The sequence below is a fragment of the Cebus imitator genome, unplaced genomic scaffold (assembly GCF_001604975.1).
Source record: "Cebus imitator isolate Cc_AM_T3 unplaced genomic scaffold, Cebus_imitator-1.0 Scaffold203, whole genome shotgun sequence".
NCBI lineage: Eukaryota > Metazoa > Chordata > Mammalia > Primates > Cebidae > Cebus > Cebus imitator.
In genome coordinates, this window is record NW_016107518.1 from 982,544 (window position 1) to 1,052,912 (window position 70,369).

The 70,369-nt window shown below is 51.5% G+C and overlaps 1 protein-coding gene and 1 long non-coding RNA gene across 2 annotated transcripts; one reads left to right on the forward strand and one right to left on the reverse strand.

The window, feature by feature from the left end:
* Window positions 1–21,189: 21,189 nt before the first annotated feature.
* LOXL1 (lysyl oxidase like 1) lies at window positions 21,190–47,916 on the reverse strand. Its single transcript, XM_017548054.2, has 7 exons — window positions 46,180–47,916; window positions 30,802–30,910; window positions 26,964–27,101; window positions 26,312–26,468; window positions 25,611–25,706; window positions 23,926–24,041; window positions 21,190–21,494 (listed from the first exon to the last, which is right to left on the reverse strand). The coding sequence occupies exons 1-7, from the start codon at window positions 47,303–47,305 to the stop codon at window positions 21,488–21,490; spliced, it is 1,749 nt and encodes a 582-aa protein (XP_017403543.1). The 5' UTR covers window positions 47,306–47,916; the 3' UTR covers window positions 21,190–21,487.
* On the forward strand, window positions 46,216–55,363 carry LOC108317501. Its single transcript, XR_001830770.2, has 2 exons — window positions 46,216–46,288; window positions 53,251–55,363. It is a non-coding gene; the product is annotated as an uncharacterized LOC108317501 (long non-coding RNA).
* Window positions 55,364–70,369: the final 15,006 nt, after the last annotated feature.

Consider the following 70,369-nt stretch of genomic DNA (forward strand, 5'->3'; position numbering starts at 1 on the left):
CAGATGCATTCACACACGCGCGCACGCGCACTCTCACACACGCACACACGCGCGCGCACACACTCACATGCGCACACACCCCTGTCGTACTTGGCCCAGGTGTGCTTGACAGGGTTGTAGGGGTAGAGGGGTGAGTGGGGGGCTTTGGCCAGGAGAAACTGGGGGAGGTGGACTAGTGCGTCGCCAGAAACTGCAGATTCTAGATTAAATCTAACAAAGGGGCCTAGTGCGGTGGCTCGCGCCTGTAATCCCAGCACTTTGGGAGGCCGAGGCGGGTGGATCACGAGGTCAGGAGATCGAGACCATCCTGGCCAACATGGTGAAACCCCGTCTCTACTAAAAATACAAAAAGTTAGCTGGGCATGGTGGCGTGCGCCTGTAGTCACAACTACTCCGGAGGCTAAGGCAAGAGAATTGATTGAACCAGGTGGCAGAGGTTGCAGTGAGCCGAGATGGTGCCACTGCACTCCAGCCTGGGCGAGAGAGCGAGACTCTGTTAAAAAAAAAAAAAAATCTGCAAAATGAGGCATTCTGAAATCAAAGGGTGACCTCCCTAGGACCAGGTACAATTACCTTTGGAAGTTCCTGCCCACGCCTTATTAAATAGTAAAATACACAGAATTCCTACATGAAATATAACATAGCAGTGTCAGATAACATGAAGCGATTTTTGTATGTTTGCCTTGGAAACTACTCGGCTAAGAGTAATTCATTTACGGTGTAATTACCCACGCGTCCTCAGCCCTCCCTGGGCATTCATTTGCATTCTTAAAATACAGTCATGCCCCAGATAACAACGTCTCAGGTCAGTGATGGGCTGTGTACGTGGTGGGGTCCCACAAGATATATTGGAGCTGACAAATTCCTATCGCCTAATGACGTCATAGCCTACCTAACATTCTAGCCGACACAACACATTACTCATGCAAATCTGTAATGAAAAAAAGAAACAAACCTGGCAAACCACCATGGACATATTTGTGAAAAGACCTAACACTTCCTCAAGAAGAGCCTCAGGCTGGTCCTTCAGGAGAGATTCCAGAAGAAGTCATTGTCAGTTGGGTTTGGTGGCTCATGCCTGTAATCCCAGCACTTTGGGAGGCTGAGGTGGGTGGATCACCTGAGGTCAGGAGTTTGAGACCAGCCTGGCCAACCAATGATGAAACCCCATCTCTACTAAAACTACAAAAATTAGCCAGGTGTGGTAGTGCATGCCTGTATTCCCAGCTACTTGGGAGGCTGAAGCTAGAGGAGCATTTGAACCTTGGAGGCGGAGGTTGCAGTGAGCTCAGATCATGCCACTGCAGTCCAGCCTGGGTCACAAAGTGACGAAAGAAAGAAAGAAAGAAAGAAAGAAAGAAAGAGAGAGAGAGAGAGAGAGAGGAAGGAAGGAAGGAAGGAGAGAGAGAGAGAGAGAAAGGGAAAAGAAAAGAAAAGGAAAGGAAAGGAAAGGAAAGAAAAGAAAAGAAAGGAAGGAAGGAAGAAGGAAGGAAGGAAGGAAGAAAAGAAAAGAAAAAAGAAAAGAAAGAAGGAAAGAAGGAAGGAAGGAAGGAAAGAAAGAAAGAAGAAAGAAAGAAAGAAAGAAAGAGAGAAAAAGAAAGAGAGGGAGGGAGAGACAGAAAGAAAGAAAGAAAGAAAGAAAGAGAAAGAAACAAAGAAAGAAGGAAAGAAAGAAAGAAAGAAAAAAGAAAAAGAGAGAGAGAAAGAGAAAGAAAGGAAAGAGAGAAAGAAAAGGAAGGAAGGAAGGAAGGATAGAGAAAGAGAGAGAGAAAGGGAGGAAGAGAGAGGAAAACAGAGGAAGAGAGGAAGGAAGGAAGGAAAGAAAGAAAGAAAAAAGGAAGGAAGAAAGGAGAGAGAAAGAAAGAAAATGAGGAAGAGAGAGGAAGACAGGAAGGAAGGAAGAAAGGAAAGAAAGAAAGAAGGAAAGAAAAGAAAGAAAAAGAAAGAAAGAAAGAAAGAAGAAAGAAGGAAGGAAGGAAAGAAAGAAGTTTTGTAATAGCAGGTGACAGCTCCACGCGTGTTGCTGCCTCTGGAGTGGGACAAGGTGTAGAGGTGGAAGACAGTGATACTGATGGTCGGGACCCTGCGTGGGCTTAGGTTAATGTGTGTATTTGTGTCTTAGTTTATAGCAAAAAAGTTTTAAAAGTAAAAATAAAATAATCGAAAACCAAAAAAATTATAGAATAAGGATACCAAGGAAGAAAATATTTTTGTATAGCTGTATAATGAGTTTGTGTTTTAAACTGTTATTACAAAAACTCAAAAAGATTAAAACATTTAAGAGTGCATACAGTTGTAGTAAGCTGTTAATTTATTACTGAAGGGAAACTTTTCTTTTTTTTGAGATGGAGTTTTGTTGCCCAGACTGGACTGCAATGGCGTGATCTCAGCTCACTGCAACCTCCGCCTCCCAGGTTCAAGTGATTCTCCTGCCTCAGTCTCCTGGGTAGCTGGGATTACAGGCGCCCACCACCACGCCTGCCTAATTTTTCATATTTTTAATAGAGATGGGGTTTTACCATGTTGGCCAGGCGGGTCTCGAGCTCCTGACCTAACGTTATTGGCCTACCTTGGCCTCCCAAAGTGCTGGGATTGCAGGTGTGAGCCACCACACCTGGTCGAAGAAAAATATTTTGAATAAACTTAGTGTAGCCTAAGTGACAGTGACTTTAAAGTCTATAGTAGCGTACCGTAGTGTCCTAGATCTTCACCTTCACTCACCATTCACTCACTGACTCACCAAGAGAAACTTCCAGTCCTGTGAACTCCATTCATGGTAAGTACCTGAGACGGGCGCACGTATTGAATATTTTATATCATATTTTTACTGTGCCTTTTCTATGTTTAGCTACACAAATACTTATGATTGTATTATAATTGCCTACAGTATTCAGTAAAGTCACATGCCGTGCACACGTGTAGCCTTGGAGCAATAGGTTATCTCATGTAGCCTGAGCATGGAGCAGGCTACACATCACAGTGTGGAAGATACTCCCTGATGTTTGCACGACATTGAAATCCCCTAATGACTCATTTCTCAGATGGTATTCCCGTGGTGAACAGATGCATGACTGTGCTTGAAGAGTTAAAAACATCTAGTCTACAAATTCTTTTCAAATGTAATGAAATTCTTATGAACACGACATTTAATAATTCAAGAGCCCAATAGAGAATTAATGACATAAATTAGCCATCGATGACACTTTGTAGACATTTGATTAAACATTTATTAATTTAGATGATTCTGTAGTTTTTACATTTTGGAGCCAAGACTTTCCTCAGGTTTTAAACATTTATTTAAGTCCCTGAGAAGCTCATGGGCTCTGAGTATGTCCTTTGGGACCACTTTACCTGAGAGATAAGTGGCCCGATGACACCTACCTGTAGGAAAGCTATGAAGAATAAAATTGCATACTGAATGAAAGCACTCAGCATAGTGTCTGGTAAATGCTAAACACCTAATAAAAAGTAGTCAACGTTAGTAAATGTATCTGCATTCACAGACTCACAAACTCACAAAAAAAAAATACTCAAATATTTTTTTTTTTTTTGAGACAGAGTTTCACTCATGTTACCCAGGCTGGAGTGCAATGGCGTGATCTCGGCTCACCGCAACCTCCGCCTCCTGGGTTCAGGCAATTCTCCTGCCTCAGCCTCCTGAGTAGCTGGGACTACAGGCACGCACCACCATGCCCAGCTAATTTTTTGTAGTTTTAGTAGAGACAGGGTTTCACTATGTTGACTAGGATGGTCTCGATCTCTTGACCTCGTGATCCACCCGCCTCAGCCTCCCAAAGTGCTGGGATTACAGGCTTGAGCCACCGCGCCCGGCCTCAAATATTTTTTATTGGGGCACTCACTATGTGCTGGGCAAGGCAATGTTCTGGCTGCCAGGGATATAGTAGGGAACAAACCCACCAAGAACCCTGTCCCTGTGGAATTTATATTATAATTGAGAGCTGGGCATACACAATAAGCATTAAAAGTCAGAAAGGAGGCTGGGCGCCATGGCTCACGCTTGGAATTCAGCTCGTTGGGAGGCTGAGGTGGGAGGATCGCTTGAGCCCAGGAGTTTGAGGCTGCAGTGAGCTAGGATCACACCACTGCACTCCAACCTGGGCAACAGAGTGAGTTCCTGACTCAAACAGGTAGGTGGGTAGGTAGATAGATAGATAATAGATAGATCAATAGATGACAGATGATAGATGATAGACAGATGATAGATAGCAGACAGATGATAGATAGATGTTAGATGGATAGATAGATGATAGATAGATGACAAATAGATCGCTAAGAAAGGCACACAGTATGTTAGGAGGCCGTGAGTGCCTCGGGAGGGCCTGGCATCGTCTAGAACAGCAAGGAGGCCAGCGTGGCTGGGATGGACAGAGGGAGGAGAGGAGCAGGAGACCAGGCCAGAGGGGAAATGGGGCCAGCTCGTGTAGGGCCTGGCAGGACGCTGGACAGGCTGAGTGCAGTGGGAGCCCCTCTGCAGGGTTCTGAACAGAGCAACATGAGGGACCGCGCATACACAGGCACCATGGCCAGACCCTATGGAAACTACAGCTCCGACCCTAGCCTGCAGCAAGCTGCCCAGGGAACACACCCCCTCATCTGTAATAACCGTCCAGGATGCCAGTCTGCTGTAAGTCAGACGTGTAGGGAGCCAGATTACTATCTCCGGTAGCCATCCAGGAAGCAAAACAATAACTTCTCTAACAATCACCCCAAGAGGCCAGGACTTGATTAAAAACTGCCAGCTGCCCTAATTTTTGTCCCAGCTTCCAGCCGAGGGCCAGCAAGAGAAAGCCAAATATGTACCCACCCCTCCCCAGCCAACATCAGAAGAGGCCCCCTCCAAATTAACCCACTTGCAGCTGCCCCAGGCTGTTTTAGCCTCCAATCAGGGCACGCCCGAAGCCTTCCCCCACCTCCTTTTTTTCCCCCCCACTATAAGGCTCAGCCTGATGTTGAGTCCCTACAAAAATGCGAGTGATGCTGGCTGACTCCCTTGCATAGCAAGCTCAGAATAAGCAGGCTTTGCGTTTCTCATTTGATTGGTTTCATTTATTTCTACAAGTGGTGGGACCTGTCTTACAAAGCTGCTTTATTGAGAATAGACTGTATGCAAAAGCAGGAAGACCCTCTTCAGAGCCTGCTGCAATAATCCAGGTGAGAGAAGAGAGTAGTGTGGACCAGGCTGGTAGCACAATGGGCATTGGACTCTGGTTATTGGTATGTATTTTTTATAATGTATAAAACGTTATAAAAAATAAATGTTTTATTGGCTGGGCGTGGTGGCTCACGCCTGTAATCCAGGCAGCTTGGAGGCCAAGGCGGGCGGATCACCTGAGGTTGGGAGTTCAAGACCAGCCTGACCAACATGGTGAAACCCCATCTTAAAAATAAATAAATAAATAAATAAAATTTTTTATTTTGAAATAATCGTAGGGTCACAGAAGGTCACAAAGGAATGTAGAGAGAAGTCCCATGTTCCCTGCCCCTCCTATCAACAACTCACATAACCAGAGTACAGTAACAAAATGAAGAAATGGACATCAGTACAATCCATTGAGTTGATTCAGATTTAACCAGTTATGCACGCACCCATTTGTGTGTGTGTTTGCGTGTGCCTCTAGGAAATGGGAAATCGTGTATATAGTGAGAAATATCGAGTTGGTCTTTGACCCTGGTTCTTGGCACAGAGCTTTTATTATTTATTGATTGATTTATTTGGAGACAGAATCTCACTCTGTCTCCCAGGCTGGAGTGCAGTGGCTTGATCTCAGCTCACTGCAACATCCGCCTCCTGGGTTCAAGCGATTCATCTGCCTCAGGCTCTCAAGTAGCTGGGATTACAGATACACACCACCATGCCTAGCTAATTTTTGTAGCTTTAGTAGAGACGGGGTTTCACCATCTTGGTCCAGCGGGTATCGAACTCCTAACCTTGTGATTCACCTGCCTCAGTCTCCCAAAGTGCTGGGATTACAGGTGTGAGCCACCCCACCTGGCGGCACAGAGCTTTGAAAACCCTCCGAAAATTTCCTGAGTTACAGTAATGTCTTGTTATTCATAACAAATCTCTTTCAACCATACCAGAGCTTATGCTAATGAGGGCCCTAAATAGTTTCTGAATGCAGACTGCTCATCAGAAAGACTAAGCCATGATTGGTGATGAGAGGGTTGGAACTTTCAGCCCCACTCTCTGACCACCAGGGAGGGGACAGGGGCTAGAAATGGAGTTCAGCCACCAATGACCAATGATTTTCATCAATCATGCCTCTGTAATGGAACCTTTATAAAATTCCAGAACAATGGAGTTTGGAGAGCTTCCAGGCTGGAACACATGGAGATGGTGGAGGGGTGACGTCCAGAGCAGGCAGGGAAGCTCTGCACGCCAACCCCCCAACACCCAGTTCTATGCATGTCTTCACTTGGCTGTTCCCGAGTTGTATCTTTTATAATAGACCAGTAATAGTTAAGCAATGTGTTTCTCTGAGTGCTGTGAGCCATTCTAGCAAATTACCAAACCTGAGGAACCGGAACTATGATTGGATCATGCGGGCGGAGCTCTCATGAATGGATTCGCACCATGAGATCTGGTTGTTCAAAAGCATGTAGCACCTCCCCCCCACTTCCTCCTGTCCCGGCCGTGTAAGCCAGGCCTGCTTCCTCCTTTGCCTCCCCCATTATTGTAAGTTTCCTGAGGCCTCCCCAGAAGCTGAAGCCACCACGCTTCCTGTACAGCCTGCAGAGCCATGAGCCAATTAAACCTTTTCTCTTTATAAATTACCCAGTCTCAGGTTTTTCTTCATAGCAAGAGGAGAACAGATTAATATACACTCTTTAACTCCTGACAACCACTAATCTGTTCCCTATCTTTCTAATTATATTATTTCACCATTGCTGTGTAAATGGAATCACGCAGTGATGTATCATTTGAACCGGCTTTTTCACTCAGCAAAAGTTCATCCAAGCTGTTGCTTCTATCAATAGCTCATTCCTTCCATTGCTAAACAGTATCCGATGGTATGAATATACCATAGTTTGTATTTTCTGGTTTAAGGCTACTACGAATTAAGCTTCTATGAACATTTGTGTACAAGTTCCACCGTGAAAATAAGTTTTCATTTCTCTGGGAGAAAATGCATGACAGTGCAATGTCTGGGTTTTATGATAAGTCCGTTTTTATTTTTGAAAGGAACTGGTTATATTTTGAACATAGGGCCAACAGGATTACCTGACAAGCTGAATGTGGGTTTGAGAGAGAAGAGGAGTCATTTCAGGGATGGTTCTAAATGAAACCGTGCTGGAACACAGCAAGGGTTTGGTAAATATCAGCTGCATGAGAGGCAGCAAATACAACTGCAGTCAGGAAAGAAATGGGAAAAATCCCGAGGCACTGCAAGCCAGGAGACATTGTCCCAGAGGCATTTGGAGTCACTCATCTGCATACGTTGAAAGTGAAAGAGAAGAGTGTTTTACTTTCTTTTAGGACGGAGAAAACTACAAGGGCACATCTGTCCCATTCCTTTTTAGGGGGGCTCCAGCGATCCTCCCACCTCATCCTCCTGAGTAGCTGGGACTACAGGCTTCTGCCACCACGCCTGGCTAATTTTTTCTTGTTTTCTTTTTTTTTTTTTTTGTAGAGACAAGGTTTCACCGTGTTGCCCAGGCTAACTGGTCCCAAACGCCGGGACTCAAGCAATCCACCGACCTCAGCCCCACAAAGGGCTGGGATTACAGGAGTGAGTCACCCCGCCCCTCGACTCTAACAATAACAAAACGCCAGATAATTGGCAAAACCGTAATTTCTTAAACCAGTCAGAGAGCTGAGGTGGCAGGCAACCAAGAGAACTGAATTCCCAAGAGCGACAAGCCCCTCCAAGGAAAGGCAGGACCAACTGTCTCGTCTTGGGCAGAGCATGTTGGGGGGCAGGAGGGAGTCTGCAGTGCCTTCTGGGCTTTTTTGCAGGGGCCTTCACTGCAGGAGAAAGACTGGAGGCAGAGGGGGAGCCGGGAGAGACCCCTCCCCTCTTGCTGGTGGCACAAGCATGCAACCGGTGATTGGCTGCTGCGCGGGACCTCCACCTGCCTCCCCAGGACGGTTCCCTCTGGGCCAGGCCACGTGGGAGGCTGCACTCTCTGGCCCCAGGGCTGCTGCGGGAGGGACAGAAACAAAGATCCACTGCTCCTGGGGCAGCATCAAAGTAGACACCACTTGCCGCTGTGGGAGGGGAGGACACACTCTCCTGCGCAAACCCACAGGAGATAGAAGGCACGAGAGGACAGACAGGAGCACTTCGAAGACTCCACCTTCTGAGACCCTAACACACGTGCTCCCCGGGGGCTGGGCCAGGAGAAGGGAGCGACACCCCACCGCCCCCAAACCCCATTTAACACGTCCACAAACTGCCTCTACCAAGAGCCCAACCGAGGGGAGCAGCAACGGCACTTACCACCAGGGGGCGGACAAGAGCACACAGAGGGCCCCGTAGGCGGTGCAGGCGAGCAGGGGCTGCTGGCGGCTGAGGGTGGAGCCGCAGCTTGGAGAAAATTTCCGGGACCCCCAAGCTGTCTGTGAGAAACACACTTTAAATATAAAGACCTAGGGCTAGGTGAGGTGGCTCACGCCTGTAATCCCAGCACTTTGGGAGGCTGAGACGGGAGGATCAGCTCAGGTCAGGTGTTTGAGACCAGCCTGGCCAACATGGTGAAACCCCATCTCTACTAAAAATATAAAAATTAGTTGGGTGTGGTGGCAGGCACCTGTAATCCCAGCTAGTTAGGAGGCCGGGGGCACGAGAATTGCTTGAACCCAGGAGGCGGAGGTTGCAGTGAGCCGAGATCGCGTCATTGCACTCTAGCCGGGGCGATAGAGTGAGATTCTGTCTCAGAAAAAATAACGATAATGAAAATAAATAAAGAACCTAGATAGCCTAAAATCAAAGGAATGGAAAAAAGACATGCCATGCAAACACTAATCCAAAGAAAGTTCAAGTGTCTATATTAATATTAGATGAAATAGAAACAGAGTATTTCCAAGAATAAAGAAGGACCGTATATAAAGAGGTTGATTAATCAAGAGGACATCATAACTATCCATGCACGTGCACTAGAGAACAGTCAGGATACATGCAATTGAGACCACTAAAGCTGAAAGGAGAAATAGACAAATCCATTCTTCTCTCAATACTTAGTGGAGCAAGTATACAGAAAATCAGTCTGAGTATGGGTAACTTGAATAACACTAATAACCAGCTTCATCTGATTGACATTTATAGAACATTCCACACAATAACAGCAGAATACACATTCTTTTTCAGTGCCCATGGAACTTTAGCAAAATAGACCATACTCTGGGCCATAAGGAAAATCTTAACAAATTAAAAATAATTGAAATCATACCAAGTATGTTATCTCACCGTAATGAAATTAAACTGTAAATCAGTAACAGAAAGATATCTGGAAAGTTAAATGTTTGGAAATTAAACAACACCCTTTTAAATAATTTATGGTTCAAAGAAGATGAGGGTAATTAGGAATATTTTAATTAAGTGGAAAGAAAAATACAACATATCAAAACTGTCAATGAAAGGAGTCAAGCTCTGTAAAATATTTTAGGAGATTTATTCTGAGCCAAATATGACTGACCACGGCCCGTGACACAGCCCTCAGGAGGTCCTGAGAACACATACCCAATGTGCTTGGGGTACAGCTTGGTTTTATATATTTTAGGGAGTCAGGAGACATCAATCAAATACATTTAAGAAATACATTGGTTTGGTTTAAAAAGGCGGGACAACTCAAAGTGGGGACTACCAAGCTATAGGTAAATTTAAACATTTTCCGGTTGACAATTGGTTGAGTTTATCTGAAGACCTGGGATTAATGGAAAGGAATGTTCAGATTTAGATAAAGAATAGTGAGGACCAAGTTTTATTGTGCAGAGGGGAATCTATCAGCAGACTTCAGAGGGAGAGAGAGAAAGAGAGAGGGCAGGTTGTAAAATGTTTCTTAGACCTAAACGGGTGCTTGGCTCTTAGCTGATTATCTCCTGAATCTGGAAAAGAAAGGAAAGAAAACAAAGTGGGAAGAAAATTCTCCATAGAATGTGGATTTTTCCCCCAAGAGACTTTGCAGGGCAATTTCAAGGTATGGCAGGGAAATATATTTTGAGATTAAATATTTCTTTCCTTGTCTTGTAATGTTATGCCAGAGTCAGATTGAAAAGTAAGTCACGATATATAGGGTCAGATAAAACCCATCTGATGAGAATGTCTGGTTTGTAGGGCATGACTCCCTAGACGCCTTAGGAATTTGGGCAAGATGAAAAGTCAGAGCGTAGTCCTCAAAACTCATGGGATACAATTTATTGCAGTGCTTACAGAAAATCTTTGTGACATTATTTAAGTTAAGAGTTAGATAGGACAAAAAGCACAATCCATAATGGGGAAAAAATGGATAAATTGGCTCTTTCCGAAATTAAAAGCTTCTGCTCTTTAGAAGGTACTGAAGACAAACTACAGATTGGGAGGGAATATTTGCAAAACACATAACTGATAAAGAACTTGTATCTAGAATGGATAAAGAACACTTCCAACATAATAATAAGACAAACAAGCCAATTAAAAATGGGCAAAGGATTGGAACAGAAACTTCATCAAAGAAGAGATACGCTGGCAAACAAGCACAGGAACAGATGCTCAGCGCTATTAGTCACTAGGGAAATGAACATGAAACCAGAATGAAATACAGTCGGCCCTCGCTCTCCATGGATGTGGTTCCACATCCACAGATTCAACCAGCTGCACAGTGAACACACAGATCAAAAATATTTGAAAAAAAAAAAAAAAACAACGATAAAAAACAATACAAATAACAATACAGCGTTACAACGATTTACATCGCATTTAAATTATACTGGGGATCATAAGTAATCTAGAGATAAAGTAGAGTGGGATGAGCGTGCATTATATGCAAATGTTATGCTATTTTATATCAGGGACTTGAGCATCCCCCGATTTTTGTATTTTTAGGAGTCCTGGAACCAGTCCCCAGGAATATGGAAAGAGGACTGCCACTGTGTGCCTACTAGAATGGCTTTTAAAAAGAGGATACGATGCATCTGGTGAGCATACAGAACAACAGCCACTTTGTTTTTGGTTTTTGTATTGAGACAGGGTCTCCCGCTGTTACCCAAGTTGGAGTGTAGTGGCTGGACCACAGTTCACTGCGGCCCTGGACTCCTGGGCTCACGTGGTCCTCCATCCCTGCCTTCTGCGTAGCTGGGACTACAGGCACCCACCACTCCGCCTGGCTAATTTTTGTATTTTTTGTAGAGACAGTGTTTCACCATGTTGCCCAGGCTGGTCTTGAACTCCTGGGCTCAAGTGATCCACCGGCCTTGGCCTCCCAAAGTGCTGGAATTATAGGCATGAGCCACCACCCTCGGCCACACATCTTAAATAATGTGTTGTACATTTCAAAATTGTCAAAAGAGTAAATCCCAAATGTTCTTACTATAAAAAATAACATCAGTATTTGAGGTGATGGATATGTTAATTAGCTCGATTTGATTATTCAACATCATATTAATAAATCATAACATCACTTCATACTCCATAGATACAACTGTTATATGTTAATTTACAATTAAAAATAAAATTAGGCCAGGTGCAGTGGCTCGCACCTGTAATTCCAGTATTTTGGGAGGCCGAGGTGGAAAGACCACTTGAGAGACCAGTCTGGCCAACATGGGGCAACTCTGTCTCTACTGAAAATGCAGAAATTAGCAGGTCACGTTGGTGGGCACCTGTAATCCCAGCTACTCAGGAGGCTGAGGCAGGAGAATCGTTTGAGTCCGGGAGATGGAGGTTGCAGTGAGCTGAGACTGCGCCACTGCACTTCAGCCTGGGCAAGAGTGAGACTCTGTCTCAAAAATGAAAAATAAAAATAAAATTTAAAAAGCATTATGTTAAGTGAAGCAAGCTAGGTACAGAAGGCTACATGCTATATGATTCCATATAGTTGAGATTCTGGAAAAGGTAAAACTATAGGAACAGAAAACAGCTTAGTGGTTGCCAGGGGTTGCAGGCAGGAGGTAGAAAAGGGACCAGAAAGAGACCCGAGGGAAGTCCTGAGTGATGGAGGTATTCCACATCTTCATTGTGGGTGTGTTTATATCATTGCATATATTTGTCAAAATTCATCAAACTGTACACCTAAAAAGGGTAAATTTTGCTGCTTATTTCTTGGCTGAGCACTGTGGCTCATGCCTGTAATCCCAGCACTTTGGGAGGCCGAGGCAGGAGGATCGCTTGAGCACAGGAGTTTGAGACCAGCCTGGGCAACATGGTGAAACCCTGTCTCTACAAAAAAAAAAAAAAAAAATACAAACAAACAAATAAATAAAATTAGCCAGGCATGGCGACACATGCCTGTAGTTGCAGCCACTTGGGAGGCTGAGGTGGGAGGATCACCTGAGCCCAAGTAGCTCAAGGCTACAATGAGCCATGATCTGTACTCCAGCCTGGCCAACACAGTGAGACCCCCATCTCAAAAAAATACATATTTCTTAATATACCTGAATTTTAGTGAAGAAGTGGAAGGGGCAATGGCTCTGAATCAGACATGAGACGGCCTCTGATGTCACCTATGTCTGAAATAGGGTGGCCTCCTATTTCAGTGATGAACAGTGAACACAGATGAATAGTGATGATCTGTTCCCTGGCAGAGAAGCTCTCAGGCTGCTGTGACTCCAGCAGAGAGCAAGGTCCCTTTCTGTCACCTGGCACAGGCACACTACCAGCTGGATCCTGTCCCTTGGGCCCAGGATTCGGTTTCCCAGGGCACCACAGGCACCGTCTGCCAAGCTTTTGGGGGTATGCATGTTGATACGGCAAAGAGGGAATTTATTAGGACTTGCTTATTCAATCACGTTATTAAACGCTGCAGGGAAAAGGCAGAGAATGTAGCCACCTACCTAAAAACAAAACAAAATAAAACAAAACAGCACAAAAAATACTAAGAACTTCTCAACAAGGAAAAGAAATGACAGGTGGGCGTGGTGGCTCACACCTGTAATCCCACCACTTTGGGAGGCCGAGGCGGGCGGATCACTTGAGGTCAAGAGTTTGAGACCAGCCTGACCAACGTGGTGAAACCCCATCTCTACTAAAAATACAAAAATTAGCTGAGCGTGGTAGCAGGCACCTGTAGTCCCAGCTACTCAGGAGGCTGAGGCAGGAGAGTCACTTGAACCCAGGAGGCGGAGGTTGCAGTGAGTCCAGATTGCGCCACTGCACTCCAGCCTGGATGATACAGAGAGACTCTGTCTCAAAAAAAAAAAAAAAAGAAAGAAATGATGAACAAACCCTCTAGTGGGATATTGTGGTTAACCATGTTGTCAGCCAACAGCAGTAATGTAACCTTTCTGTATGTTTGCAAGCTTTGCACACCTGCTTCATTTTACTCTCTCTGCTTCCTGAGAGGGGCACTTAGGACCACAGAAGTGAATTTGTGTCCAAATTGCCTGGACCCAGATATCAAGTTCCAGTTTTTCCCCAGCACACATCTGGCATAGAGGAAAGCATGCCGGATGTGGGCTCCATCTGACGGTACAATGGTACAGGATTCCACTGGCAGCATTTTATCCGGGACTTCCGTATTTGTAGCCAGGAGTAAAATTGGTCTGTGGTTATCAGCATGAGGGTGGGTGGTGCAGGATAGCAATTTTTATCAAAGTTTGCTGTTAGGATTAGCTTCAAAAAATCAATTCAGAAGCATAAAATCAATTCAGCATTTTCCCCATATGCTCTGGAAGAGTTTAAATAACACAGAAATTCACTGTTCTTCCAGTTTGAAATAACTCATGCTAAAAGTCTCTAGGTCTGGTGTCTTTTTTAGACATGCTAATTTTTAAATTTTCTTCTATGGTAATTGGTCTTTTTGTGCTTTTCACTCTTGCGTCAATTTTGGCAATTTAGAAATACATTCCTAGAAAATTATTATTTAATGTTGGAACACTCCAATTTATAAACCTTCACTAGTTTCTTCAATTTGAAAAGTCATCTCCATGGCTGCTGTGTTCATATCCCTTCTAATCCCATAATTTCTTTCTTTCTTCCTTTCTTTTTTTTTTTTTTTTTGAGACAGAGTCTCGCTTTGTTGCCAGGTTGGAGTGCAGTGGGGTAATCTTGGCTCACTGCAACCTCCGCCTCCCGGGTTCAAGAGATTCTCATGCCTCAGCCTCCTGAGTAGCTGGGATTACAGGCATCTGCCACTACACCCAGCTAATTTTTGTAATTTTAGTAAAGACAGGGTTTCACCATGTTGGCCAGGATGGTCTTGATCTCTTGACCTCATGATCCACCCGTCTTGGCCTCCCAAAGTGCTGGGATTACAGGCGTGAGTCACTGCGGCAGGCCCTAATCCCATATTTTTTATTAATATTTTGTTGACTAGCTGATGGTTTATTTTATTTTCTTCAGACAGGTCTTTACGCTGTTGCCCAGGCTGGAATACAGTGGCACGATCTCAACTCACTCCAACTTTCACCTCCTGGCTGAAGCAATCCTCCCACCTTAGCCTCCCAAATAGCTGGGATTCTAGGCATGCACCACCATACCCAGCAAATTTTTGTATATTTTGTAGAGACAGGGGTTCCCCATGTTTCCCAGGCTGATCCTGAACTCCTGGGCTCAAACAATCCAGCCACCTCGGCCTCCCAAAGTGCTGAGATTACAGGCATTACCCACTGCATCTGGCCGGCTGATCTATTTTAATTTGCCCTCTCTCTCACCCATGAAGAACAATCTAAGACTGAGTTACACTAATGACACGACTTCTAAGAGGAATTCTGCTTCTCGCAAATCTTTTCCAGCTGTGGTCTCCACGCATCATGCGTGATTCTAGAGGGCTCCCGGAGGCAGGAGATGACAGTTTGAACAGTGCTCTGGCTGTGTTTCACAGCACCAACCTATGGCTTCTCTCCAGGTCCCAGATGCCATTGAGGACCTGGAGGAACCCATGCTCTGCCTCCAGAAATGTACCTGCGTTGGAATTCTGGCTCTCCCATTCACTAGCTGGCAGAACTGGGGCAGGTCACACGGCTTCTCTGTGCCTCAGCTTGTCCATCTGCAAAATGAGAATGACAGTGTCTGCCGCATAGAGTCCTTGTGAGGATTAAACGGCCTTAACCTTTATAGAGCATTTGGGGCAGGGCCTGGCCCAAGGCTAAGTGTTGAGGAAGCTAGTGAGTGTCAATGATATTGTTGACATTCCCCTGCTGGGTCTTCTCCTCTTTCTCATTCCTAGGAGGTACCTGTGATTCCTCATCTCAAGGCCAGAATCCAAAGCTGATTCCGTGAACCCAGTCACATGGCAGGGATGATGGGAGGTTGCCCCAGAGAGGAAGAGGAAAGGAGTGAGTAGCTAGGGGGCAGTGAAGACAGGCCGAGGAAAGAGGCTGGGGGAGTTACCTGGGCTGGGGAGGTGGCAGCTCCGGTGGTGGCGGTGGTTCTGGCTCACTAGTAGAGAGGACAGTGCCTCCTGGCAGTGCCCTGGGGAGGTGGCTGCCCATGTGCCTGAGCTTTACAGGAAGTGGAGAAACCACCCTTGGGGGAGAGTGAATGGGCCCTTGAGCGGTGATCGGGTGGACTAAAGACCACATGACTCCTCTCTGAAGTTCAAGGTGTCCAGGGTGGGAGTAAAGGATTCAGGGCTTTGAATTTCCCACCTGGTATCCGGGGGCTCAACGCATATTAAATGTGATTTCGAAAAAGTTTTTTTTTTTTTTTTTTTAACTATTTCACATAATTGGGGTAAAAAAAAAAACCCACCAGAATCCATACCTGCTTCCTCTGTCTTCTGTATGCTGAGTTTTGTTGTTAAAGCTTCTCAGGACTTTGTCATCCTTCTCAGAAAAGCTCAGCTGTGACTTTCAGGGTGATGCGTGTCTCAGGCACCCTTCGGTCCCAGCGTCTGTCTGCTCCCCTGACCCTTAGGCACGGGCTTTGGTGAGGTTCCTGGGTGTGGTCGGTGCCTCTCATTCTCTCTGGCCAGCTGGTGCCGACCCTGGCCAGGCCTGCCCGTGGACACCGCCTGCGTGACTCAGGCTGGGGGATGCGAGGGGAGGTTGTGGGGAGGTGTGCAGCTGCTTTTCAACAATGCTGTGGATGTGGTCTGGACCTGGATGCAGCCGTGGTGAGGAGCGGCTGGGGACGGTGCACCCGTATGAGTGGCCGGCAGGGACTCAGTGCCTGGACATCCAAGGGGGCGTGGTCTCTCTTGCCTTGACCACAAAGGGGTGGAGAGTCCTGGCGGGAGCTGGGAAGTGGGCCCCCTAACCAAGGCTGGAGTAAGTAGGGAAAGCGGGAACGCCCCTCAGGAGGTGCTGAGGGAGCCCTGGCCAATGCCAGAGGCCTCAGGGGGCATCAGAAGGGAGCCACGGCCTGTGGGCCAGCGTGGGGTGTGCGGACCCAGGCTCAGAGGCCTTCAGTGCAGACAGGAGGCTCAGGCAGGGTCGGGAGTTGGGGCCCGGGCTCCCGTTCTCTCCAGGGTTAAATGTTGGAAGCTCTGTTTTCAAGGAATCTGTAAATGTCCTTACGAGCCCTTTACCTCTGGCCAAGAAGTCTATTCAAGGGCTCTCTTCTGAGTGAGTCATTTCTTTGAGGATGAAGAAGCTCTTCATCTAAAAGTGAGACAGGACACGGGGCCAGCGCCACCACTCACACCCTGGTTATCAGGAGCTTCCTTCACACAGGCCCAGCTAACTTTTCAAAACAGGTGGGATTCTAGTGGAGGGAGAGGAGACAGGATGGGTGGCATTTTGGCCTGGGCCCTCCCTGCAGGGGGCTGCTACCCTGGTTGGGAGGGCACAGCGTGGGGCACAGGAGTGCGTGGGCATCTGAGGTGCAGGGGGAGGGAGTAGGTCAAGGCTGTGGCTGGGAGGGTAGGCCGTGGAGGGTCAGGTCTGGGCTGGTCCTGTCGTGCTGGCTTTCAGAGCACACCCCACCTGCCCAGGGTCCGGGGCACCTCTGTCTCTATCAGCAAGCCCTTCCAAGGGTTTCAGGCCAGCCCTGGTTTGAGGTCCAGTGCCCTGACTTCAGGCCTCTATGGCATCCTCCAAGCCAGCAGTGCCCCCGCTGGCTCCCTGCTCCCCTCTCCTGGCAGTCCCCCTGCTGCCTGCCCACCTTCCCCCAGGCTGGACTTTGCGTACCACTCCCCAACCCAACCTCCTTCCACCTCCCTTTCCCTCTGCTCCCTCTCTTCTCTTTCCCTGCCCCCTCTTCTCTGCCAGGCAAGGAATAGGAAGACACTCAGCCCCCTCAGGGCAGATGGGGAAACCGAGGCCCACTGGAGACAGAGGCGGGGCCACAGCTGTGTCCCCTGCCAGGCATTGGCTCTGCTCTCTCTGTCCTTCCTGCTGTCCAGTCACATCCACCCCACCTGAGTCATTTACTTAGCAGATCCTGAGGCCCAGCCCAAGGGAAGGCTTCGGGGCTTCTGTTTCACCTCAAGGTGTTTCTAACAGCAAAGGTCTCGCGAAGCAGCGAGCTCCCCAACACTGCGGCTGAGCAAGAAGCGGACAGGAAGGGCTGCTGGGCCGGTGACTTGAGGCCATAGCGGCCCAGGTGGATTCCTGCACACCGGTGCCCAATGCTGTCCACCTGTGCAGCCCAGAAGGCGGTGCTGGGTCAGGAGTGAAGAAGGCACCTATGTTTTGTTGTTGTTGTTGTTGCTGGTTTTTTTTTTTTTTTTTACAGTTTCTCACTCTGTCACCCAGGCTGGAGTGCAGTGGCACAGTCACGTCTCACCGCAACCTCTGCCTCCTGTGTTCAAGCACTTCTGCCTCAGCCTCCCAAGTAACTGGGATTACAGGCGCCCACCACCACACTCAGCTAATTTTTGTATTTTTAGTAGAGATGGGGTTTTGCCATGTTGGTCAGGCTGGTCTTGAACTCTTGACCTCAAGTGATCTGCCTTGGTCTCCCAAGGTGCTGAGGTTACGGATGTGAGCCACTGGCCTGGCTGAGATGGCACTTATGTAATCTTTTACCAGCATGCAAGCCCTGGGTGCCTCCTCCCATGCCCGTGTGTGTCCATGGCAAGGTAGAGGTGGGAGAGTCCTGGGTGAGGCCACACAGTGCACCCCAGTCGAAGAAGGGGAGAAGGGATGGTTAAGGAAGGCTTTGAGAAATCAGGGTTTCAGCTGGCCTTGAAGGTGCAGATGGAAGGGTGAGGGGACCAGTGAGCCTGAGTCCCTGTGTCGTGTGACCTGGCCTCCTGTGGGCCTCACACACCCCTCCCTGGGCCTGGCTTGGGGAGGGGTCCAGGCGATCCACCTCCCACCAGGTGAGCTCTACCTAAGGAGGAGCCTGAGCCAGGTGACAGCAGGAACAAGGAACAAGCAGGCTGTTCCTCCACAGTGACAGCCAGACAGGCCTCAAGAGGCCGAGCCACATCGGGAGAGCACTCCTCTCCCAGCCGCCCACCTCAGCTCAGCGCCTGCCAGGGCCCTGAGTCTTTACAGGTTTTTCCTCCCCACTCTCAGGGAGACTCTGCCATTCTACATGGCGTCAAAATACCTGAGGAGGCCCTGTCCCCTGAGATGGGATCAGCTGCATCTCCCTTCCCAAGGGGACGTCACTGCTGGGCAGTGCTGTAAAGCTGCACTGATAGGGCCCCGATAGGTCAGCCAGGGACCGGTGAGAGCTGCCCAGGTCCCTGTGCGCCGTGCCTGTCTTCTCTCTGTCTCTGTCTCTCTCCTCCTTTGGGTGAAAGCCTCCTCTGCTTTTTGGGAACCAAAGAGGTATCTAAAGCCCCTCCCCAGAGATCTACTCTCAGAGTCCTCCCAGCATGTGAGGGCTGGCCCAGGTGTCCTCAGTCTGAAGGCAGGCTTAAGGACACCCACCAGCCCCCTAGAACCTGAACTTCAGGCCAAAGGCCCATGTGCACGTGGGAGCATGGTGTCTGGGAGTCTCCTTGTGTGCTCCCCACCTCTCCACAATTTGTCATGTGCTTCTTTTTGGAAAAGCCACCTTTCCTCTGTCCTTCCACCCAATTCTGTGTTCAGGGCCAGAGCCCCCCTTGGGCATCTGAAGGTACAGATCTCCCCAAAAAACTGCACACACGCAGCATTCGGCCCTGGCCTTGGGCTTGGAGACGTGAGCTCTAGCACTGTGTCTACCTGGAACTGGCTTGTGGTCTCAGACAGGCCTGTTTTCTGACCTGAGAATTGGGGACTTTTGCCTCTAACTCATGGGAGCCTCCTGACAGTCTGGAATTGGTTGACCTTGTCTGATCCCTCCCTGGCTCACCCCAGGGAGCACCTAGAATGGAGAGAGGTGGGGCTGCAATAAGGATGGCATCTTGGAGGCACAAGGGCAAGGGCTGGGGGGGAATGACAGGCATGTGCCCACATTCCTGTCAGTCCTCCTGGTCCAGCCTCAGAGGGAGAGCGGCAGAGCTGCGGCACCTACTCTGTCAGCAGAGTTAAATCCCAGCCAGACTTGGTGAGAGAGGGCTGCAGCCACACCGGCTCCGCCCTGCTGCCTGGGCTGGTGAGTGGCCCAAGGGTTCCCCTCCTGGAAGCATAGCATGGCTCCAAGAAGCCTTCCCTCCACTGCATCAGAAAACCTCCTTGTGGGAGGCCGAGGCAGGCGGATCACCTGAGGTCAGGAGTTCGAGACCAGCCTGACCTACATGGAGAAACCCCGTCTCTACTAAAAATACAAAATTAGCCAGGCGTGGTGGCGCATGCCTGTATTCCCACCTACATTGGGAGGCTGAGGCAGGAGACTCGCTTGAACCCGGGAGGCGGAGGTGTGAGCCGAGATCGCGCCATTGCACTCCAGCCTGGGCAACAAGAGCCAAACTCTGTCTCAAAACAACAACAAAAAACAAAAACCGAACAAACAAACCACAACAAAAAAGAAAACCTCCTTGCTACCAGGGGCCCTGAGGCAAGGATCCCATCAGAGCCAAAAGCAGGGGATACCTCCTTGAGGATCTGCAAATGTGCTGGGGCCGCCAAGATCTGGAGGGGTGGGTGCCAACACCCTGTCGCTCTCCCAGTGCCTCCACTGCAGCAGCAGCTCATCAACTCTGTGTCAGTGTGGGAGCCGGGCAGGACGGCATTTCCATCTAACTCATGGGTAAACTGAGGCCCAGAGGTGAGGTCTGACTTGTCCACAGTCACACAGCCAGTGAGCAGGAGGACTGGCCTGGAACTCAGAGCCCTGGCACTTGGGCATTCTCCTTTGCTCTCTCACTGATGTTGCTCCCACAGGGAGGCAGGTGGGTCCGGAGGCATTTTGAGGGCTCGCTGGTTAGGGGAGGAGGCATCCCGAGGGCAGGGCTCGCTGGTCTTAAGGGCTTGCTGGTCGGGGGAGGAGGAGAGGCAGGACCCTCTCACTTCTTCCTGGTCCATCCCAGTGTCCAGGACCTCTGGGATGCCACAGCCAGGGCAGGGGACGGGGGCTTCAGGGCAAGGGGCCTCCCTCCATCTCCCACTCACACCCTGCCAGCCTGCAGGCCCACCCCATGGCCTCTGCTCAAGGCTGTCTCTCTGCCAAGAATCCTCTTCTCCCTGCCTGGAAGGAGGCCCTCTCCCATGTGAAGGCTCCCGGCTGCCCCTAAGTTCAGCCTCACTGGGCACCGCGTGCTCCCTGTTCCCTGTGGTTGTGCGTTACCTAAGAGCAGGAACTGCGATGCTACTGCGTATGCCCAGCACAGCGCCTGGCCTTCGAGAGACTGAATTTGGGAGCCTGCAATTGTAAGGGGGACTTCCAATTGTGGGTGGCTGGTGGACAGCGAACGTTGTGAGAGGGCTGGGAAAGGGGCAGTGGGAGTGTGAGGCTGAAGGCTGAGAAGGGGTGGAAGAGGGCAAAGGAGCCCAGGCAGGAGCAGAGGCCAAGCAGGGAGAGCAGGCTGGCACCGCCCACCCCACTGCTGGGCCCTCCCCTCGCCGGATATGGTCCTCTTCCCATACAACGGGCTTGGCCAAGGGCTCCACCCCAAGGGTTTCCACGACGGGCTCGGGGCCCTCAAAGTCACTGTGGTCCTGACCGGGTGGTGGCTGCCCTTTCCACACCAGGCGAGGCGAAGGATGACGCCCAAGGACATCTCCCAAGCCCAAACTAGCCGTGGCTGGCCAGCCAGCAGGCCACATGCAGAGCCACAGAGTAGAAAAACCTTGTTTTATTCAGCCCGGACCTGGGCAATCTAGCTCTGTGGTATGGCCAACATATAAAAAATAAAAACCACCAACAAAACAACGCAGTAGAGAAAAGTGAAGTACAAAGTGGGGTCTGGCATCCGGAATCCCTGTGGTTTCCATCCACTTTCGCTCCCTGAGGCCGGCAGGGAGGGATGCCCCTGCCTGTGAGTTGGGGGCTGGGCCCCTTGGCGGGTGGGAGGCTGCTGGGGGAGCAGGGCTGCTTTGGAAGGGGAGAGATTGGCCATCTGTCCCTCCCGGAGATCAGGATCTGAGGAAGGAAAGACAGTGGGTCAGTGAAAGGCTGCAAGGTAGCGCCCCCGTGGCCTCCTCGGCCAGGACTTCCCTCCCACAGCCCAGATCCATTTCCCTCGAGAGAAAGGGCCGACCCCCTCAGCCCAGGTCCAAAAAGCGGGGTTTGACGGACTCCCACCCACCCGTGGCACGATCTCAGCATGTTCCCTCCCCATGCCCTAGTCCCAGCTTGTTTTCTAGGCCATTAGCAGAGCTGCTACTGCCTGGAAATACTTTCTTGTTTTTTCTAACTCAGTACTTTTTTTTTTTAAGCCTCCCTTTTCCTCCAGGAACACGATGGAAACCCACAGGCGTCAGTCCCGTGGCCTTTCTGGGAACGCTCTCTCCAGCTTCCTGTGCACGCTGGCCCAGCCGCCTGCCTGTGGTCAGGGTCACAGAGACGGAGACGCTCTAATAAGACCCGGCCTTTCCAAGCACTTATGTAAAGAGCTCTTGGAAGGAAGGACTTTGGCCTCCCCTGCTGCCCACAGGCCCCCGGGGAGTTGGGAGGGTCTTGCAGGCTGCTTCTCCATCTGCCCTGCTGAGAGCCCTCCTGGCAGCTCCGGGCGCCTGGGACAAGGGACGCTGTTTCTGTTCCCATACCCCCTTCCCAGCAGCAGGCGGAACTCCCTGCCTCCTTGAGCCCCCCGCAGCCTCTTTTGTTTCCTGAGTACCCCATTCTTCCTTTCTCCTCCTTCCCTAGAATGGCTTCTACCACTTAGGTGACCCCTGGGTCTTGAATGGCTAAGACAGGCCCTGAGGAGCAGGAATGTGCTGGGAACCCAGGCCTGCTACAGAGCCAAACTGCCAGTGATGGGACAGGGGTCCGTCCTTTCAAACACACTGTGTGCCCTGGGGAATTCTGACCTCTTTCTACTCATGAGGAACCTAATCTCTGCACTGAGCTAGAGGCTGCTGTTCCCATTTTTAATATTCATGATGTGGTGGCAGCATGCTGTGAACAGTCAGGTTAGTGGTAGCAGCCAAGGGTGAGGGGGCTGTCTCTAAATGAGCCTGGCCCTGGTCACAGACAGCCCTGACCCTGGTCACAGACTGAGCCCTGACCCTGGACACATACTGGGCCCTGATCCTGGTCACAGACTGAGCCCTGACCCTGGACACAGACTGAGCCCTGACCCTGGTCACAGACTGAGCCCTGAACCTGGACACACACTGAGCCCCGACCCTGGTCACAGACTGAGCCCCGATCCTGGACACACACTGAGCCCCTATCCTGGACACAGACTGGGCCCCGAGCCTGGACACAGACTGAGCCCTGACCCTGGACACAGACTGAGCCCTGACCCTGGACACACACTGGGCTCTGACCCTGGTCACACGCTGAGCCCTGACCATGGTCACACACTGAGCCCTGAGCCTGGTCACATGGTGGGCCCTGCCCCTGGCCACCGCACACTGAGCCCTGACCCTTGTCATAGACTGAGCCCTGACCCTGGCCATACGCTGCACCCTGACCACAGTCACAGGCTTAATCTCTCATACCTGCTATCCATTATTAAGCATGCACATTTAGGGAAAGATGCCTCTCTGGGCCTTGGGATCTCGACCACTTTCCTCCCAGTTGATGAACTAAAGCTGAAAGCTCTAGGACTACCTTTTTTTTTTTTTTTAAATAGAAAAGAGTTGCTTTGATCTGATTAAACATTTTTAATTCACATGGAGTGTGGTGGGGTTTCCTTGTGAGCTTGTAAGCAGGAGGTCCCTCTGCAAAGTACTTCACGTGGAGCATCAGAAGAAAGACCGAGGACCCTGCCTAGCAGCCATTTGCCAAAATCCCAAGTCCAGGTTTTATGGACTTCTTCTACAATGGGGGAGAGGGGGTGCCTAGGGATTGAAGATGGCTGCTTTTAACCAGAATCACTTCTAATCAGCGATTGTTTAATCCAATCCGCTTGGTAAGGACACTAATGACCACAGCTGCTGCTGACTGTGTACCACTGTGTGCTGGGCTGCTGAACATGCAGATATCAGGCCCGTGGATCCTCAGTCTCAGCCTGTGTGGAAATCCCTATTCTACAGTTGAGAAAAGGAGCTGAGGGAAGTGCAGTGAGTCACCCAACGTCACAGAGCGAGGAAGCTTTGGAACTGGGACTGTGGAGCTCACGCCCTTGTACCGAACGGCTCTGCCTTCTGCTGGTTTTCACCTGGGACATCTCAGGGAGCCAGAGGAGGCAGCCCCAGATCAACACCCTACAGCCGGAGCCCCACCGAGAACACTCAGCTTGCGGCCGGCACGGTCAAGGCTCTTTCTACTGGGCCCCTCTGCAGCTGCATTCGGCCATCAGGGTGACCTAAAGTGCAGGTATCTTAGGTACTTCAGGTGGCCTTGCCTGCTCCCCAGGCAGGAAAGGGCCAGGGCCAGGGAAGGGCAGTGGGCAAGCACTTACTGGACAATTTTGCAGTTTGTTGCAGAAACGTAGCGGCCTGTGTAGTGAATGTTGCATCTCACCACGTTGTTGGTGAAGTCAGACTCCAAAACAATATATTTTGGGTTCACGTGCACCTGAGGAAGAAGGGAAACAGAGAGAAAGGGAGTCTGGTCAGGGGGGCTGTACCTCACCTGCTCACCAGAGAAGGTGGTGAAGAGGCAGACAGACAGACACAGAGGTGACAGAGACAGGGAGACAGGGAGATGGAGAGAGACCCTGTGAGACCAGGAGACATGGAGACAAAGACACACTGCTAGAGAGACACAGAGGGGAATGAAGAGGCAGCTGGTAGTCCAAGAAAACATCATTTGATCCCCCTTATCGGGAGATGGGATGTTTCCCTAGAGCGAGAGCCTGTGCCAGGTGAGACCTGCATGGGGCATCTGGGGCCAGAGAGGTTAGATCCTGCCCCAGGGAATGCAGTAACGAGGAGCTGAGCAGGGATTCAACACCTGGCTTCCCTGACTCCGAGGCTCAAAGTCGTTCACTATGTGTCCCTATCTAGGTGACCCATCAAGGGTCTGTCAGCTCCCCTGCTCCGGAGCCCAGAGTGCCCAACATTCACTGAGATGATAGCCCGAGTATGATCCGTGCCTTTTGTCTGAAAAGGAGCTGTTGGGATACAATACTTTTAAATGTTGGATTAACTGGGGTAGGGCCAGCTTTATTTGCAGAACATTTAAGAACAGATGCAGGGACGCGACTTTCAAATCCTGGTGCACTCCCAAAGGGCAGGGACTGTGAGCTGTGTTTGCTTATGAGGTTTGTGTGTCCAGTGCCTAGAACTGAGAGGGGACTTCCTACGTGTTTGATAAGTGGATGAATGAGGAAAAGAACAAATATACTGGACAACCCCAGGCCCTGGGGGAGCAATCCTGGAGGCTGCTGAGGAGTACTCAGGAAGAAACTGCAGAGAATCACTGCTGAATGCATCTCTCCACCAGCTGACTGTCTGCAGGGAAGGCCTCTGCCTACAAACTGGCTTCACGGATCTTCCTTCACTGAGCTGCCTTTCTGCTTCTGCGTGGGTCCAGAACTGGTGGAGTGATCCCCACTCATTTTATACCTGTGTGCAGGAGGCCGAGACATGGCTTCCCCAGGTGAGCCCAGGACAGCCTGGCTTACACAGATACACCAAGTCTGGCTGTGTGTTGTTAACATGCTTTTCCACTTTCCCCCCAGCCAAGGGAAGAGGTGATGGTGTAGGAGGGGTTCAGGCTAAAAGGGTCTTGGTCACAGGAGCCCTTGGCTTTGCAGGGGTCTTTGGGAGGAGCTGAGGGCCTCTCATCTGTCTCCCAAATGACACAAAGTCTGCCCTGTCTGGAGGCAGGAAGATGGATCACATGGCTCTCCAAGTCTTCCTTGTTCTCTCTGGTCCTCTGTCACGTAGGGAGACACTGCCTCTAGCATTACCACAGCGGTGGCAAAGGTCCCTTGGGTTCTTCATGGAAAGAGAGGCTATGTCAGCCTGAGACCTAAGCCTTTACCTGGGAAGCCTAAGCCTCGAGGGATGCCTCGGATGCTGCCTCTGCTCAGCAGCTGGGGAGAAGGGAACAGGCCCAGGGGCTGACACTTCTTTCAGGAATGGGAGGACATTGGACATGAACACCAGGCTGGAGGGAAAGCCCGACCCAGAGGCCCACCTTGAGGATGTAGTTCCCAGGCTGCACATCGGTGATGTCAATCCACTGGCAGTCGATGTCTGCGTTGTAGGTGTCATAGCAGCCTGGGCTCAGGCCCTGGAAAAGGGACAGGAGGAGAGGCTGTGATGCTGCTGGTTCCCCAGAGCCACCCTATGCCGACTTTTAGGAGTTTCGGGCCCACCTTCCCCTGGGTTTCTCCCCTGACCCTGGCCCAGTGCGTCCACTCCTTCCTAGAGCCACTGTCTAGATGGACCGGAGGAAAAACAGCGATATCTAATCGCCAGGTGGGAGGGATGAGACGGAGGTGCAGGGAGGCTTGGGCGAGATGGATGGCAGAATGATAAAGAGACACGACAGATGGACAGTGTGTGGATGTTTAGACTGGCTGATGGAAAGGGGGACATGGGGGGGGTGAAGAGCCCAATGGGGCGTGTTGCTCTCCGGACTTTGTTGCAATGTGTCCTTCTCTCCATCAGCAGATCGCCTGGGAATAACGTGGGAAGGGGCTTGGGCAGGGAGGGGGCAGTCCCCGCAGGGCACTGTGGGGCCTGAGGACTGGTCAGAAGACCCTCACTGTGAGCAGAGCTGAGTGGCCGGAAGCCTTGGCACGAGCTGGTCCCCAGCCGGCCTCAGCGGGTCTTGCTCTTTGCCTCCCCGCTCCTCATCCTCCTGTGCCCCAAACCCTGTCTCTCCAGCCAAACCTGGGTGTGAGAGGTACACGCATAGCGCTTGAGGTTGCCGAAGTCACAGGTGCTGTCCTCCAGGCAGAAACTGGCCTTGTGACCCTCGGCCACCTTCTTGCCTGTGGCTGCATCCAGTAGGTCATAATGGCTGAACTCGTCCATGCTGTGGTAATGTCTAGGGGCAGAGGAGAGAGACGAGGGCCTAGTCTTCCCCGGGCCTCTCATCCTGTCCCCATCCTGAGACGTGACCCTGCTGTGACACGGCCTCTTGACCTGTCTGGGCTCTTCTGTCCCCTGAGTCCCGCAGGGTGGCCCCTCTGTGCTCCCCACCCAGCTGGGTCGCTCCACGACAGCACCTCCTCTGGACTCCTCACTTCCTTTTTGGGCTCCCACCTGTACTGGCCTCACTGGGCGATGCCGTGTATTCTAGACATGTCCATCCCTTATCGAGGCCAATCCTCCGATATCCATCTTCCAGCCTAGCTTTGGCTAAGGCTTCTCTGAAAAACTCTGGTCCCAGTAGCAAGAGCTGGCAGATAACACCTCCCCGGGCCCTCTAATCCAGGACCTGCGTCTCCCAGAGTCCATGTGGTGGGAGGGCAGCTCGGGCACCAAGGTCCCTGGCCCAGAGGAGAAGGGGAAGAGGACAGCCCAGCCCCTCCGCACTCACTGGTGGCAACTGTGCCACTCCCAGGTGTGCCGTGGCCGGTTGGGGAGGAAGTCCGCCGTGCCCTGGTTCTTCACGCGCTGGGGGAAGCGCAGCAGCACCCGCACGTCGTAGTCGGTGGCCTCAGGGGTATAGGCTGTGCTGCAGGGACAGGGTGGGGGGTGCAGAGGGGGGTGGGGGCACAGTGACACCAGAACCCAGCATGGGCCCCCTCAGCCCCACCCCCAGCCCTTGGCCACTGGTCCTGCATCCCCACCCCCTTGTCCCTGAAGATCTTTTCCTCTGACTCCTCGAACTGTGGCGGAGGCCCAGGCCTCCTCCTCTGTCTTCCGACCCTGTGAAATCATGGCTGTCCCTTCCTTTCCGGCCTCCACCATGTGGCCGGCAGCTGCCAACAGCATCTTTCTGAAGTGGTACCAGGCATGGCAGCGTCCCTGGTAGCTGCAGGTGACTCAGCTGGGGTCAGCCCCTGGGTGCAGGAGCCTGTAGAAACCTCTGAAAAACAGCCCTACCTGGGGGATGGGGGGGCAGGCACTTTGGCTCATGCCTGTAATTACAGAGCTTTGGGAGGTCCAGGCGGGAGGATCACTTGAGGCCAATAGTTTGAGACCAGCCTGGGCAACATAGTGAGAAATCACAATTAAAAATCAATTTAATTGGCCGGGCGCGGTGGCTCAAGCCTGTAATCCCAGCACTTTGGGAGGCCGAGGCGTGTGGATCACGAGGTCAAGAGATCGAGACCATCCTGGCCAACATGATGAAACCCCGTCTCTACTAAAAATACAAAAAATTAGCTGGGCATGGTGGCGCGTGCCTGTAATCCCAGCTACTGAGGAGGTTGAGGCAGGAGAATTGCCTGAACCCAGGAGGCGGAGGTTGCGGTGAGCCGAGATCGCGCCATTGCACTCCAGCCTGGGTAACAAGAGCAAAACTCCGTCTCAAAAAAAAAAAAAATCAATTTAATTAAAGAAATTTTAAAAAACTAAAAAATTAGCTGGGTAAGGTGGCTTATGCCTGCAGTCCCAGCTACTGGGAGGCTGATCCCTTGAGCCCAGGAGTTCGAGGCTGCAGTGAGCTGTGACTGTGCTGCTGCACGAAGAAGAAATAGAAGCTTCTGGTAAGTCTTTCCTCCTCCAGACAGAGCCCTAACTGCTGACCAACGTATGCCATGTCTTGGGTGTGGGCCTGAAAAGCAGGCTTGAGATCCTCTGGTCAAAGCCTCTTTACTCTTCCAGTCCCATCTGCTCCTCCACTCCCCCACATACCCTGGGTGCCTGCTTCAAAGCCTATTTTCCAAACAGGCTCAACTTTTTCCCTGACCCATACTTTTGCCCATGCTGTTTGCCTGACCCAGAATTCCAAAGCTCACCCAGCCTCCTAGGGGCAACTCAAAAGTCCCCGCCTCCAGGAAGTCTCCCCTGATTGCTCCACTTAGAGGATTCAGACTGCCTGTGAGCTCTGACGGCGCTGACTGCGGCACAGCCCGACACCACCTGCATCTTGCACTGGGTTGGGTATGACCGGGCCACCTCTCCCTGATTGCATGGCTTCTGGCTGGCAACCTGCCCTTTTCCATTCAGGGAGCCTGGGTCTGGTATGAATCGCCTGCTCCCAATTCACCTGCTGACTCCAGATTTCCAGCTGAGGCAGGCCTTGCCACCAAAGGAAGAGGGCAGAGAGAGGAGCGGGGGCTGCAGGGAGGGGAGACACGCATGTGTACACATACACACACGCACACGTGTGCATGGTAGGAACAGGAAGGGGTGGCTGAAGACCCCTCCCCTCTTCAGCTGACAGCTGACAGCTCACTCTGCTGGCCTCAGGGGCTCTTCCCTGGCACTCATTAAGGTCCGTTCCTAAGGCCAGAGAGGAGCGGTGGCCAGTGGTAGGGATTAGCGCTCTCTTTGAGGGAACGTCTGGACAACAGGCGGCTCAGACTGTCTGCCAGGATGAAAGGCCCTCAGCCTTGTCTGGGGGAGGCTTGGAATCTGTCTATGTCTGGGCTGAAACAAAACATCCTCCTTCCCTCTGTTCAGTTCAATCCTGCCCTTCTGTTCAGCTCAGCACACCGTGGGAAACCATAATGGTCTAGGTTCTAGGCCCAGCTTGGCCACAAACTGGCGGTGAGACTTGGAACCGGTCCCCTTCCTTCTCTGGGTTCTGCCTGCAGCGTGTGAACTGGCACCAGCCCGCGGCCCATACTTGAAATGATCTCAGAGGGCCCTCCCACCCCAGGGCTCCAGGTCTGCAGGGCTCTCCAGGTCTGTACTCCTGTGCCCACCTCCTCTGAGGCCTCGGCCCTTGCTGACCCCTCCCTCCTCTGACCTCCGGCAGCACTGGCCTGTGAACCACTCCTGGCTCTTGTCCCACTCGTGTCTTGGTTCTGTCACTGGGGTACGGGTGAGGGCAGCTCTCTCCAGGTGTATCAGGAGACCCTCCAGGACAGAGGACAGGCTGCTTCCTCTCCCCAGCTGGGAGCGCAGGTCCGGGTACTTGGGATCCTCCATGAAGAAGCAGTGATATTAATAGTTTAGCTTTGAGTTAATTCTCTTAAGACTGGAAGGGCTGCCATGGAGGCTCTAAGTTCCTCATTGCTGGAGGAACTCCGGTAGGACCACTACATTCTTTTCCCCAGGACAACTGAAACAAGAGAAGACCTACCTGGAGGGCCTGGCTGAGTGGTGGTCTCTGGACCAGGGGCAGGTCCAACACTGATGCCAGTCTGGGATGGGATGGGGAGCGTGGACCAGAATGTACATTGATGACATTACTAATCACTCTGCTTAGTTCAGCGGACACACACTTTTTTTTTTTTTTAAAGTAAGACTTTCTCAATGAAGGAGTGAGTTGAGTTACATTCTGGTGCAAGCTCTTTATCTTGTTACAGACAGATAAGAGTTTATGGTCAGCTACTTATAATGGCAGTGAACTTGTGAACTAGAAGTTCTAGGAGTGAGAAAATGTGGAGATTCCAAAGAGTTTCCTAGATAGTAAAAAGTCAAACTAAGCAGAGAGTTCAAATGTCCAAAAAGCAGGTAACTAAGAAAAAGAGGTGCTTTCAACATAGAGGGACATTAACAAAAGAAGCAGATAACATAATCTTAACTGATTATTTTAGCCCAGGGATGTATCCCCAAAGCACCTATATTTCAGCAGAATATGAACTGCTAATAAATTAGAAGCCAAAACTGCAAGAGGCAGGATCGCCCATGAGTAATGGCAAATCAGCTGTGCTCACCTTCTGGGTTCATGGACACTGGTCTCCTTCTCCTCTTTCCAGTGCAACGTCTAACTGAAGCTTCCTTGTCCCCCGGGCTCACTGCCCCTGCTGTGATGAGGCAGAGGCAGCCTGAGCCAGTCAAAGCCACTGTGGACGTGGCTCCACAGTCCTGGTCTCTACCCTGCAGTTACACCTACCCTACAGAACTTCCCTGGGTCCCTGTATGAGCACTGGAAGCCTGGGCTCCCAAGAGGAACCTTCTCATTCAGCAGCTCAGATCCAAGAGGTCTGGGTTCCTTTCATTGCTCCTCAGTTTCCTGAGGGGGCAACCCATACCTTCAGGGCTCGTGCGAAGAGGAAGAACCACACTAAAAGTGAAGTCCCTTATAGAGTGGGGAACAGCATACAGAAATGCTGGACCGCCACTTGCTCCCCTCCCCTCCTGACTCCCTCGGGGCAGGCAAGGCTCACAGATGAAGAGGTCAGGGTCCTAGGAGGCTCGGGCACTTGGCCAGGGTCATCAGCTTGCAGACAGCCTAGCTGGCAGCCACAGCTAGGCTGGGTTCTGGGTGACTCCCAGGGACTCCCCCGACACTCTCCACTTCTGCCTCAGCTCCTTACCTGGCCAGACACTTCTCCTCCGCAGCACAGCGCAAGGAGTACAGGTGGGCTCTCTGCACATAAGTGGATGCTTGCACATAGTTGGGGTCTGGGACCAAGTCGGGGAGACCTGGAGTGGGCAGTGGGTGAGGGGAGGAAGAGCATGACATTGAGAGCATCAGGTTGGCCACTGCTAATGCCCAGAGACCTCCTCCCACCCCAGACATCCTCCCATAACCCACAGCCCTTTGCCATTCTCCTCGGGTGTTGGGTCTTGGGCTCAGGTGTGGGGTTAGGGAAGTGAGGACGCAAGAGCTTGCATCTCAAGCTCCGTGGTGTGAGAGCTACTGAGATCCCCTGGAAAAGGTGGGACATGAACAAGATCTGGGAGATGGGGTGCGAGTGAGAGAATCAGAGAGCAGGAACGGGTGTCCTCGGCAGGGGAACAGCACGAACAAAGGCCTGGAGGCAGGACTGAGCGAACCATGTGATTTACTGACAGACGCACTCCCTCCAGTCCTTACTCCCCAGGCCTCTGGACACCAGCCCCCAGACACCCTCCGTTCCTCTCATCCCTGCAGTCAGCATTCTTTGTGAACCACCAAGAGAGCCCTGGGCTTCTGGCCTGGAGTGTGTCCCTGAAGGCTCATGGGCAGAGCCAGGTGGATGCTGGCTGGCAGGAGGTCTGGGTGGGCAGAAAGGGAGGCTAGAAGGAAAACACTTGCCCAGAGCAGGCTGCTGACAGGGCAGGATTCTCAGCCTGTGCACCCAGCCCGCCCTTCTCAGGATTCCTTCCTGCCTGGCACAGCCACTGCTGCGCCCTGTACCCCCCCATCACCTGCCACCACTTCCTGCCATCAGCCCCCTAGACCTGACCACACCCTCCCCTGTCTGCAACCTCCTGCCACCAACCTGAGGGAGGTTCTGGCTCCCTCCTCTGCAAGGCCCAGGGTCAAGCGTCCAGAGGAAGTCTGGAGGTTGCCCCAGTCCCTGTGGTCCCCTGTTCCCCAGGATGTCCCAGAGCCTGGGGCCTGTGCATGCTGTTCCTGCCCCTTCGACCTTTCTCCCTGGGCAGGCATTAGGTTGAGCAAGAGTTACTAGGAATAAGCAGAAACCAGACTTAGGTGTCCAGACTCCATCCTGCATTGGAATGAAGGAATGACCCTAATGTTGGGGTGATGGGGTGCAGGCTGGGGCAGGTGTGGGGTGCAGGCTGGGGCAGGTGTGGGGTGCAGGCTGGGGCAGGTGCGGGCTAGGGCTGGTGTGGGCAGGGGGGACTCCAGAGCCCTGAGCTCTATTCCAGCCCAGCCACTGACTTAAAGGGGAGGGGTCTTGGGGCCTCTAATTCTCCATCCTCTCTGGCCTCAGGGATCCTGTCAGGTAAGTGATGAGGCTGTAAGCTCCTCCTACCTTCTTTTAAGACTTCTGCTCTTGAGGGATTCAGGAAGGGTGGGAACAGGCAAGGTGAGAGGATTTGAGTCCCGTGGAGGGGTTTTCTACCCCTTTCCTGCTGCCAAGACCCTCTTATCAGCTTTTAGGTCCGGATGATAAGGCCGAGGAGGGGAAGGCTGGCTTCTAAGCCTTTGGCAGAAGTGTCTGCCTGCATGTCCCCCACCCCACACCATCCTAAGTTCCCATACCCTAGCTTTGCTTTCTCTGGGGCTTAGGCCTCATGGGGGAGCCTGGTCCAGGCAGCCAGGGTGATCTCACCTACTTGGAATGAAGAGGAAGCTTGGAGTGCAAGGGTGGGTAAGGATGAGGTGGCTCCTGGCTGGTGGGGGACTTCTTGGCCAGCCTAGGCCCTGTTACTTGAGCCCCTAGGAATGTTTGCAGTCATTTCTCAAGGGACCCATAGACCCTCAAGCCAGCTGGGAGCTGGTTCTCACTCTCTGGACCCTGGAAGCCTCTGGGGGAGGGGTGAGGACGAGAGGGACGGGCCCCATCCTCATCACCCAGTGCGTTTCCCTCAGCTGTGTACAGGGTGGGGTAGCTGGGCGTTAAGTCTCAGGGGACCCAGCATTTTACATCAGACAACTTGCTGCCCCCACCCCAGGCCCGGTTTCAAGAAACACTGCACAGATGGCTCCACAAAGCTTTTCTGGTCTGAGTATTCCTCTCTAGGCTATTTCATGAGCTGGCTACGCAACCCAGGGAAGTTGGAGGAGCAGGGAAGAAGAGGCCAGGTGGGGCCAGCGAGGGCCAGTGCTGCTCCTGTGCTGCTCCTGGCCTCTCCCAGCCCTGACTGTGTACACACACTGAGCCTTGTGCCTGATCACAGTTGCACCCTGACCTTGGTCACAGACTGAGCTCTGACCCTGGTCACATTAAGCCCTGACCTTGGTCACAGACTGAACCCTGGCCCTGGGCACACCCTGAGCCTTGACCCTGATCATACACCAAGCCCTGTTCCTGATCACAGTCTGAGCTCCGATGCTGGTCACACACTGAGCCTGGACCCTGGTCACACACTGAGCCTGGACCCTGGTCACACACTGAGCCTGGACCCTGGTCACATACTGAGCCCTGATCCTGGTCACAGACTGAGGTCTGAAGCCTATCAGCAATTCTGAATCTCAGTCTCATTTATGTGTATTCTGATGATGGACTAAAGCTCTTCAGCTAAAGGAAAAATAAATTGCTGTGATATCATCATGGCTCTATGATTAAAACTGAGTGGGGTACGGTTATAAGTGCCAGAGTTATGGAGGAGGGGCATTTGTACAGTACTGCACCTGGAGATTTGGAAGACAGACGAAGGACAAACAGCTTGTGGCTGCCGTTCACAATCTGAACCTTGAGCCTTGCCACAGATGACCACCTTCCTCTTACTGAGGAATCTCAGGCTCAGGCAGGTGCCTCTTGTTGTGGGAAGTCTCCCCTGATTGCAACGCCATCTCAGGCTACACACACTTCTATCTCACTACCCCATCTATACGGATGATCTACACTTAGATTTCACCATATGAACCTGCGTGTGCCTCCTCCCCTCCAGACGGCATTCTTTGGGCAGGGCCTGAGTCCTCCTCGCCCTCAGTGGAGCAACTTTTGCTTTGGGGGTGACTGGCTGGCCCAGAGCCCTCAGCCTCTGTCAAAAGATCTTCCTTAATGAGCATTCCAGGCACCCCCAAGTGTGCTCCATGTCCTGCCCCCCAGGACGCCAGGGCACACAATGCCTTTGGAAACATCCGAGGAAACTGAGTCTCAGAGAGGTCCATAAATCTGCGCACAGTCACACAGGGAGCCGGGGTACCCCAGGAGGAGATCCTAGGTCTCCTTGCCCTCCAAGACTCCTCCTGTCACTCTTTATAAAAACGAACTTTTTGAGTTATAATCTATACACGGTGAAACGCACAGACTTTAGGTGTATGGTTTGGTAAGTTCCAACAAATGTATAAAGCTGTGTGGCTTCCTCCACAATCAAGCTGTGGATTGTTTCCATCACCCTCTGGCCCCTTCCCTTTAAGTCCCTTCCCAGCCTCTGCCACCTCAGGCAGTCACTGCCCTACTTCCAATCACTGTAGATTAGTTATGCCTTTTCTAGGACTTAAATGGAGTCACTCTCACCCTTATTTTGTAATTTTCTTACACCGTGTGACTCCCCCAACGGACCCCTCTCTGTGCTCCACCTCTGTCACACCCTCATGGCTGTGGGGGGTGACACGGGAGGCCAGCAGCTCGGGGAAGCTGCTGGAAAGGAGCAGCCTCAGGAGTTCAGGCTGGGCACCCCCCCCGCCTCACCCTCAGGATCCTTGCCGAGGTCCCGGGGAACAGCAGGGCCCCCTCCCACAGCTGGTATGTTTTTCCGGGAAGGAATAATGCCTTCCTCTCTGGGCAGCTCTCCCAGAGGACATTTCGTCAGCAACCAGGCCTGCAGGCTTGGGCTCTCAGCCCCTCTGCAGGGCTTGGGGCAGGGGGATTATGTGATGTTGGAAGGGGATAAAGAAGTGTTGGTTGAGTTGGGGGCTGGTGGACATGATCGGAGTGGGAGTGGGGAGGCCATTCTGCAATTTCTGGCTTGTAGGGTACAACAGGCCCTCCAGGCAGGGTGGCCCATGCTGGGTGAAGTCCAGTTACTATCAGACTGTGTGATCAGCCCTGGCCTCAAAAATATGCATTTTAAAGGAAGATCCTGGACCTGGTGAAGGTACACATCTAGCTCCCCACGTTACTTCCATCTTTTCTTTTTCCCTTTGAGACAGGGTCTTGCTCTGTTGCCCAGGCTGGAGTGCAGTGGTGTGAACATGGCTAACTGCAGCCTGGATCTCCTGGGCTCGTGATCCTCCTGCCTTAGCCTCCCAAAGTCCTGGTATTGCAGGCATGAACCACTGCACCCAGCCAGATGAAGGTCTTTTTGCTTACTCCAAATACAGGGGAACCATCAGCTCAGGGTGAAGTGCAGTGATGCAATCTGGGCTCACTGCAACATCCACCTGCTGGGTTCAAGCGATCCTCCCACCTCAGCCTCCTGAATGGCTAGGACCACGGGTGTGTGGCATCATGCCTGGCTAATTTTGTATTTTTAGTAGAGACAGGGTTTTACCATGTTGGCCAGGCTGGTCTTGAACTCCTGACCTCAGGTGATCTGCCCGCCTCAGCCTCCCAAAGTGCTGGGGTTACAGGCAGGAGCCACTACGCCTGATCTGTGTAAACTTTTAAGGCCTATCTGGTTCACTGCCTGTCACTGCCACACAGGATTCTACAATGTGCATCCTCCAAGTCCCCCCTAGCTGGCCTCCTGTTCTATTTATTTATTTTGAGATAGAGTCTGGCTCTGTTGCCCAGGCTGGAGGGCAGTGGCGCCATCTCAGCTCATTGCAACGTCCACCTCCCAGGTTCAAGCAATTCTTCTGCCTCAGCCTCCCTAGTAGCTGGGATTACAGGTGCTCGCCACCACCCCTGGCTAATTTTTGTATTTTTAGTGGAGACAGCGTTTCACCATGTTGGCCAGGCTGGTCTCAAACTCCTGACCTCAAGTGTTCTGCCCACTTTGGCCTCCCAAAGTGCTGAGATTACGGACATGAGTGACCGCGCCCGGCTGGCCTCCTGGCTCCACCTTCCACAAACTCCTCGCTCCACAAACACTCAACGGTGAGCGGCTGTACACGCCCCTCCTGAACCTGGTGAAGATACACATCCAGCTCCCCTGGCCTCCTTCAGCCCTGCTCAGTCTTCTCCCAAGCCCCCAGCACCACTGGTGGGGGGTGTGCTGGGTTGGGTCTCATCACCAAAGACTGGGTGGATGAGCTTGCTCAGGCTACCCAAAGAAACCCTGGCCACCATCAATTTCTTGCTCCCAGGAGGGAGACAGGAGCCTGAGTTCTTACCCTTCTCGATCGCAGGCCTTCTGGGTGGCTTTGGGCTTTCCCAGCCCCACTTCAGTCTTCTTAGCCTCCCTCCTTCCACTTCTAATTGTCCTCCACCTGACTTGGGACTTGAGGCCCTGAGCTGGCCCCTGTGGGCACTCTTCCTCAGATGCAGGCTTCACAGAGCCTGGGCCAGGACAGCAGGGATGCTGAGTCACGGGGTGGTGAAGACCCTAGAGATGACCAAAGCCAGACTGCTCGGCTGGGGCGGAGCTGGGTGAGAGGGGACAGGATCCCAGGGCCCTTCCACAGGGAGACAGCCAGCTGCTGGTGTGGGGTAAGCCTTTCAGCTATGGCAGCTCCATTCAACCCTCCAAGGCAGTGAAGACACAGAGCTAAGAAGATAGAACCAATGTTCTGTATCCTGGCTCTGTCTTTGGAGCTTCCTCTGTGGCAGCAGGCAGGGACACAGCAGGAGGAACCTGTCACACTGACTCTTGGGGCCCGCGTGCTTGGGACAAGCCCACCCTCTCCACTCTGTCCTCCTGCTCAAGCTGGGTCTGGAGCTGCTGATGGCTCCCGTGCCAGCCCTCAGGAACCAGAGGATGACGACCATCTGCCCCTTCCCTGGTGGGATGCAGCTGGGGCCTTCTCAGCGGTGAGGCTCTAGAGGTGAGGTCACCGTCTTGTCCAGTCTCCCCAGTCCCCTTTCTGAGGCTCATTTTCCCCATCTGGATGATGAGGGAGACTGAACTAGCCGGCCCTTCAACACAGGTTGGATGGATCGATAAACACTTGGAGATTAAAATAGTTTTCAGGAGCCATTCAGTTCATTTCCAGCCTTGGGCAAGAGCCCAAGACCTCTCACAACCCTACAGACGATACTTCAGCAGTCAGGAAATTCTCCCACCGTCTGACCTAAATCCTTCCTGCTTCATTAGAAATCTGTTCCCTCCTGCCCAGCGGTTCCTGGAGGCTGCCCAGCGCAGAGGGCCCTGTGGCTGCATTCCCATCGCTCGCCCACACCTCACCTGTTTCCCTCTTGGCTTCCCTTTTTTTGTGGGTTCAGTAAACCTTGTCTCTGAAATCTTTCCTCTCCAAGTCTCTGCCTATGAGGGGCAGAGGATGGAAAGCGGAACGCAAAAGAGCCCTAATCTCTTGAGCCCAGGGGTGGAGGATAAACAAAGGCCAGCAGGAACCGGTCAGTTGCTTGTGAAATATGCGCTGAGCGGGATGTTTTGGCTAGCGCAGCCAGACCCGAGAGGAGCCCCTAGGTGGGGGAGAAGCAGAAAGCTCTGCAGAGCAGGCCCTTGAATAAAGATGAGCCAGAGAGGCCTCCAGGGCGGGAGGTGGCTGCCCTATTCCCTAGGAAATGATTAGCTCATAATCAGGAAATTAACTTGTCAGCGCTGGCCTGGCGGTGCCACACCTGCTTGGTGAGCAGGCAGGCAAGGTGGCTGCAGATTCCACTGTGCCTCATCATGAAGGTTTAATCCCAGCCCAGGCATGTGAGCTAGGACAGCCATGAAGCCAGGCCTAGAATCTTCAATGGCTCCCCACTGCCCACAGAATCAATCCCAGAAGTCTTAGAGTGACAGCTAAAGCAACCTTCTGTGGTTGGCCTTACCTAGCCTTCCAGAACTCTTAACCCTAAGGGTCAGTAGGTAGGTTTCTAGCAGCAATACCCCAACCTTTTCTACCCCGTGACCCCATGGTGCCCTTGTCCTGGAATTCCCAGCTATGCACATGCGTGCGCGCGTGCACACACACACATACACACACGCACACACACACATACACACACACACACACACACTCCAGCTCTACCCATGCTGGGGTAAGCACTCTTTAGCTCCAAAGCCCACCTTGTCAGTCCTGACTACCCATTCATCACCACCCTGCACCCTCTTACAGCACTCATTTGCCCACCCGTCCGATGGGGGGAGACAGCAGCAGCACAGGGCCCGACTCGCAGAACGTATCTGCGTGTGCTCAATCGCACCAGCTGCCCAGGATGCCCTGGGCTGAGGGGGAGGCAGACGACGCTACCCACTGGGGAAGTCAGCTCCCTGCTCAGAGGCCAAGCCTCTGCTGCCTCTCTGCACACCTAATGCACATTTCTTCCCAGCATGAACCCAGCCCCTGCCCCTGCAGCCCTCCCTGTCCTGGCAGGCCCTGCCTAGTGCCCCTGAACTCACCTCTAGAAGCTTCCTCTGATGCTTCGGTCACTCCAGGGGTTCCCTCCCTTCCCTCTCATGCCCTGAACAGTGACCTGAAATTTTTATATTTCTTTTATGCTTTTGTTTTTGAGATGGAGTCTCATTCTGTCACCAGGCTGGAGTGCAGTGGCACAATCTTGGCTTACCACAACCTCCGCCTCCCAGATTCAAATGATTCTTCTGCCTCAGCCTCCCGAGTAGCTGGGATTACCAGCCTCCGCCACCACGCCTAGCTAATTTTTTGTATTTTAGTCAAGATGGAGTTTCACCGCGTTAGCCAGGATGGTCTCGATCTCCTGACCTTGTGATCCGCCCGCCTCAGCCTCCCAAAGGGCTGGGATTACAAGTGTGAGCCATGATGACCGGCCAATTTTTATATTTCTTATAAAACCCACTCTGCCGACAGCCTTCCCATCTCAGCTTAAGGCAATTGCATCCTTCTAGCCACACCAGCCATAAACCTCTGTGTGATCCCTGACACCTCTCTTTCTTTCATACCCCATATCCAACCCAGCAGGAAATCCCCTCAGCTCTATCTCAGGAACATACCCTCAAGCTGGCTTCCCCCATTGCTGCCACTCTTCCTGGTCTCTGGAACAGCCTCCTCTAGGTTTCCCTGGCTGACTCCCCTGTGCACTCCTGGCACAGCAGTCAGGGGCCCACGTCTCTGCTGCACCCAAACCCTGAGTAAAAGGGATATATAGAAATGAAAAACCAAAGCCCTCCCAGTGGCCCACAAGCCCCGCCATGGCCTGAGCCCCAATGCCCCTCTGACCTGTCTCCGTCTCCTCGTCCAATTCGACTCCACTCTGTTCTAACCACACTGGAGCACGCCTGGAGACCCCAGGGAACTCCTGCCTCGGGGCCTTGCGCTGGCTGTCTTCCTATCTGGAATGCTCTTCTTGAAGACAGCTCCACAGCTCACTCATGTGCCTCCTGAAATCTTTGCTCAAATGTCACCTTCACGAGGCCTGACCATCTCTGCCACCTGCCCGTCTCCTCTACTCCCGATCCTCCTCACCTCTCTCTATTTTTGCACAGCACTTAGCACCTTCTGTTTTTCTTTTTTAACCTATTTATTATGTTTATACATGAAAATAGAAGATCCACGAGGGCAAGGTTTCGTCTCTTTTCACGACTGAATACCCAGCTCTAGAACAGTGCCCAGCACACAGTAAGTCGCTCAATAAATATTTGTCAAATGACTATTTCCTCATAAGATGATATCTGCACTCTGTAGCCAGGCAAGAGCCCGTGAGGGCAGGGGCAGGTGGCAATGCCCTTTGCCTGTGCCCAGCTTCTGGGGCAGGTCTCACAGGTGCACAGCAGGTGCTACGGGAGCTGGAAAAGACAGACGTGGGCGTGGGCCACTCTGCACCCCAAGTACCTGTTTTCTCGCTGCCAGGCTGAGATGTCAGTGAGGCCAGGGAGGGGTCTGGGGTGCCCCTGAATTCTCCATGCCCAGCTCAGGGCCTGGCACCTGTATGCCCTTGATAAGTGCGTGAGCCAATGCCCACACTCCACAAGGGTCTGGTGGAACTGCCTGTGTGAGCACAGACTTCAGTGTCAAGCGGAGTCTGGAATCCATTCCCAAAGTCCTTTCTTTTGCAGAAGGATTTGCTTTGGGCTTGGAAAACCTGTGGCTCCAGCTGGCCCACAGGCAGGGGAAAGGGTGGGTTGTCTGCTGAGGTTTGGATGGCAAAGGCCTCTGGGGCCTCGCTTTCCCATCCTGAGTCCCTTCCTGCTTTGGCATTCTGACATCCCTCTCCCCATTTCCAGGTGGTACTTCAGTGCCCAGTTTCTGAGGTGCCTATCAGCAAGGGGGAGAGGGCCCCAGACCCAATCCTCACCCTGTGATAATGAGTCTAGACGAAAAGGCCCTTGGTCCAGCTGCTTGTGGTGAGGAGGTGGCTAAGAGGGGCCAGGGGAGGGGGCGAGTCCGAACCTCTCCTTCCAGCATCCCAACCCTGACTGCTCCTCCGCAGGAATGCCGGGCACAGCAATTGGAAGCAGGTGTGGGCTGCCTGGGCGGACCCCTGCTCCCTCCCTGCCCTCTTCCTCTCCTGCACATTTCAGCCACTGTCCTGGGAAGTCTTCCATGTGTTCTTGGCTTAGAAAGGAGGTGGAATGGACTCAGGCTGGGAGCTACTGGAGAGGGGTACCCCTTCTGAGACCAGAGGACATTGCAGTGGGGACCCCTGGGGTTAGGAGGAAGGAGAGAAGGCAAAAAGCCAGAACTCCCAGGCCAAGTCTAGCAGTAGCCTAGTGCCGATAAAGGCACTAATGGCCCCCGACCCTGCTCTGCCACCATCCCCAGCAGCTCTGTGGGGCCTGCAAACTTGAGGCAAAAACCCACATTTTGTTTTTTCAGGTGTTTAGACCTCAGAGAAACAGTGAACACTGAGACAGGTGACACAGAAAACACCCTTCCCTAAGAGACAGAACAGAGTGAGGCTGGGGTCTAGGTCTACGTTTGGCCACTCATTAACCCTGAGACGTTGGGTGAGTTATTTCATTTCTCCGAGCCTCAGTTTCCTCATCTATAAAATGGAGATGATAATTCTATCTAACAAGGCTGTTGTGGGAATGAAATGAGAGAAATAAAGTGTTTGGCATAGTGTCTGTTCAATAATTATCAGTTATTCTTATTATTCATTAAAACAGGAGCTGTCTGTTCTTGCAGGGATGGTCCAGTTTGAGACTTCGGGGAGAGAATGTGCCTTGCAAGTGGCTGATAAGAGAGGAGACAGGAAGTCTGCCTGGGATGAGGCTGCTTGGGACTCTGTTTGTTTGTCCAGACACTAATGACTCTCAAAGGAGAAACATGGAGGCGAGAGGAGGGCCCAGAGCCCTCTGTTTCCACAGCTTGTCTGACCTGACACAGCTTTCTAAGCCTGAGGACTCTTTTTCTTTCTGAAGGAACAATCTGAGACATCTTCAGGGAAGGAAGGAGGATGCTGATCTGTGATTCTACCTCCAGGGCAAGTCACTGAACCTCCCAGGGCCTCAGTTTCTTCATCTGCAAAATGGGGATAGCAATCCCAGGGTTGTTATAAGGATTAAGTGACTCCAACTGCAAAGCTCCAGGAACAATGTCCGGCACTTAGTATGCACTATAAGAGTGTTTGTTACACAAACCTTCTGGAATCTGCAATGATAATGACCAGGCGACACCCTAACACCACACTGGGGAGAGACTCTGCTTCCAAAGTCTGTCACACCTACTGTCCCATCTCACCCTGTCACAAACAATACCCAGAATCTAGCAGTCAAATACCTGTTGAATGAATGAATGACCAAATGAATGAGTGAATAAGTGAGGCGTACAGGATCTAAGCAATTAATACAGGGTTTTTTTTTTTGGTTTTTTTTTAAATGCATGGTTGTTAAGAACTCAGGATATGGAGTCACACAGACTCAAATGCTGGTTCCACTACTAAAAGTCAGCAAGGGAGCCTGTCACCTTATCTGTAACATGGGACAAATCACAGTACCTGGCTCGGACCTGGGAATTAAAGAAGATGTTGTATAACGCGCTCAGCAAATGCAAGCATAATTCTTCCCTCTGGATGCGGATGGCGGAGGTAAGGCCCACAGAGGCAAAGCTGGCAGAGGGGTCCGTGCTCACCTCCTGCCCTGCCCTGCCTGCAGGTTGAGCATGGCTTCCTCCTGGGTCATCTCACTGTGATGCAGAGAGCACAGGCTCAGTTTGAATTCGGGCTCAGCTGTACCCTTTTGTGCCACCTCCCTAGGCCTCAGTTTTCTCATCTGTACCAGGAGGACCATACTGCACCTCACTAGGAGGTTGTGCATTGAGGCCGCTAAGCCCAGGAAGTAGTCTTCAGCAAATGGCCAAGTTGGTATTATCATCCCTGCCTCTGGGCTCTAACTCTGGAAGCTTGCTGGGTGAAGCCTGCTTTGGTCCTTCCCTGCATCTACTCCAAACTCTGTGGGGAAAGGTGGCCGACCTGGAGGGCAGAGGTGGGCAGGCAGCCTGTGGTGAGGGAGACAGGCCCAGGTGAGCTAGGGGCTCAGGCAGGAGGGGTGGTAGCAGGAGGCCAGAGCTGCTCTCAGGAACTGAGGGTCCAGACAGGTCTGGCCTCTTGGGTGCAGGAGGCTGGACAGAGAAGGCGGTACCCTGGAAACACCCTTGCATGTGTCTAGGGAGATGTAACATCTAGGCTCATGAGCAGCATGGTCCCGCGGGGGCTGTGGAGGCTTGAGAGAAGGAGGAGGAGGAAAGGACAGGAAAGGGGTACCTCTAGCTCTGGAGTGCTAGGCTGAGACCCTAGACTTTGTCCCAAAGGCCCTGAGGAGCTACAGAATCCTCCTGAGTGGAGGAGTAACCTGGTCAGACTGCTGGGGTTTATCTGCCCCACATGTAGGACAAACGAGAGGGAGAGAATGGGGACAAGGGTACGGGGTGGGGGCAAGTACAATTCCCTCCTGGCCTCTGATTGGCCATGTGAGGTCAGGGATAGAGGACACATGCCAGGCAAGGCTAGCATAGCCATCCGAGATGCCCTGGGAGGATGCCTAGGGCAGCCTGTTCCATGTTCCTTTCAAAGGATTGCCAGAGCCAGTGAGTCAGGCAGCGGGTGGGAGGGTAAGGCCTTGGGAGGGGAGCTTTGGTCTTCTGGGGCTGTGGGGTTTCTTATGTGGCACTAAGACCCCCAGCTCAGAGAAGCTGAAACTGTGGGGAGGCAGGAACTGAGGCAAGGATCCCAGGAGAGGAGGGCCTGGTGGGGGCAGAGGGAGAGGTCACTCGAGGGAGCCGACACAGCGTAGGGGACCCAACTGGGCCTGGGAAGCAGCTGGCCACTATCCAGGGCTCTCTTCAAGGATTTGCTATGAGAGCTGAGCAAAGTATGTGAACCTCTCTGGGCCTGTTTCTTCCAGTTTATTTTCAGTTTCACATTTCAAAGTTGGAGAGAATGGTACTGCAGGTACTGCCTTGGGTATTCCCAGTGCCCAGGGTGGGAAGGAAGAGGGTGCAGGTGCCCAAGGAAGAAGCTGGGCTCAGGACAGGACAGGCGCTTGGAAACCACCCACCCATGGAGGGAGGTGGGTGGTGCTCACATGTGCTTGGTGTTGTGAGGACACATCCACGCCCACACACACATGCAGGCTGCCAGCGCCCAGCCTCAGACCCCTGGGTGTGGGGCCAGGAGGAATGAAGTCAGTCTCAGAGAATCCGCTTTGGGCTCCCACACCAGGCCTGGGGGTCTGATCTCAAGTACAAGGCTTGGCCTTCCCTGGGCTGGGATTTTCCACGGTCCGGCTTAGCAGGGTGGGGAGGGAGGAACCAATGATGGGGGAGACTACTGCTCCCTCTCTGGCCTCTTTGTCAGCCCTAAACTAGCCTGCAACCCCCTCCCCAGCAAAAAACACACTCCCACCCCACACCCCCAATGATTAGGGGAAGGGGCACTTGGAGGGTACTGACGACCATCCCTTGCAGCAATGCTTAGACATTGCCTTCTCTGGAAGTCTCCCTGAGCCCCAGCGCCTGACTGGGAGGGCCTTTGTCTGGGCTCCCAAAGCCCCCGGCCCCGCCAATGCTTGCCTAATCACAGCACTGAGATGCCCCTCCTGCTAGACTTGCCCAGGGAAGGGCCTGGACTCGATGCATGTGAACGCACTCAGCTTGGCTCCTAGGATGCTGCCTTCAGGGGAGAAATGTTTCTGACCCAAAAGGAACTGTGGGGCTCAGGGGCAGTGGCCAGAGGCCTGCTAAGCACCAAGCACCCTGGCTCCAGACATGGCCTCGTCCTGTCCCATTCCCCTCTCAACCAACTGGCTTCCTTAAGAACTAACAGGCCAAAGAGAGGCCCTAGAAAACCCGCTGGCTTGGAGCCCAGATGCCAAGTCCCGGGCCTGCCTCTGCCAGTATTGTGGCAATTGAGGGCTCAGTTTTCTCTGCCCAGAGGTGGGGCCCATCAGGCTGAGCCTCATGCTGAGGTCTTGCATTCTAAGAAAAGCCACTGTAAAAGTTTTGCACCCTCTAGGTAAAACATCCTATACTCCAAGGGGCCCTAGGGCAGCTGATGCATGGCTGTAACATGCCCTTCTGCAGGGATGCTGCAAGTACCTGGTAAGGACCACAGCAGGTGGATGTATCCTTCATCACATCACAGAAGGACCTGCCATCTGATTTTTCCTGAGGTCTCACAGGTTCTTAAAGTGGGATTCAGCACCCAACTCAAGTGCTACACCTTGGACGTGAGGGAGTGGGTGCTCCCAGTGCAGAAACTCCTCTCCCCTAGTCTTGGCCTCCAGCAGTACCCAGGGAGACAGGCACCCCATCAGCAGCAGCCCCTCACTGAGGTCAGCTTGGCTGGAGACAAGGCATCAACCCTCTGCTGACAGAGGCTGAGGGGGAGGCTGGGGTGGTAGCACCTACAGTGCAGGGCACTGCGGGGCTCAGCCCTTAGTTGGTGGGCCAGGCACAGCAACCTCAATGGGGAGCAGAGAATCATGGGTAGAGGAAGCTGACAACAGCTTGAAAGAGGCAAAGTAAGGTTGGACTGCATAAGCATCTGGGATCGAGTGGAAAACCTTGACCAAAAAGCTATCTGTATGGAGAGGGTAGCAGGAAGGGGGATTCTCGGGCAGCAGGGAATGGCTGATGGCTGTCCAGCCTCAGCCAGACCCACCAGTCAACCCTTGTCACAGTAGCCCCATCTGCTAATAGCACGTGTGGAAGCTGCCACTCTGCTGTGTCCTCATGTGCAGAGGGCTTTGGCCTTCCCAAGAGGAGGATGTATCCTTATCCCCTGAAAAGCCAGAGGGAGATCTGTCCACAGCTGGGGCTCTCCCCAGGGGCCAGGACTAGGGTGAGTGGACGAGGCCGGTGAGGTGTTTTTCTTTTCTTTCTTTTCTTTTTTTTTTTTTTTTTTTGGCTTGGGGTGCAAAATTTTAGGGGATGCCAAAAAATTCAGTAACCGAGATAATATTTAACGTAATAGTTTTAAAAATCAAAATTAACGGAAAAGTCTGTGATTAATAAAATATCCAAATTTTAAATAAGGACAGGATCCATGTTGCTGATTTTTTAGCTTGCCTCAGGCTCCAATATGGCTTGGCGTACCACTGTTACGGACTTTATTTAAAAATGTGGATATTTTGTTTATCACAGAGTTTTGTTTTTTAACATTAATTCTGACTAAAAAAATACATCTCAATATTGCTCATCTCAATTATTGCGTTATTTTGATAGACCCTGAAATTCTGCACCCAGGCCAGTGCCTGACGGGTCTCTCTTGTCCCCAGCCTTGCAGACTCCCCAAGGGGGTCCCGACTTCCCCCTGGAGCACAGGCTCTCCAACCTCTTGCGGACTCAGGCCAAGCTCACACCATGCCCAGTGATGGGCAACTTGCCACACCTCCAGGGCACCCCTTAAGGCCACACTGGCCCTGACGACTCAGGTTTCTGATGCTCCTTGCCTCACCCTGTGAGCTGGCATAGGGCATCTCTAAGGGGGGAAGGAGATGCCCTCATTGGAATGAGGGAGAGGCAGAATGAGGGGTTCCTTCCTTTTGTCCTCAGATGACCCCACGCCAGGTACAGAAGACGCCTCCTCCCAAAGCTAGGCTAGTCCCTCCACCAAAGTCAGGATCAGAGCCCCACACCTGCCTGGCCAACCCCTGGCACTGATGATGCCTGGGTGCGGCTTAAGCTGGGAGGTGAGGTGCCAGGTGAGCTGCCAGGCTGTTGGCTGGGTCGGGGGAGTCGGGAGGGGGCGCTGCTCCGCGCTTAGCAGCTCAGAGGAGGCTTCCGGGAGAGTTCTGAGGAGGGGCCCGGCGCCCGGGGCAGTTCCCCGCGGCCAGGGGCGCGCGCCGCCAAAGGGGCGTCGGGGGTCGGGGGCGGTACTCACCGCGGCCGCTCTGGTTGGGCCGGTACACGCTGCCCACGCTGAGGCGGCCCTGCTGCGCGCCGTTCCGCTCCCCACCCGGCTGGGGCGCGTCGGAGCTGCGCACAGGCAGGTAGGGCGGCTCCTGCGCGCGCGGTGGCGCGTACGCCTCGGGGGCCTGGTTGGCGTAGGGCGGGTACCAGCCCAGGCGCGGGTCTCCGCCGTAGGCCTGCGCCGCGTCGGGGCCGGGGCCGGGGCCGGGGCCGGGGCCGGGGTCGGGGTAGGCCTGCTCGAAGCCCGCGGTGCCCTCGCTGTACAGGCTGTGCGAGTAGCGGCGGTCCAGGCCGTCGGGGGGCGGCGGCGGCGGCGGCGCGTAGGGCCTCTCCGGGGCCGGGTAGAAGCCCTGCGGCGGGTACTCGGGCAGCTCCTCGCCGCCGCCGTACTCCTCGTAGCGCGCCCGGGGCTGGTAGGGGTAGATGACCCCCGCCGAGGCCACGGCCGCCGCCCCCGCGCCCACGCCGCCGCCCGCGGGCCGGTAGTACACGAAACCCTGGTCGTAGGTCCGCGACGCGGGGTCGTAGTTCTCGTACTGGCTGACATAGGGCGCCTGCGGGTAGGGGAACTGCTGCGGGTAGGAGGGCGGCTGGCGGTAGGTGCTGGCGAAGGCCGAGGCTGAGACCGAGGAGGCGGAGCCCCCGTGCCGTTGCTGGGAGACGGAGGTGCGGGCCCGGGCCATGCCCGTGCTGTCCCCGACGGCCACCTCGCGCCAGTTGTCGGGCACCTGGCCGAAGCCGAATGGGTGCCGCGCCTGGCCGCGCACGGTGTCCGAGCCCACGCGCCCCGGCAGGGGCAGGGACGGCGCCTGCCGACGACGGGGGCTCCCGTGGCTGCGCCGCGGCTGGGCCTGGGGCGCGCCGGCCAGCAGCACCCGGGAGCTACTCTCAGACCGCGGAGGCCCGGGCGGCACGTACTCTGAGCCCGAGTTGAGCAGACTGTACACCTGCCCGTTGTTCTCCCACTGGATCAGCTGCCGCCAGCGCCCGGGGTCCGAGCCCTGCCCCGGCTGCGCCTGCTGCCCGTGCACCAGCACGCACAGGCAGGCGCCCCACACCAGGGCCCCCAGCTGCCGGCTGCCTCGGGCCAGAGCCATGGTGCCCCCTCAGCAGAGGCCGGGTGGACAGAGAGGCTCTCAGGCGTGGCCCCCTGTGCGCGCTTCTCTTCCCACGGCCTCGAGGACAGGAAGGCTCCTTGCTCGCTCCAGCTCTAGCTTTGTCCATGCTGGCCTTGTCCCGAGCGGGACGGCTCCTCCGATGACAGCATTTCGAGGCCAGAGGGTCAGGGCAGGGCAGAGGCGATGCCCAGGGCTGCACGAGGCTCTCCTCAGGGCACCGGGCGGGCAGGACCGCCTGTGGGCCTTACATGGCCAGCCTCGCACTGGCTGGCCGCTCGGCTGGCGCTTTCCCACTCTGAATGAATAAGCAACAGGCTGGGAGCGTCGGGAGGCTTCGGCCTCCTGGTCCGCCTGCTGGGGCCTCCTCCGCGGGGCCCTATGGCCCGCCGGCTTTTAGCTATGCGCCGGTCCCACAGCTGGAGTGCTCCCTCTGTCCCTAGGAGTTCCCAGCCAAGCCACAGACAGGCCTCTGAGGAAGGGAATCAAGCAGGGAGTAGGAGGGGGCCTCTGGGGACTCGGGCCTGGTAAGTGGGGGCTCTGGCAGGCAGAAAAGGGCTGGGGTGTCAGCAGCACCCTCCCCATTCCTCTCTGCTTTGGACGCAGTATCCCTGGTCTCCACCTTGCTCACTCTCTAATTCCGGGGCCCAGGTGCACGTCAGCTCTTGTACCCACATAGAAAGGCACTGAAGCTGCAGCTTTTCCCTCGTGTCCCACCTCAGGGCCTTACTTTCCCAGTCTGAAGAGTGGGGTGTGTTCCTAGGCTGAATAGCGCTTGTGAGATCATGGGAGAGATCAACGTCCCACACATCACATATGGGCTCTGTTCTGCATCTCTTCCTTCTGCATAGCCTGGGAATAACTTGAGTGTACACATGGATAAAATGAAACCCAGGGGCTGTGTTTGATATGGGACAGGGGTCACTGTGGGGCAGAGAAGCCTGTAAGCATCGAACAACAGAAGGGGGGTTTCCGGAGAACGGGCCTGGCCTTGTGGCTGTGTGGCTCGTCCCTTACTCTGTCTGATCCAGCTGCCACATCTGACCAATGGAAGATTAGGCCAGATGGTTCCTGAGAGTGTTTTGGGAGATTCTGTGTTCCTTCTGGGAATGGCAGGGATAGGAGGGGTCCCAGAAGTTTGAACACTTTGGCATCCAAGAAATTGCACTCCAAATGCTGCTCTTCAGGCCTCCCCGGGGCTGCCTTCTCCAACCATGTTCCTGGGAACCAGAGGGCAGAAATTGGCTTCTTGTGCTTATGAACAAGGTAGGAAGGACCTGTCCTTAATTCGGCCCCTGTATATTCCTTCTTCTTTTAGAAACTTCTGGAGCCCACCTAGGGAGGAGGCAACTAGAGTGGACATTCCTTGGGAACTGGGGGCCTCCCAACCCCATGCTCTCCAGGTAGCATTTGTTCACCCATTGCATTGTTCTTCAGGACTGGGGCTTGGACTCCTGCATGCCTCTGCCCTTTAAAGGCCTAGAATCAGCCAGGAAGGCAGGGGGCTTCCAATACCTCCTGGCCAGCAGCCTGTCAGTGCTGACACCTCAGCTCCCCACCATGGGGTTTCCATCTCAGACTGCAGACAAGATTCCTCCAAAGAGCCACTGGTGTGACTGACACCAAGCAAGATGCTGAGACAGGGCTCACTGAGGGCTGGGACCTGGAGGGTTAAGCCTTCCCTCCCTCCTGCTTGCCCCCTGCAGTGTTGGCCGCTACTGCTTAGAATCCCTGGGGTCCTGTAGGGCCCTCCCGCCAGCCAGATGGGCAGCATCGGCTGCAGAGAAGGAGGAGAAGTGGAAACAGGCCTCTGGGTACCCCTAGGCAGGGAGGGAAGGGAAGAGGAGTGGAGGGAGGACAGGATGGCTGTGAGGATGGGAACTCAGTTGCCCTGAAGCGGAGGCAGGACCCCTCGCCTTGAGTCAGACAGCAGGGCAGGGACTGCTTCAAGGCTTTGGGTGTGTGGGGATCCAGGCACAGGCCACTCCATTCAGCTGGCCTCGGAGCCAGCTCTTGGCTTGAAACCTTACCCGATGCTGGCTCCTGCTCCTCTCTCTTTTTTCTTAAGGTAGAATCAGAGTGAGTCAGAGGAGCCAAGTTTCCTGTTAGGCTCTGTTTGAATAAACTCTGAACATAGCTTGGGCCTCTGCACAGATTCCCCTGGCCAGGACTGCGGTCCTGCGAGCCATCCCTGCTGAGATGGAGAGCTGGGGGTCTACACTATGACTTGAGCTAGGGACCTGGCCTGGCTCAGCCACTCCTTAGGAAACCTTTCTCAGCTCTCAGAGCGTTAGAGTCCCGTCTGTGACCTGGGGGTAATCATACTTTCTTGTGGCATATTTGGGAGGATGGAATGAGAGGATTATGAAAAGTCCCCAGCACAGAGCCAGACATGTGGCCACTATTTTCTTTCTTTCCTCTTGACTTGTAAGAGAAGGGAGGGGTTTCTCTCTTTGGGGCGACCCCCACTCCCACTTCCTCTGTCTTTCCTGTTTTTATCTGTCTTCAGCATCTTTCCTTGCCCAGGACGAACCTTGTGCAGGGGGGCCAGAGGTGGCTCCTCTGCCAGAGCTGTCCTCTCCCTTTGTCTCTACTCCTTCCCAATGACCTCATTCTGCTTGGGTCTAGGTCTCCTGCAGTGGCTGACAGGCCCAGCAGCTCTGTGAGCCCAGGGGAGCCTGCCTACCTTCACCTCTCCTCACACGGGGCGTAGCCTTGCCTCAGTGGCTAGAGGTGTCCTAGCATCCTTAGGTTGAAACCTGCAGGGTGAGGGCCTAAAGAGACCTGGGCAGGCTATGGAGGGTACAGAGCCTGGGTCAGATGAGGGCTTGGACTCCAGGCTGGTCTGGGCCAGAGCTGTCTGGGGGGAGGGCAGCTTCTCTCTCTGCCTGTCCCTACAGGCTGGGATTCACACCCACTTTTTTAAGACTCAGGCATGTGCTTGAGGCTTGTTGCCAGTTCCTGGCACTAGGAACCAGCATCAAAGGCCCCTCGGAGGGCTGGTGATAGAAGGCTGAAAGGGCCTGTTGATCACGCACGACTTGATTAAGCCCCTACCGCGTGCTCAGCTCTGTGTTGATGGGCCTCCCACGGAGGAGCCAGGGTCCTGTGACCCTGTCATGGAGGTCCGGGCTCTGGAAAGTCCATGGGGGAGGCAGGAAGCAGTAGGCCTGACCAGCAGTGGGTCTTGGGAGCAGAGAGGGGTCAGGAGCTGTGGGATTCCTCACTTGCTTTGCAGAGGGAAGGACCAGGAGGCCCATTGTGGGTTGGAATTTTCTGTGGTTGTGGGGAAGCCATGAGAGCAGGCCCTGGGGCACCCAAGCCCTCCATCTTCCGCACTGCACCGTAGATGGGTTTTGGGCTGCACTGGGAATCCAAGACCCAACCCAGGCAGCTGCTGCCTCTGGAAAGCCGGCTGGAGGAAGTGCTGAGTGAGGAGGCTGGGCAAGCTGGCACAGAAAGTGCTGACTCTGCAGGGAGAGGACCACCGAGTGACCACTGCCAGCTGGGCCCCTGTGTTCACCCCTCCCCCGCAGCCACATCTGGCACAATGGTGGGGAGGGGGACCCAGTCCCCAGGGCCGGGGCAACCGAGGAGGGGGCCTGAGGAGGGGGCCAGAGCCGTGGGTTTGGAAGTATTTCTTCAGGGCTGGAACTCCACTCTGGAAGTGGGGGAGGTGAGGTCAGAGCCTTTTCGAGGGACTAATGGGGTGGGGGATGGAAGGAACCCACCCTTCTCTAGGACCCAGGGGAATTCTGTGGCTCTGGCCACTTCCCAGTTGGTTTCCTCCCAGCTCTCCCAGCCCCTTCTCCCGCGGCTCCCAGGGGATTTGGAAATAACAGAGCTGGGCATCCTGGTTGGGCTCTGTGGAGGCGGGAAGCCCCTTCGGGCCCTTAGAGCTTCTCCCCTCCCTGACTTTCACCCCTCCCCAGATTCTGGGGCAGGCGGGCTCTGAGTGGCTGCAGAAAGTTTAACCTTCTTGTCTCTACCTCCACCTGCAGCCCCACCCCGACCATAGGTGGGAGCGGGGAGGATTCTGTGTAGTTTTCTGGGGCCTTCTGGGTGGGAAGGCCCTGAGCTGGCGTTCATGGGGGTAAGGGGTCAACTGCAATTGTGCCCTACCTGAGGGAGAGAACTGGCAAATCCAAGCAGGGCACCAGGCCCTTGGGACACAGCCCAGCAGAGGCCTGCAGAAACTAGGAGGGAAACTAAGGCAGGAACCCCTGATTCTGACTACTAACATCCTGACAAGGATAAGGGAGGGCTTGCGCGCGTGCTCTCGTTCTCTCTCTCCCTCTCTCTCTCTCTCTCTCTCTCTCTCTCTCTCTCTGTCTCTGTCTCTGTCTCTCTCTCCTTTTCGTCTCTGTAACTTTCTCTGGGACATCTCTGGGTTTCTTGAGCTTTTTGGTTTTGCTTTTTTAAAAAGCATAATCTTGGTATGTTCCCCAGGCTGGAGTGCAGTGGATTCACAGCAGCCCTGAACTCCTAGGCTCAAGCCGTCCACCTGCCTCAGCTTCTGGGACTGCAGGTGCACACTACCAGGCCTGGCTCTCTATAGCTTTTAAATTTTCCGCAGTAACCTCCCTCCATCTTACGCATTCATTTTCTGTCTGTGGCCCTCTTTGTGATTTGCAGCCTCCATCTGTCACCATCTGTTTCTGTTCTTCCTCAGCCCTCTTACACACTGCCTCCCTTCGTCTCTATCTGCTGATGTTTCTCCCAATGAACGATTCCTTCATTCATCCACTCACTCACTCGCTCAGCATGTTCCCTGGGCATCTGTGGAATACCAGGCCCTGTGCTGACTACAGTCAGACCTGCCAAATCTCCAGCGGGTACCCAGGCTGCTGGGGGTGTCACAAGTGGTAGTCCTGGGTGGAGGTGAAGACATGGCACTGACTCTCTGTGACCTTTGAGAGGCAGTTCTATTTCAGTCTCCTCGTCTGTCTGTCCGCCCATTTACCCATCCATCAATGTCTGCAGTGACTCCGTCCCTGGTTCACCTTCATGAGGTGGCTTTTTCTGTGCTTTCTGCAGAGCTCACGCAGTTGACTTCTTTCCCCATGGTGGAGGTTGGTAGTAGAGCTGGAGAAGCGGAGGTGGTGTGGGGCGAGAGTGGAGGTGGGTGATGGAAATGTCGGAGGTGTTCCAACCAGAGGGACTCCATCTTGAATGGGGCTGGGTAAAATGAGGCTGAGACCTGCGAGCTGCATTGCCAGGAATCTAAGCCTTGGTAGTGACAGGGGATTTGGAAATGACAGAGCTGATATAGCACTTTATATCTAACAGGATGGGACAGGAGGTCACAAGATACAGGTCATAAGGACTCCACTGATAAAATGGAATGCAATGAAAAAGCCAGCCAAAACCAAGATGGTGGTGAACATGACTTCTGGTTGTCCTCATTGCTCTGTGTACCCTAATTATCACATAATAGCTTGCTAAAAGACCCTCCCACCAGTGCATGACAGTTTACAAATGCCATGGCAACATCTGGAAGTTACCTTATATGGGCTAAAAGGAAGAGGAGCCCTCAGTTCTGGGAACCCCCTACCTTTTGCCCAGAAAACTCATGAATAATCCACCGCTTTTTAAATATGTAATAAAAAGATAGGCATAGATGACTGCTAGCCAGGGGCCACTGGAGACTGGTTTTACCCAGCTGGGGTCTGGGAAAGGAAAGGGCCCCAGGGTGATGAAAGAAGAATAGAGATGAGATATCAGCAATCTCTCCCTTAAGGTTTTTTTTTTTTTATTTTTATTTTTAATACAATGTTTAGTCTCAGATTACAAAAGAAATAGAATACAGAGTAAAAGAAAAAATAATTAATTCTGTAACCTAGGAAAGAACTGTTCTAGGCTCCACCTCCCCCCCACACTCATTTAAAAAAACAGTTAGGATCATAATGCCTGTGTGATTTTGCAAGCTGCTTTGTTTGCATAACAGCAGTTGTCGAACATTTCCTTGTGTCACCGTAACTGCCGTGACCCAGTTCTGCTTTCAGTGTTCGTGTTGATCACAGGAGCTCCTGCATGCCTAGATGAAAAGGAGGTCAAGACTTTATCCCCTACCCCCCAAAATACCCTCTCTGTTCCGGAGTGGTGGGGGGGCTGGCTCCTAACAGCCCCTCCCCTGTTAGGACCTTGTCTCCTTCAGGACTGGACCTTAATCCTGGGCCTGTGGTCAGATTGCCAGTTTCACTTAGAGGTGGAAATGTCAACCCCCTGTTTGGAGTGAAAAGGCAGGTGTGGGGCGGGGGAGTACCTTCATTTCTATCTGCCCAGGAGGCCAGCCTCTTCCTGCCTAGGCATTTCCTTCCTGCGGTATGGGAAGGACCAGGCTTTCTCAGACCGTAGAAGGTTGAGAGCCAATTCCGTGTGGAGCAAGTGGTGGCTACCAGCCTTGGGTCTACATAACTAGGGCTCCACAGCCTTCTTGTGTCCCCCTAGGAGGAAAAACACCTGGCAATTTAAATTTTTAAAAATAACTTTAAAAAACATTGGTATAGCACACACACACACCCACAGAAAAGTCCACAGATCCTAAGTATACCACTAGATGAATGATCCCAACGGGCACACACCTCTGAAGTTAACACTTGGATCAAGAAACAGGACATCGCAGCAGCTGGCAGCTTCCAAGGAGAAGCTCCAGAAAGTTCGGCCTGTCTCAGCACCTGGCTGCATCGGAAACGACTTTTCTTTAACAAGATTTTTAATGACTGACTGATGTGGACAAATCATAACTGAATGAATAACCTCCTTTGTTAATTTTCTTCTAATAGCAAATAAAGTTGCTGTTATAAATGGTGCTGTAATAAGCACCCTTGAAGAAATCTTCATGTCTGCCTCTGCTGTATAGCAGGTCACAGTGCCCGGGTTTGGTTCTAGCTCTCGTTTGTGAACTCTGTGACTCACCGTGCCTTTTTTTCTTTCTGTAAAATGGAATAATAGTAAGAATTTAAATGGGGTAACATGGAGTGGGTTTAGTTCAGAGCCTGGGTTTAGCTGAGAGCAAGCACTCAGTAAGTATCAGCGATTTGTAGACTCTTAGATTAATTTATCAGAAGTTGGATTTGTGGTGAAAGGGTTAGAGTGTTTTTAAGGCTTTGGCACAAAAAATACCCATGTGCTCCCAGAGAGGTGGTTCCCATTTACCTACCTGAGCTGCCCTCACCCTTTCTGATACTGGACACTCTTTTCAAAAAGAATATTAAAAATTGGATAGGTTAAAAACAAGCGTACACATTTTTTGGTTGCATTTTTTTGGTTACCTGTGAGAGTGAACATGTTGCCTTCTGTTTATCGCTCTCCTAAATGGTCTACTTGCTCCTACCTTTGTACCCCAGAAGTCTGTTCACAAGACGGGAGCCAGAATGATCCTTTTGAGACACCAAAATTTCACTCATCTGTTCTGCAGTGGTTCTCAGGTTAAAAGCCAAAGTCCTGTTCAAGGCCTCCCAAGTCCTCACGATTTGGTCCCTTGCTCTTTCTGTTCCAGCCACCTTGGCCTCCTCCTGCTCTCCCGCCACACCATGGCCATTTCCCCTGCTCTTCGTAGTCAACTCCCTGAACTTGTTCAAAGCTTTGCTCAAATGTCTCCTTTCTCATGAGGCGCCACCAGCCCCTGAGTTCCCTATACCTCACTCTTGATGGCCTTACTTCACTCTTCTTTCTTTTTTTTCTGATAGTACTTATCACCTTCTAAAATACTTCATGTTTTACTTATTTGTTTGTTTGTCTCTCTCCAGTAGAATGTAAGCTCCTTGAGGGCAGGGACCTTTGTCTTTTTCACTCCTGTGTCCCATGTGTAAACTTGTCTGGCACAGAAGAGGTGCTCGATAAATATTTGTTGAGTGAATGAATGGTAAATTTTCTGCTCATATTCTTTGACTATTTTCTATTGCAATGTTCGTCTTTTAGTATTGGTTTATAAGATGTAGTATATTTAGCCCCTTTTCATATATCTCTCTTTGTCACATATTGTGCAACTAATTTGTCATTTCCATCAATTTCTAAAATACTTTTCTTGATGCTTCATTTTTAAGCTGTCAGATTATTAATCTTTTCTTTATGGTCTTGGACTCTATTGTGGCATGACTGTTGCCTTCACCGGGAACATATAAATTTTCAATTAAATGGCCGGGTGAGGTGGCTAACGCCTGTAATCCCAACACTTTGGGAGGCCGAGGCGGGTGGATCACGAAGTCAGGAGATCGAGACCATCCTGGCCAACATGGTAAAACCCCGTCTCTATTATTAAAAAATATATATATATAAAAAAGAAAGTAAATGTTCTTCTGTGACTTTATGATTTTATTTTACTTTTTTACATTAAACTCTTTATCTTCATGTGTGGTAAGAGGTAAGAACATAACTTTAAAGCAAATTAAGCAGCTATCCCCAAATGAATTATAAACAAATTGATCATTTCCCAGTGCTCCGAAAGGCCATTTTATCATACACCAAATATTTTCGTGTGTTTGACAGGGTTTACCATTCTGTTCCATTGGCCTATCACATCATTCTTACATTGGTGTTTGTTGCCCTATTTTAATAATTGTAACTTTTTAATAAGAGTTAATGACTGAGAGGACAAGTTCCATTGTTTTATTTTTAATTTTTTTGAGACAGGGTCTCACTCTGTCACCCAGGCTGGAATGCAGTGGTGCTATCTCGGCTCACTGCAGCCTCTGCCTCCCTGGTTTAAATGAGTCTCCCGCCTCAACCTCCCGAATAGCTGGGAGTACAGATGTATGCCACCACGCCTGGCTAATTCTTGTGTTTTTAGTAGAGACATGGTCTCACCATGTTGGCCAGGCTGGTCTTGAACTCCTGGCCTCAAGTGATCCATCCACCTCAGCCTCCCAAAGTGCTGGGATTATAGGCTTGAGTCACCACGTCTGGCCCATTTTTTTTTCTTTTGAAGTGTTCTTTGTGGTCATTTATATATTCTTTAAGATAAATTCTAGACTTTTTTTTCTGCCAAGATAAACCAGCAAACAAAAATCTCACTGGGCACTGCAACTGACTTTGTTTCGTAGATTAACTTAGTGATAATCAACTTTTTTGCACTGTTGAGTATCTCTGTCCAGGAACATGGCATATCTTTCTGTCATTAAGGTCTTTTTTATTATAGTTCTTTAAGAAAGCTTTAGTTTATAGATGAATGTAGTGTGTTTGCTGCTTATTTTCATAAAATATAGCAGTGACGTCTGTGGCAGGCAGCTTCTGAAATGGCTCCCAGTGATCCTTAGCTTCTGGTAGTTACTCCCTTGTAGGATCCCTTTCCTTTGTGTATGGGCTGGATCTAGTGACTTGCTCATGAATAGAATATAGCAAAACAAAGAAAATGATGGGTTGTTACTTCTGAGATTAGGTTGTAAGAGGCTAATTTCTATTTTGCTGTAACTTTGTCTCTCTGACCCTCTTCTTGCATGCACTCATGAAGCAGCTGCTGTGTTGTGAGCCAGCTTATGGGAAATGCATGTGGTGGAGAACCGAGGGTGGCAGCTTGCCAACAGCAAGCCAGGAGCCAAGGCCCACAGCCCAAAAATTGGTGAGGAACCACAGGCTGCTAACAGGCATGTGAGGAAACTTAGAAGCAAATCCTTCCCCAGTTGAACCTTCGGATGACACCAGAGCCTTTGCTGACCCCTTAATTTTGCCCTTGTAAGAGATGTTGAGTCAGAGGACTTGGCTAAACCACACCTGGTGGATTCCTGACTTACAGAAACTTGAGATAATAAATGTTGTTTTAAGCCACTCAGTTTTGGGTTAATTTGTTACATAGCAAAGATAACTAATATAGTCCCCCCCCTTTTTGTATCATATTTTCTAACAGTTTATTAGGAAATGAAGAAGTTATTTTAGGCTGGGCACAATGTCTCACACCTGTAATCCCAGCACTTTGGGAGGCAGAGGTGGGTGGATCACCTGAGGTCAGGAGTTCAAGAACAGCCTGGGCAATGTGGCAAAACCCTGTCCCTACTAAAAATACAAAAATTAGCTGGGCATGGTGGTGTGAGCACCTGTAGTCTCAGCTACTTGGGAGGCTGAGGTGGAAGAATCGCTTGAGCCCAGGAGGCAGAGATTGCAGTGAGCCAAAAGCACCCCACTGCCCTCCAGCCTGGGTGACAGAACAAGACCTTGTCTCAAAAAAAGAAAAGAAAAGAAATTTTATAACTAGCCACATTAATATAAACCCTTATATTTTGATAAGTTTGTATTTTTGTAGTTTTTTTATGGTAGGATAATCATATTTGTAAATAATTATAATTTGTTTCCCTCTTTTTGATGTTTTATATCTAATTGCATTAGCTAAGATCTTTAGAATAATGTTAAATAACAAGCTATTAGAACTCTTCATCTTGTTCTCAGATTTGATGGAATGCTACTTGTATTTTACTCTTGATTTTGGCTGTTGGTTTGAGATTTATTTATTTATCATGTGAAGTAAGTATATTTTGATTTCCCATTTACTTGAGCTTTTAAAAAGAAAATCGGAAATGGATGTCGCAATTGACCAAACATCTATTCAGTATGTAAAATGATCTTTTTCTCCTTTGACCTATTGCTGTAGCAAATCAGCTCACTGCCATTCTAATATAGAGTTATCCATGCATTCCAGGAATGTTTGCTCATGGTGTATTCTTTTAATACATTGTTGACATACATTGGACTTGATCTGATTAAATTTTCATGAGGACTCTACATCTGTATAAATGAGGCTGGTGTATGAGTGTATGACTCATTCATTCTGTCTCTCTTTGTGGCATTCTGGCTTTATGAAAAGAATTGAGAAGAGTTTGAGTTAAGGTCCTGGCAAGAAACACTCACTCAAGATGGTTTAACTAAAGAGACTTTAATGAAGAGACTGCTTATAGAAATCTGGATAAGGGGGCTGGTTGTGATGGCTTATGCCTGTAACTCAGCACTTGAGGTGGGTGGATTACTTGAGGTCAGGAGTTTGAGACCTCCTGGCCAACATGGCAAAACCCATCTCTACTAAAAATACAAAAAATTAGCCGGGCATGGTGGTACATGCCTGTAGTCCCAGCTACTCAGGAGGTTGAGGCAGGAAACTCATTTGAACCCGAGAGGCAGAGGTTGCAGTGAAGCAAGATGGCGCCACTGCACTCCAGCCTGGGTGACAGAGTCAGACTCTGTCTCAAACAAACAAACAAAAAGGAAATGTGGTTAAGGTTAGGGAACAAACAAGGGATGATGAGGTACCCAGAGACTAGACATTATGGTGAATGTTACCATCCTTACGGCTTCAGGGACAATGGAAGGAACCAGTGTGACTGGAGCCCAGGTAGAGCTGGGACCTTGGAGAAGAGGTGCAGGCAAGAGCTGAGCTTTGGAGGAACAAAGGCTCTGCCAGAGACAGGGCATGAAAAGAGGCAAGGCACAGATGAGACACACCAGCCCTTCTCACCTCCCGCCTTCCACACCCTTGCCCATACCCCCTGTGGTCTGACCCAGCAAGGGGCTGGAGGACAAGGGATCCCGGGTGATGAATGCGGTTTGTGGGGCTCCGGGCTGGGCAGGGAAGGAAGTGGCCCTGGTGTGATTTCTGTCTCCTGACTGATACGTGCATAACCATGTGTTTAACATGTTTTTAATATTCACTTCCAGGGCTTTTATACAATTTCTCTGTGTTGATTTGTTTTGTTTGTTTGTTTGTTTGTTTGTTTCTGTTTTGTTTTGTTTTGTGAGAGAGGGTCTTGCTCTGTTGCCCAGTCTGGAGTGCTGCGGCGCTATCACAGCTCACTGCAGCCTGGACCTCTTGGGCTCAGTCCATCCACCCGCCTCCTGAGTAGCTGGGACTACAGGCTTGTGCCACCGTGCCTGGCTAATTTTTTAATTCTTGTAGAGATGGGATTTTGCCATGTTGCCCAGGCTGGATTTTTTTTTTTTTTTTTAAATTTAGAGAATTAATTTGGGCCAACGTTGAGAACTGTAGCCCAGGACTTGTTTTTTCACTCACTATTATTTTGATTATTTTGACTCTTGCTGACTTGGAAAGAGTGCCTCTCTTGAGTATTTTTTTCCCCATGAAAAGTAGAACCATGCATGGCCTGTGTCCTAAGTTTTGACATGTAGGAAAGTCTTTTTCTGTTGCCTTCATGCATGAATGCACCAGGCAAGTTGTTAAAATGTGAGGTCACAGCTGATGTCTCAAAATTCTATAGAAGAGTGATTCCCAAAATGTGTTCTATTAAACACCAGTCTTACCATGTAGTCTATGGCAAAGGATTTCATAGTCAAATAAGTTTGGAAAACTGCGCTTGCTAATATTGCTGGTTTAACAATGTGCATGAACACATTAAAAGTCCTGAGAAAGCCTCAGCATAGGGTTTATCTTGTTTTGTTTAATTCAGCATTTCCCAAGCTTATTTTATGATGGAAACTTCTTTCCCCAGCATAGTTAACCAAATTCCATGGACTCTGTCTTCGAATTACACACTTTAAGCAATGTTGGGCTGGGTGTTGTGGCTCACACCTGCAACCCCAGTACTTTGGGAGACCGACACGTGAGGATCGCTTGAGCCCATGAGTTCAAGCCAGCTTAGGCAACACAGTGAGACTACCATACCTACAAAAAATCAAAAAAATTACCTAGGCATAGTGATGCATGCCTGTGATCCCAAGCTACTTGGGAGGCTGGGGCGAGAGGATCTCTTGAGCCTAGGAGGTTGAGGCTGTAGTGAGCTGTGATCACACCACTGCACTCCAGCCTGGGTGACAGAGTGAGACCCTGTCTCAACAACAGCAACAAAAATTAATGTTGCAGATATTTCTCCATATTTCTCTCTGCATGGGTGCTGACAGAATTCTTTCTTTACCCTTGCAATTCAGAAATTCTGCATGGCATTTCCAAGTGTTCAATTCTTTTTATTATTATATTTATTATTTTTATTATTTTATTATTTTTATAATAATTTATTTCAAGTGTTCAATTCTTTTTGTTAACTTGACTTAAGGAGGAACCTTTTAAATGTATAAGCTCAGGCTTCTCATCAGCTCAGGCATATCTTTCTCCTGTGATTCTTGCTTTTGTTTCATTTGGTTAGTGTTTTTTTTTTTTTTTTTTTTTTGAACGGAGTCTTGCTCTGTTGTCAGGCTGGAGTGCAGTGTCGTGACCTCGGCTCACTGCAACCTCCGCCTCCTGGTTCAAGCGATTCTCCTGCCTCAGCCTCCTGAGTAGCTGGGATTACAGGCGCCCGCCACCATGCCTGGCTAATTTTTGTATTTTTAGTAGAGACGGGGTTTCACCATGTTGGCCAGGATGGTCTCGATCTCCTGACCTCGTGATCTGCCCGCCTCGGAATCCCGAGGTGCTGAGATTACAGGTGTGAGCCACTGCGCCCGGCCTGTTCAGTGTCTTCTTGAAGCCCAGATACCTATCATGTTCTCTCTTTGTTTTTTATCCTGTTGAGCTTTTCCCCTGCAATCTCAGAGAACTTCTCCTATCTGTCCTTCACATTTACAGATTCAATGTTCTGTAGTTCCAATTCTGTTCTTTACCATCTTGATGGAAATTAAAATTCTGCGGCATTTTTAGTTTCTTTGCAGCCTTTCTTTCTCTCCTCTGGTTTTTGATTTCCACCTGCCTCTCAGCCAGCAGCCTTCTCATTTCATTCTTTCCATCTTATCTTTCAGCTCTCATTTCTTAGAGCGCACACTTTAATTAAATGAGTTGAGTGCAGAGCAGATGTGGCCTGCAAGTTATTTATGTTTATGTGATAAATCTTTTCAAAGGAATTATTTTTCTCTGCCCTTTTAGAGCCACATTCTCTTCTTTGCCTCATGCAGAGTCTTTTCAAAGGCTCTGTGTATTTCCAAGTGTATGTGTGTGCATGTGGGTTTGTGTGTGGGGGTGTGTGTTTGCTTTTCTGTGTACTCCTACTTTAAAAATGAGTGCTTTAAACTTTAAAAAATTTTATTTTTAAAAAATATATTCATTTAGAGACTGGGTCCCACTATATTGCCTGGGCTGGTCTCAGTCTTTTGACCCCAAGTGATCCTCTGGCCTCAGCCTTCCAAGTGGCTGGAATTCTAGGCAGGCGCCACCACATCTAGCTAAAAATGAATGTTTTATAAAATCTTATTATTTTCCCCCAAACAAAGAGAAGGAAATGGATTCTCTTTAGGTCACCCTTCGCCTGGATGTTGCTTCAGCTGTCTTGTCATATTTTAGGACTGGCTAATGCAGTTTCTCATCACCGGTTGGCTATGAACACAAGCCACATGTGACATGCCTCCCCACTTGTCACCAGAGTCACCAGCCAGTGGCCGAGCTGGCTTCAGGGTTTGTGTGTGTGTTTGTGTGCAAATGTCCCGTTCTTTCCCCCACTCCAGCTGTTTTCCAAGGCAGCTGGTAGCATGGCAAGGGTTTTCCAAAGATGCCCTGCAAGCCCCATGTCCCGCCCCAATTCGGGGTCAGTGGCATTCTGCCAGGACCTCTTCTACTTCTCATGATACAGTTTTGCTTTCTCAAACACTGGAGTTGTGAATCAGCCCTTCGGGTCTTCTTTTCTTCTGCGTCTTGCACATTTTACAGCGATTCCCAGCTTTCCTGGCACGAGAATGCACCTTCTCTGGCTTTCAGTCCAGGCCAACAGGCCTTCCCTTCTTTCCTAGTCTTTTGATCAATTCAGCTGGGATCTGGGAGGGAGGAGAGTTCTACACCAGCATAACAGGATATTGTGTGGGACTCTTCCTCCTGTTCTGGAATTGCAGCTAACACCCAAAGCTGAGTACAAAAGGCACTGGGGACCCTGCCTTCTGCATTCAGAGAGTTGTCAGTGGGTGGTCAGCAGCAAGTACCATCTCCCTCCTGCAGGGCTGATGGCTCTTCTCTCATCAGCCACCACCACCTCCCACAGTGACTGGAAGAGGAGCAGCGGATGGAGCGGCCGGTTGCCATGTGCGGAGGGCAGTGTTTGTGGTAGAGGCTGCTTGCTCCCCCTTCACAGGAGACGAGGGGTGGGGTGGGGTGCCTTTCCTCCCTGATAGCATAAGAGGATGTCTTGTAAGGAGAGACAAGCATGCCATCCCCCAGGGGGGCATCTGCTTAGTCTGTAGATCCCCTTGTATACTAAGCTGCCTGAGTTGGGGAAGAGAGAAATAGGAGACAGGTGGCAGGGGGGAGAGAGAGCTGTGTGAGGTGGCTGGGCTCAAGTGGACAAGCCGGTATCCCACCCCGAGGGCGTCTGTCTAGGGCTTGATAGAATGCACAGGCTGTCCACGACACAGTCACCAGGGCAAAGAGGAGGGAGAAGAGGAGCCAGGGAAGCAATGACAATCCACCCAGGAGAGGACATGTGAGAGTTGCTTCCAAGTCCCCCCAGTGACTGAGAGACTAGAAGAGGGATAGGAGGCGCGTCTAGAGCCGGATGCTCCCCTCCACTGTGGCCTTGTCGGGGTGGGAGGGACAGTCACCGCTCTTGTCTGGGCAGAAGTGGGAACGGCAGAAGAGACAAACAGGAACACGTCTTGATTACAGAAATGAGACAGTCCTCATAGATGAGAAAGTGACAGTGGAGTTGTGGGATGCAGCCACAATGTCACTAAGATCCCTGTCACCCAGCAGGAAAGGGATTTCAACAGAGCACAGCTGACTGTGTGTGTGTGTGTGTGTGTGTGTGTGTGTGTGTGTGTGTGTGTATGTTGGGGGGAGATTATTAACAATTTCACGTCTACACCCTAACAAATTGAGGCTCTACAATAAATGTGCTACACTTGAAAAAAAAAAAGTCCTTAAAAATCAATGAGAAAGAAAACAGCTTTGTAACTTTTTAGGAGTAGAGGATCACAAAAATATGGGATGGGAACATGTGAGTAGTGAGGATAGATGGAAGAGACTTTCAGCAGAGGACCCAGGGGCTTGAAAAGCTAGTCCTTGTTCTCTGGCTTGCAAATGACAGAAGCCGAACTCACACTAGCCTGAGAAAAATGAGGATTTATTGGAGGGTCTTGGAGCATCTCACAGAATCTAAGTAAGAGCCCAGTAATTGAGCCAGCAGAGGGGCGGGAATGTAGGTGGGCCTTAGAGACATCTGGGACCAGGGATCTTCTAGCCACAGCGGCCCTGCCAGGTTCTTGTTTTTGCAGGTCAGCCTCATTCTTTCTTTTCCCAGAAGACTGGTTTTGTCTAATACAGAAAATATGACCACTGACAGCTTCTGAGTGTTGTAACTTGGAGGTTATGTCATGAGAAAGAAGCGAGTCTTGATGTCCCTGAATCTGAAAACACCACAAGAGGGGCCTCCCTGGCTGAGCTCAGGCCAGGCACACGGCCCTAGACAGTCAGCTTGACCTGGGAGGGCAGCCTTATGTAGAGAGATGGGAGGTGAGCCCTGCAGAGAAACAGGACTGTGCCACCACAGAAGAAAGGTCAGACAATTGGGACAGGTGTTCCCAGCAGGACTCTGACAGCCTGACATCATGGCCTTCTGCAAACATGAGATTCTGATGATCCCACCATTACAACGACTTCCCAGGAGTCAGGTCAGCTACAGAGGCCCTGATGAAACTCTGCCCTTCATCTCTGACAACAGTAACGTAGCTAGCATTTGTTATGCACTTACTCTGCGTCAGGCCCTGGGCTGCACTCTATATGGATTTTTCTTTTTGTTTTTGAGACGGAGCCTTACTCTGTTCCCCAGGCTGAATGCAGTGGTGTGATCTCGGCTCACTGCAACTTCCACCTCCTGAGTTCAAGCAATTCTCTTGCCTCAGCCTCTGGGGTAGCTGGGACCAGAGGCGCATGCCAGCTTGCCTGGCTGTTTTGTATCTTTAGTAGAGATGGGGCTTCACCATGTTGGCCAGGCTGCTCTCGAACTCCTGACCTCAAGTGATCTGCCTGCCTCAGCCTCCCAAAGTACTGGGATTACAGGCATGAGCCACCACACCTGGCATCTACACGGATTTGTAGTTCATCCTCATTGCAACTGTCTTACTCCCCTCATTTTGCAGACGAGGATGCAGAGACATGGAGAGGTTAGGAGCCCAAGGTCACACAGCAAGTGAGGGGCAGTGCAGGCACTCTGCTGGGGTCAGTCTGGTCCCCAAGTCTGTGTTTTCCATCACCAGGTTCCCTTGCCTCCAGGATTGAAGGTCTGGGGCTGGGCATTCCCAGAGGAGGTGGAAAAGTTCCCTAGCCTGGTGGATGGTTCTGCCACGTGGACTTACAAGGCATCACAGCCAGAGCCTGAGGAACTTTCTGGGGCCTGTGCCCTTCATACTGCTAGCTGTGCCATCACAGGGTCTCTAGACGGTCATCATAAGCAGCTGAGAGGTGATGTTCCTGTCTGCAAGCAGCTGCTGTGGTCAGTGAGTGGCTGCATAGCTGGGTCCTCCATCCTGGTGGCTTTGGGGACAGTATAGGTCCTGGTTCTCTTCTCCCTCCATTCTTCACTTCCTTTCACTCTCTTCCCTTCTGGTTTGCCCTCTTCCTAGACTCCTGGCTTCCTGAGGCCTGCTGCACAGGCTCTGGCTAGGATGGAGAGGGCTGCAGGCAGGACCGGAGTCAGCAGAGGGCGCCAAAGCCTCTCAACACACCCATGGCCCAGGACTAGCCCAAGAGGAGAGCTCTGAGAGCCAGGACAGGTGGCTACGTGAGCCCTGTGGATTCCCCCCATTTCCCATGCGTCAGCCAGCCATGGGCCTGCAGTGCAGGACCCATTATGCACCAACCCTCGTGTGTGTGTATGTGTGTGTGTGTGAGACACCATCAAATTGTCTCTGAATTTGCATGGCTTCATGTGTTTGTGTGTGTTCGTGTGTGTGTGTATGTGTGTGTGTGTGTGTGTGCATGTGTGATACCCATCAAATTGTCTCTGAACTTGCATGGCTTCATGTGTTCATGTGTGTGTGTGTGTGTGTGTGTGTGTGTGTCTGGTGTGTCTGGTTTCCCTAGGAGCACATTTGACAGCCCCAGTCAGGGTCAAGGCACACATACTGTGTCTGTAACAATCTATAACACTGATTTTTTACATCTCAAAAAAGGTGAGGATGAAATAAAAATTTGTGTAAAATATCTTGTACATCTCAATAAAGCCACTTTCTAGGGGCAGGCATTACAATTCCAGTCTCTGTTCTACTGTGGGATAGGTAAAAAATGACTTTCCAGGCCGGGCACGGTGTCACACACCTGTGCCAGCACTTTGGGAGGCCAAGGCAGGCGGATCACGAGGTCAAAAGATCGAGACCATCCTGGTCAACATGGTGAAACTCCGTCTCTACTAAAAATACAAAAATTAGCCAGGCATGGTGGCACGTGCCTGTGGTCCCAGCTACTAGGAAGGCTGAAGCGGAAGAATCACTTGAACCCAGGAGGTGGAGGTTGCAGTGAGCCGAGATTGTGCCACTGCACTCTAGCCTGGTGACAGAGCAAGACTCTGTCTCAAAAAAGAAAAAAAAGGAATGACTTTCCACACGGGGAGAGGAATGGACAGCTAGCCAGCTCTGCCACTGTGCCGGAGCCTGGGCTAGAAGCTTTCCATCTAGTTTCCTGGTCGACTGCACTAGCAGTCCTGTGAGCCAGGCAGTAATAGCCCCACCATACAGACGAAGACAGGCTCAGGGAAGTTAGAAAACAATTTCGCATCTATATCCCCAACAAATTGAGATTATGCAGTAAATGTGTTACATTTGAAAAAAAATCTTTCTTAAAAGCGAAAGAGAAAGAAAACAGCTTTGGAGCTTTTTAAGGGTGAGAGATTACAATTCGTGGGAATGGGGAATGTGAGTGAGGAAGCCTGGAAGAAGCCATCAGCAGAGGACCGGGAGTTGAGAAGCAAGTTCTTCTTCTTCAGGTCACAAATGACAGAAGCCTAACTCACATTAGCCCGAGCAAAACTGAGGATTTATTGGAAAGATCTTAGAGCATCTGACAGAATCTAAGTAAGAGCTCAGTAATTGATCCAGCAGAGGATCACACAGCTAGAAAGTGGTCAAGCTAAGATTTCATTCCCGTCTCTCCAATTTTAAAGTCTATGCCCACTTCATACCCTCTAAAGCTGCCCTCTCAAAAGTGTGTTTTCTTCCCATGCAGACCCCACTGAAGATGAGCTTGAGAGCAGCCCAGTGAAGTATCAGGAGCAGCAGCAGCTGCTCGTGGCTAGAATGACTGAGCTGAGAAATTCATGTTGACGGACAGTTTGTGGCTGACTTCTACGAGTCAAAGAATAAGGAACTATATTTAGTTGCTTGCTCTGGGCTAGTTAGCTGGTGGGGAGTGAGTGCTCAGACTGTGGGAAAGAAGAAGGGGAGGAGCAGGAGGAGGAGGAGGAAGAGCAGGAGGAGAGGAAAAGAAAGAGAGAGAGCCGGCATGGTGGCTCACGCCTGTAATCCCAGCACTTTGGGAGGCCAAGGCGGGCGGATCACAAGGTCAAGAGATCGAGACCATCCTGGCCAACATGGTGAAACCCCGTCTCTACTAAAAAAAAATACAAAAATTAGCTGGGCATGGTGGTGTGCACCTGTAGTCCCAGCCACTCGGGAGACTGAGGCAGGAGAATTGCTTGAACCCGGGAGGTGGAGGTTGCAGGGAGCCAAGATCGCGCCACTGCACTCCAGCCTGGCACCTGGCGACAAAGCGAGACTCTGTCTCAAAAAAAAAAAAAAAAAAAAAAAAGAAAGAGAAAGAGAGATGCCCAGTTGTCTGCTGTCTGGCCTGGGGTCCTTGCCCTCACAGCTGGGTCTCTGCAGCAAGCTTTGCATGGAATTGTGGTTGGTGGAGCCTCTTTATGAAGTTAAGAGGTACCCATATCACTAGGGTGTGGGACAGAGAACAAGGACCTGCAGAGGAGAATCTTCCAGGCCTGGGGGTCTCTTCTCTACACATGTGATGTCAATGAACGTGTCATTCTATACTTGGGAGTTCTGGGCTTAGCACAGAACTTAGCACAGCTCAGATCCAAAGAATAGTACTCAGCATTGCACATACATTCTTGATGGCGTAGAGGTTAGCTTTGTCCCTTTGATTTATTTGACCCCAGTTTTCTCCTCCTCCTGGGCCAGGACAGCCCTTTTCTTCCTCATAAGGGAAAATCAAGGCACTTGCTCTGGATGGACTTGGGCTTGGATTTCCCAAACAAGCTGCTTCCCAGAGGAACAGAGAGGCAAGAACCTGCCTCCTCCTCCCACGGATATCTGAGCTCTGCTAAGCCGACTTCCTCCTCCACGTACCTTGTCCTCTCTACGTGTAACCAGTGGGGCTGGTCCCTCATCCTTTCCAATCTGCCTCCACCCTCTCCCCTCCAGATTCCACTCACTCAAAGACATCAGGGAGCAAGATTGAGTTTACTGACAATTTGGGAGGGAAAATTCAGAAGACAGTCTCATACCCCACGAAGACACGTGAAATCCTTCTTCCATAATTCTCTCCAGCCTCTCCCTGACCTCCTCCCACATAGGTCTCCTGCTTCTCCAGCCCCTCCTGTCCCTAATTTGCCTACCCAGCTCGTTCAAGATGGCAGCACAAAGTGCCGCCAGTGACCAGCACTCAGCTTCCCGAGAAGGCAGTGGAGAGTATACATTTATAGAGACAAAGCTTTTTTCTTTTTAGAAGTAGCACAACAAACTTTCTGGGTCTCTGAGTGTGAGCAGCTTAGACCAACAGAAAGGACATGAAACCGAAGCCCAGCAGACATGCACATCCCATCTACCCTTCCAGTGACCAGGAGCTAGTCCCTTGTCGAGCCTGGGTTTCTTTGACCAACGCTGAGTGGTACCTGAGTTCTCCCAATGTTCAGGCAGGAGCTCTTATTTCAGACTGTGCTGTCTTGATGGGGAGCCACAATGGTCCCTGGGGCAGAGGCCAGGGAAGGGTGCTGGTGCTCCCAGCTTCGCCCTATGCTGCTCAGTTGACTCCCTCAAATCCTCAAGCCAACTGATGCTGCTCTGCCCTTTGAGGGAGGCTCCCAGCTGGGCCCTGGAGCAAATTCTATAAACCCACAAAATCTGCTCAAGGTTTTATCACACCTGGTGGGGGGCACAGATTGGTGGGAGTACAGGAGGTGAAGAAAGGCAGTGGTGGCTCTTTGGGGAAAAAAAAAAAAAAAAAAAAGAAGAATTACACATTTTAAGTGGGTAAATCACATAATATGTGAATGATATCTCAATAAAGCTCTTGGAAAAAAAAAAAAAAAAAGGCCCTGGTTTGTAGCAGTTGCCAATTACCGTGGTGTAAATATTCCCACCACGGCCAACATGATGTCACTGAATGCAGAATTAAGAAAAGATGTGAACATTTCACCTTTTTTCCAGCAAGCTGACTTAGGCACACCACTGGGTAAGGTAAAGTGCATGAATCCGGGGACTCTGACCTAAAGGATGTGCTGAATTCAGCCAGGGAGAGCCACGAAACAGACTGCTAAGTCTGCACACCCCATTCTCAGGTTGATTTAAGAAGGGAGAATAACTCCAGGGAGTGTTATGAGGGGATTCCTTTCAGAAACAATCCAATCACTTAGCAATTGCATTGCCTAAATATTTTTTCCTAATTTAAAATTGCGTGTCACGTGAGTAACTGGATGATGCGTTGAATTACTGAGGGATTTAATGCCTAAATTGAAGAAGCAATCAAACATTCACATCTTCAAGTGGTTGATCGACACCTAAGGAGGTACTCACCTGATGGCTGGGGCTAGGTGGCACGGGAGACCTTGTCCTAAGTGGGCCCTGAGCCTCTCTTGCAAGCTGCCGCATGCACCATGGGCCCCAGCTAGGTCTGGGCTGCACCCTCCTGGGCCCTCTTTGCTGCTACTGTCTTTGTTTGCCACGCTCCAGGTTGTGTTTTTGCCACTGAATTCTTCTGTTTCTGCCCTTGGCTTCCTCCACTCTCATTTCTTCCCAGTCTCAAGCTGTGTCTTTCTCTCTGTTTCTGCGCTGTCTCTATTTGCTGTCTCACTCTGTCTTCCTCCCTCCCTCTGTTTTTTGTTTATTTTGTCTGTGTCTCCATGTCTCTCTTTCTCTTCTCTCCATGTCTCTTCCTTGCTGTCTCTCTCCATTTCTCTTGGAGTCTCTCTTTTCTATACACACACACACACACACACACACACGTGCGCGCGCGCACACACACACACACACACACACACACACACCCGGTCCTTGTCCTCCAGTCCCATGAGCTCCTCCCTGCTTTGCTTTCCACTTCGCCTAGCTGCACCCTGGCCCTGTGCTGCCAGTCGACACCCCTTCCCCCAAGCTGATTCTGCCCTGCCTCTTGAGGGAAGTTCAGGGCTGGGACCTGTACTGTGAACCCACAGACACTCAGGATTATCGCATACTGTGGGAAGGCACGCCACGGTCGCTCTTTGAAGAAAACAAAACCCTTGATTTGTAGCACTTGCCAATTTCTGTGGTGTGAATACTCTTACCATGGCCGATTTCAGACAACCACAGCATGTCACCGAATGCAGAAGTGGAAGAACGTGCACAAGTGTGATTCTTTTGAGCCAGTGCACGCTGACTTCAGCACAGCACTAGGCAAGGAGAAGGGGCTTCCTGCATGCCCACGGGGGCTGGGGGCACTGCCCACAGGGCTGGCTACAGAGCAGCCCACTGTAGCCTTATGGGGCTCGATGTTGGGCCAACAGCCCACTCCAACCTGGTTACTTCTTCCTGTGGCCGACTCATAGAAGTGCTCACCTTAGGATGGGACAGGAAGCCCAAGGACTGACTGACCTCTATACGTGGCAGGAAGGTTTCCCAGATGAAATGCTTGGGTTAAGTCACAAAGCAGATGAGGAATTTTGTGTTGCCAGAGTATACATTTTTTTTTTTTTTTTGAGACGGAGTGTTGCTCTGTGCCCAGGCAACCTCTGCCTCCCGGGTTCAATCGATTCTCCTGCTTCAGCCTCCTGAGTAGCGACATGAGGAAGACCACAGGCATATGCCACCACGCCTGGCTAACTTTATGTATTTTTAGTAGAGAACGGATTTCACCATGTTGCCCAGGCTGGTCTCGGCATCCTGACCTCAAGCAATCCGCCCGCCTCGACCTCCCAAAGTGTTGGGATTGCAGGTGTG

Excerpts from the sequence above, each read along its gene's own strand:
- LOXL1 (XM_017548054.2), bottom strand. The coding sequence starts at position 47,305 with ATGGCTCTGGCCCGAGGCAGCCGGCAGCTGGGGGCCCTGGTGTGGGGC. Across the intron at positions 27,102-30,801 it reads GAGGAGAAGTGTCTGGCCAG|CACAGCCTATACCCCTGAGG; the intron begins GTAAGGAGCTGA and ends CTGTCCCTGCAG. Across the intron at positions 24,042-25,610 it reads CTGGGAACTACATCCTCAAG|GTGCACGTGAACCCAAAATA; the intron begins GTGGGCCTCTGG and ends CTTCTTCCTCAG.